This window comes from Labeo rohita, chromosome 2, assembly GCF_022985175.1.
Source record: "Labeo rohita strain BAU-BD-2019 chromosome 2, IGBB_LRoh.1.0, whole genome shotgun sequence".
Lineage (NCBI taxonomy): Eukaryota > Metazoa > Chordata > Actinopteri > Cypriniformes > Cyprinidae > Labeo > Labeo rohita.
The window spans coordinates 16,081,390-16,144,628 of NC_066870.1; the positions used below are offsets into that span (position 1 = coordinate 16,081,390).

At 35.1% G+C, this 63,239-nt stretch overlaps 3 protein-coding genes across 9 annotated transcripts; 2 read left to right on the plus strand and 1 right to left on the minus strand.

Annotated features, from left to right (window-relative positions):
• Positions 1-6,280: 6,280 nt before the first annotated feature.
• On the plus strand, positions 6,281-25,413 carry plcd1b (phospholipase C, delta 1b). Of its 4 annotated transcripts, none has more exons than XM_051094776.1 (15): positions 6,281-6,650; positions 10,520-10,678; positions 13,966-14,194; positions 14,286-14,415; positions 14,642-14,870; positions 16,971-17,172; positions 17,311-17,455; positions 17,600-17,752; positions 20,272-20,421; positions 20,524-20,686; positions 23,751-23,867; positions 24,031-24,209; positions 24,292-24,424; positions 24,502-24,651; positions 24,795-25,413. In XM_051094776.1, the coding sequence occupies exons 1-15, from the start codon at positions 6,620-6,622 to the stop codon at positions 24,884-24,886; spliced, it is 2,262 nt and encodes a 753-aa protein (XP_050950733.1). In that variant the 5' UTR covers positions 6,281-6,619; the 3' UTR covers positions 24,887-25,413. The 4 variants fall into 4 exon arrangements, with proteins under 4 accessions (XP_050950733.1, XP_050950742.1, XP_050950721.1 ...); XM_051094785.1 differs by having other exon boundaries at positions 6,283-6,650; positions 20,527-20,686; XM_051094764.1 differs by lacking the exon at positions 6,281-6,650 and adding an exon at positions 9,507-9,917.
• A 5,057-nt stretch (positions 25,414-30,470) lies between these two features.
• On the minus strand, positions 30,471-50,299 carry ctdsplb (CTD (carboxy-terminal domain, RNA polymerase II, polypeptide A) small phosphatase-like b). Of its 2 annotated transcripts, XM_051096207.1 has the most exons (8): positions 49,620-50,299; positions 44,066-44,226; positions 43,793-43,825; positions 40,426-40,527; positions 37,382-37,438; positions 35,277-35,369; positions 34,289-34,474; positions 30,471-32,214 (listed from the first exon to the last, which is right to left on the minus strand). In XM_051096207.1, exons 1-8 carry the CDS (start codon positions 49,693-49,695, stop codon positions 32,089-32,091), a joined length of 834 nt encoding a protein of 277 aa, XP_050952164.1. In that variant the 5' UTR covers positions 49,696-50,299; the 3' UTR covers positions 30,471-32,088. The 2 variants fall into 2 exon arrangements, with proteins under 2 accessions (XP_050952164.1, XP_050952171.1); XM_051096214.1 differs by lacking the exon at positions 43,793-43,825 and having other exon boundaries at positions 49,620-50,298.
• A 3,277-nt stretch (positions 50,300-53,576) lies between these two features.
• hhatla (hedgehog acyltransferase like, a) lies at positions 53,577-60,158 on the plus strand. 3 transcript variants are annotated; one of them, XM_051096157.1, is made up of 13 exons: positions 53,577-53,762; positions 55,088-55,162; positions 55,427-55,539; positions 56,281-56,348; positions 56,666-56,779; positions 57,258-57,452; positions 57,904-58,113; positions 58,285-58,456; positions 58,572-58,716; positions 58,821-58,856; positions 58,983-59,184; positions 59,352-59,496; positions 59,675-60,158. In XM_051096157.1, the coding sequence occupies exons 3-13, from the start codon at positions 55,434-55,436 to the stop codon at positions 59,815-59,817; spliced, it is 1,536 nt and encodes a 511-aa protein (XP_050952114.1). In that variant the 5' UTR covers positions 53,577-53,762; positions 55,088-55,162; positions 55,427-55,433; the 3' UTR covers positions 59,818-60,158. The 3 variants fall into 3 exon arrangements, with proteins under 3 accessions (XP_050952114.1, XP_050952124.1, XP_050952106.1); XM_051096167.1 differs by having other exon boundaries at positions 55,088-55,131; XM_051096149.1 differs by lacking the exon at positions 55,088-55,162.
• Positions 60,159-63,239: the final 3,081 nt, after the last annotated feature.

The window sequence follows — 63,239 nt, forward strand, 5'->3', positions numbered from 1 at the left end:
CCAGCATTTTTTAGAGTGTACTAGTAGGTCAAACTAGCTATTAAAGGAATAGTTAACCCAAAATGAAAATTCTGTCATTAATTACTCTCCCTCATGTTGTTCCAAACCCGTAAGACCTTTGTTCATCTTCAGATCACAAATTAAGATATTTTTGATGAAATCCAAAAGCTTTCTGACCCTAGATAGACAGCAACACAACTACCACATTCAAAGCCCAGAAAGGTAATAAAGGTAAGACATTGTTAAAATAGTCCATGTGACATCAGTGGTTCAACTGTAATTTTATGAAGCTACGAGAATACTTTGTGTACAAAAAAAATAAAAATAAAAATAACGACTTTATTCAACAATTTCTTCTCTTCCGTCTCAGTCTTTGACGTTCAGTGTTCAACCCATGTATGTTCTGGTTCAAATAAGTAAGGCCTCCCTGTCTAAATGTTTACGAAGTTTAATGTACAGAATGCATCGTCTTCTGCTTGTAAACAAGGTGCATCAGAATGCTGGCTTCTGCTGCCACAGAAGAGAAGAAACTGTTGCATAAAGTTGCTATTTTTGTTTTCTTTGCACACAAAAAGTATTCTCGTAGCTTCATAACATTACGGTTAAACCACTGATCTCACATATTTTAATAGCCATCACACACACACATGCACACATATTATGTAATATGTAAAATTTAATGTGGTCTGTAGAATCATCATATGCTGTATGACTATTGTAACCTAGGCACAAAATGCTGCCTTCAGTCTGCATTCTTATCCTGGGCCCCTTCGACATAAAGATGGATTTGGTGAATATGGCCTCTTCCTGAGGCCGCAGATTGGCCTAATGTTAAAATGCACTCATCCCAGAGCTGACACTGCTGGGAGGGTAAGCCAGCCATGAATGGGACTGCTGATTGGCACAATAGCACACAAATACACTCACAACTCCGTGACTATTGTTATAATAAGGCCAAGCTAAATCATACACAGAGAGCAAGAGGTGACAAGACATTCACAATGACTTCCTAAAATGACTGAAGAGTTACACATGAATGAGCACTGACATTCTTCTGTAAAGTATTTTATCTTTCAGATCACAGCCTATGAAAGCATTTACTGTACACTGTGTGATGTGTATGGCATGTTAACAACAGGATATAATAATGACCAATCACTGTGACATACAGGCGACAAGTCTTTTATCAAAAGCTGCATGCTTTAGAAATGAGCTGGAAGAAAACTTGCATACATAACAGTATTTTCTCTAAAAGAATGTATTCTCAAAGATCACATGATCACTGGGAAGCAACTGCTAGGTCACAGTGATTTGTTATGTTGCCCTTTGCGGAAATGAGCAACACGAAATAAGTTTGTACTTTTTCAGTCCTCTTTGTTTTCAGTTGAGGTCAAAAGTTTACACACTTTGCAGAATCTGCAAAATGTTAATTATTTTACCAAAATAAGAGGGATTATACAAAATGCATGTTGTTATTATTTTTTAATACTAACCAGAATAAGATATTTCTCATAAAGGAAGTTTACATATAGTCCACAAGAGAAAATAATAGTTGAATTTATAAAGATGACCCCATTCAAAAGTTTACATACATTGTTACCTGAATGATCCACAGCTGTGTTTTTGTTTAGTGATAGTTGTTTATAAGTCCCTTATTTGAACAGTTAAACCACCTGCTGCTCCCAGATTCCACTTTTTTTTGCGTTTTTGTGTATTTGAACCCTTTCCAACAATGACTGGATGATTTTGAGATCCATCTTTTCACAGTGAGGGTGACTAAGGGACTCATATGCAACTATTACAGAAGGTTCCAACGCTCACTGATGCTCAGAAGGAAAAACTATGCATTAAGAGACAGGAGTGTAAACTTTTGAACAGAACGAAGATGTGAACATTTTTCTTAGTTTGCCTAAATATTATTTTTTTTTTCATTCAGTACTGCCCTTCAGAAGCTACAGAAGATACTTTCATGTTTCCCAGAAGACAAAATAAGTTAAATTTACCCATCTTCAAATTCTAAAAGTTTTAACCCCCCTGACTCATGCATCGTGTTTCCTTCTGAAGCATCAGTGAGTGTTTGAACCTTCTGTAATAGTTGCATATGAGTCCATCAGTTGTCCTCAGTGTGAAAAGATGGATCTCAAAATCATATAGTCATTGTCGGAAAGCGTTCATATACACTCATATACAAACAATGATTTGTGGGACCTGAAGGATTTTTCTGTTCAGATAACATTAAGGTAACAACAAAGATTCAAGCATATGTAAACGTTTTATAAATTCAACTATTATTTTCTCTTGTAGACTATGTAAATACTCAGGTTAGTGCTAAATAACATGCATTTTGTATAATCCCACTTATTTTGGTGAAATAATTAAGATTTTGCAGATTCTGCAAGGTGTACGTAAACGTTTGACCTGTATATGCTACTGTAATCTTTATATGTGCACATACTATCAGTGTCATTCACACAAACTGACACAACTATCATTTACTTTCCTAAACCTTAAAGGAACTAAAAACATGAAATTAAACACAATTATTTATTATACTCTATTGACAGTCCTGATATTTTAAGGCTGTAATTTGTAATTGTCTAAATCACACCCTGAAACCTGTTTAACCCTCTGGGCTACACATAATTGTGCTTGGGACTGCTTCACAAGAACCTGACATACAGTACAACACGCTGTTCAGTTCCTAAGGAAATAGCACAAAAAAAATTAAATTGAGGGTTTGAAATCAGATGACATTAAACTTTATTATGAAGGTTAATAGTACTTGCAACTGAACTTAGAAGCAAACGTGTTGATTTTATACAGCAGATTAGATCTTTTGATACACTACGGATGTGTGTTCCATAATCATAAAATACACAGAAACTACCACAGTCTGAGGAAAATATTCTTTAAAAAAACTTCTAAGCTTAAATCAATCACTAATCAGACACTGACATTTGTGAAACTGAAGACCCATGAAATACATTTGAAACCGCTTGTCTTTTTTCTTCTGACTGGTTGGTCTCTTTTGGTTGAGTCTGGCTTATCAGGCAGTGATCAACTGATAAGTTGCCTTTAGAAAGCTGAAAAATGACTTTACAAACATACTTATCATATTGCATTGCCTGCTCACAGATGAATCAAGAGCAAGGTTTTACAGTGGCGGCTTGTTCAGAAAGCATCTGATATATTCTGTTCTCAAAAACTTGGAATGGAATGTTTGCTTTACACTCCGCTGTCACAAGGCAGATCTGAGAGCTGAGTTCCTTGATCGCTATCAATCTGCCGGAATTCCTCAACAAAAGCAACATTTAAACTTCTCCAGCCGCAGTATTTATACACAGAAATACCTCAAACCACAGAGGACCACAATCATGTGGAATGATAACCAACACAATTAGGAAGAAGCCAAAGAACACTTGAATATGCGCTCCAGTTTTCATAGGCCTGTTTGAAGTGAAGAGATGTTTGAGAAATTAAATTGTTTGAGTATTTATTTTTTTTTTTTTTGTAATAGCAGATGAAAAACAGACTCATTTCATTCATGAATTTCATAGACTCTCATAGACAAATCTCTTGATCCTATATATATATATATATATATGCCTATAGGTGAGACTTACAGTTCATTAGCCGCTATAGAGTGTTTGCACTTACGTCACAGTTTTGGTCAGTTACCCGGATGCACAGCCATATCGGCGATACCCAGATGTTAACAACAGCATGGATTGCACAGTTAATGTACTACTGAATTGTGTTGTACTGCTAATTTATGCTGTCTAAACCATAAAAAAAAAACATGTGGCCGCTGCTAAATCATATAGAGAAGGAAGGAAAGGGCGCAATATTTTGACAAACTAAAGTTAATAGGTGGTAAAGATACATACAAGCAGTATTAATTAAGATATTAACATAATATATCACCTACCTGACCGGAAATGATAAAAACAAACATGAATGTTGTCAAGATTCTTGCCCTGGAAATCCTGTTTCAGTTTGGCTAACCACAAACACCTTTTGTTCCTCAGACAGCTTTTTGCACTCTTTTCCTTGATTTGTTATAACTTTTGGCAGTTTATAGAACTCCAAATGTTTTTCCCAGTCTGACTCATTATTAGTACAGCCCAAAACATGACAATAACTGACCATTTTCAGCAGCACTAATCAGTAAAATATGCAAGTTTCATTCAGTTCAGTGGCCGACTGATGTTGTGTTGTGAAAACACTCTATCCACCTCTTTCCTGAACACGGAAGTCTAGCCCGACTTGAATGGTGCTTTACATTTCCGGTCTCTGGTGTATTTTCAAAGCCGATAATTTAACATTAAACATATAAAAATGAATTTAAAAAGCACTTGGTGCCATTTAATCACTTTACAGTGTCGCAATGACCGTCTTTTTTGCAGTAACTCACCTGTCATAAGTTTAATAAGTGGGAAGATGACAAGAAGCAATGCAAGCTGCATTGAAAACAAATGAGCACACATACATACAGCTCGCAATCAAGGTGAAGTTCATGGTATTTTGTCCACAAAATGATAAGAGCACACATTATTCTAAAACATTTTATTATTTCACACACAGTATTTTAACGTAAGCGCTGAAAGCCATGCTTGTTTTCATTTGTCACTGTTTATGCAAGTCATTCAGCGCTGAATACGGACAGATTTGCTGGTGTACAAAACAAGTACTTTACAGGAATTCCTTAATAAGTTTATTGTTGTTACTGTGGCAGCCAACAACAGCAAAGCTTAACCCTGTGCACATTTTCATGTTTAATTAATTCACTCGACTTTTTTTTAACCCCATTTTAACATGGATTTCAATAGAAGCACCCAAACGGAAGTTATAATCTATCATGGTGGCGCTCATTGGTTACTCAGGAAAAAGGTGGATAGAAAATCTTATGAAGAATAACAACGTGCAGTAAACTATAAAACTGTTTGCACCACAAACCAGTGTGTTTATAATTAAAGGGGTCATCGGATGCCCATTTTCCACAAGTTGATATGATTCTTTAGGGTCTTAATGAAAAGTCTCTAATATACTTTGTTTAAAAATTCTCAATGGTTTTGTAAAACAACACCCTTTTTACCTTGCCAAAATCAGCTCTGCAAAAATCATCTCATTCTAAGGGGTTGTTCCTTTAAATGCAAATGAGCTCTGCTCGCCCCGCCCCTCTCTTCTCTCTGTGGAATGACGATCTTGTATATTTTAGCCGCGTTTAGCCGCTAAATTTCCTACCTACCACGTTATAAGGAAAGACGATCGCAAAGATTCATAAAAAAACACTTATACTCACTTCTGCTGTAAGTGAAGCTGGATCATGAATGATTCGCGCGAACATAGACGGATATATGTAGATCGGGAGGCACATTACCATCGCAAACATAATCCACTGCATCTTCAGCGGCTCAGATGTCCAGAGTAAATGATGACCACAATGTTCATTATTACATCCAGCAACACAACACCTCAGTTGCTTAATCGGAGATATTCTTGTCTAACTTACATCCCTGCTTCGGCATGGAAACATGGAAAGTTGACTGTGACAGCTGGTCTGAGGTAAGAGCTCATGTCAATCAACTATCATGGGAGCGGCCTCTGTCGGTGTGACGCCACACCGATAGGCATCTCAGAACGACTCGATTTGAAAAAGGGGATATTATTTTTACAGATTAATTAAAAACCACTGCATGGATTTTTATCATTATAGGGTAGATTGGTACATACACTGCCAACACACATTAATGTTCAAACAACATGAAAAAGTGAACTTAGCATCCGATGACCCCTTTAAGATAACACAAAAATAACATGGTAAGATACACCAGTTTGCAATATTAAGCAGTTAAAATATAATGTTTTGTACAGCTAAAAACAGCTGGATTCGGATGAGACCGGAAGCTGCACCCATCGAATTTACAAATGGCCACGCCCACTCTTAGGGGAAAAATAAGGTGGATACACTGTAAAAAAAATTGTTTCAACTTAAGAACTTGAACCGTTAAGTTGTACTAAACAAACTTAGAAGTTTAAGGCAACACAAACACTTTTTGTATCCCTTTAAACATTTGCGATATATGACTCAGAAAAAAATAAAAAGGTTAAAAAACAGTTACTCACATGACCAGCTCACTGCTATAAATTATTAGTGCCGCCTGGCAGATTCACAACGCTAAAAGTGCATATTTTCTCTCAGCTGACATAGTGTCTACAGCTGTAATTACAGGTGCAGCACGTAGTGGACGTTTAAATACTGCTTCTCCAGTACAGAACAAACCACACATTCAATCTCAGTCTGGATTTGCTTTACTGTTTGAACAGAATTCATGACCTCTATAGGCAACTGAAAGCACAGCATGCCGTTATGGGATGCTAAAGTGATCAGTGGGAGTGGCTCATCATGAGATACCTTTTACTGAGGCGATAGAAGCCACAGGCAGGTAATCTGTACCTGTGCCGAGGAATAGAGCAGCTCTTAGTTTCGTCTGTTTGAGCCAGCGAGACTTTGCGACTTTTCATGCTGTTTCTTTCTGCGTGTGAATTCCTGGGGTAGAGAACACTGGACAGATTGTGCAAGAGGAGGATATAACAGTCTGCTCTATATTTACGAGAAATGGATTCCAACGGCATTGCTGAGAAACTAGGTAAGTGCCGAATGAAAACTAAAACGTAATTTTGCTGCGGCTGAATTAAAATTATTCGGAAATGATTTCGTGCTTTACAAAAGTAAGTCGACAAACTTCTGAGAGTTGGGTTTGAGAGGAGTGAATGTTCAGACCTGTTCACTAAACCTGCACGCGCTCTTGAGTTTCAGCCACGCGCAACTGAATGTTAACCATTACCAAACACGATCCCTAACGCAGTACCTATAAAACATGCCTATATTTTTTTTTATACGGTCGATGTTGCAAACAATATTGAGAGTGAAACATGATAATGAACCAAGTTGTTTTTAATATGTTATTGTCTTGTGAGCTGTTTTGCCAATCACATTTTTCTTCACATTTTCTTTCAGTCAGCTATTTCTGTGAATGTCGTGTGATAAGCGAATGGGTGTTGTATAGTGTAAATTGAGTTAGAGGACATAATATGGCTGCCACACCCATAGCAACTTTGTATTATTATGTGTTGGGTGTATTTGTCCATCTCTTACAGTGTTCCAATTTTGCAGCAATATAATAACCTACTAGACTCTCTATTGAGGATGGGGCACAGGAGAGGTGTCAGTAGCCTGGAGCAACATTCCGTCGACTGTCTCACATAACATCCCTTTCATTACTTTAGTTCCTCTGCCTGAAACGTCTGTCAAATTATGGGTTTACTCACTTCTTTAAACTAAGGCTCAGCTCATTTTACAGTGTGTTATTTAATTATTTATTTATTTTAAGAGATAAGCGTTTTAGAAAAAACTGACAAAATATTCTAAAAAAATATATATTTTTAAATGTTAATTTTTCGTTTGTGCAGTTTTTTTTTTTTTTCCAAGTAGGTGATAAGGTGTTACAGTAAATGTGACCTACGTTTGGGTTCTTAAAAAGCCTAAGGCATCTAAATGGCTGTGTTGCTTGTTGTGTACACACCTCCTGAATCTCCAGTATCTCTGACATCCAGACGGATATGAATAGGATCTAACTGTCCTCCCTCTCACTGAAATGGCAGCAGGAAGCAGCCTGTGGGTTTGTTGGGACAGATACACCCACAACAAATTGTCTTAATATTAAGAAAGAAAAGACAGAAAGAAAAGAGATCCACAGAACCACTGCAAGAGTTTGCTTTCTTTAAAAGAAAGCTGTCATGCATACTTATCTGAATCTGAAACGTAATACAGTGTCAACAAAAGACAGTTAGGGTGAAACTTTGTTTAAAAAAAGACATCTAAAAGAACAAAAGTTTACAGTGAAAATTAGATACAGTTGAATAAATAAACCTGACATGAATTTGGTATTGTAATACTTATTCATATTGTGATTCAGCTTTTATTACTTCCATTTTTCATTTTAATTTGAGTTTAGGTTTTAGTAATTTTGTGCTTTTGTCACTTCTTTTTTGAAATGCACTACCAAAAGTTTTTGAACAGTAATATTGTTTTTTAAAGAAGGATTTGACCCAAAGTACAGCGAAACCAGTAAAACTTTTAAATATTTTTACTATTTAAAATAACTTTTCTATTTGAATATATTTAAAATGTAATTTATTCCTGTAATTTCAAAGCTGAAATTTTTGCATTATTACTCCAGTGACATGATCCTTCAGAAATCGTTCTAATATTCTGATTTGCTGGTCTTAAAACATGTATTATGATGTTGAAAACAGCTGAGTAGAATTTTGTTCAGGTTCCTTTGATGAATAGAAAGTTCAGAAAAAACAGCATTTATATGAAATGGAATTTTTGTAACATTATAAATGTCTTTATCATCACTTTTGATCAATTTAAAGCATCCTTGCTAAATAAAAGTATTAACTTCTATAATTTCTTTCCCCCACCAAAAATCAAAGAATTCTGAACAAAAATGTGCTCAACTGTTTTAAATATTGATAATAATAATAAAAAAATGTTTCTTAAACAGCAAATCAGCATATTAGAATGATTTCTGAAGGATTGCGTGACAGTGAAGACTGGAGTAACGATGCTGAAAATGTAGCTTTGATCACAGGAATAAATTATATTTTAAAATATATTCAAATAGAAAGCAGTTATTCTAAATACTAAAAATATTTAAAAATGTAACTGTTTTTGCTGTACTTTGAATAAAAATACAGGCTTAGTGAGCAGAAGAGTTCTTAAAAAAAACATTACGTCTTACTGTTCAAAAACTTTTGACTAGTAGTGTATATTGTGAATCAGCTTTAATTATTTCCATTTTTCATTTTAGTTTTAGTATGGGTTTTAGTAATTTTATATGCTTTTGTCACTTTTTGAAGTATTTTTATTTAACATAAGTTTATTGCTCTTTTAGTAGTTTTAGCATTTCAAGTTTAAACCTTACAAGATTAAACTTTAGATATTTAGATGCCAAGGTTTCATTCAAGTTATTCATCAACAACATTTGTATTTTATTTCAGTTTCATTTCAATGTATGATAATTATATTTAATAGTTTTCGTAAACAATAATATCATTGGCCTCACCCTTTACAATTAAACAACACCTCAGACATATATAAACAACATTTATATTGACATTGCAGTTCAAAAACGCTATTCTAAATATTCAGGCTTCCATAGATTTTATTAACGCATATGTAAGAGAATATTTGAATGGAATTTCTCACTTGGTTTAAAAGACTACACCAAATGTCAGCAGTGAGGCAACTTTTCTGAAATTAAGAAGCCCCTGTATAATGATAGACCAGCATATCTCGGGTTAACACAAATCCTCCGGAGATTATGGGATGAGGTTTGGAGTGTGTCTGCTGTGTTTGGACTAGCAAATGCAAGCACTAGATGACGCTATTGTTTTTGCAAAAAAAGACAAGCACAAGCCCAACAGGTATTTGAGCAGCTGTTCCGCAGGTGTAGTATTCGCGCTTATCGCTTTCGACTATAGTATACTTTTAACAAGTATACTAATTAAATCTTTCTTTAAACAAACGTCCTCGAAGTGTAGTTTGAATTCACCAACAAACATAGTCACTCAATGATATCGGGTATCACTACAGTCTTATTCTAGGGATGAACTTTGGATTAGTACACGCCCCGTATCCGAGGACAAGCGAGTAAGCGACACAACACAAGACAGCAGGTCGCTGGGATATGTGTGTGGCTCCCTTATTCAGAAGCAGTTTTGGGGTTTTGTAAGAAATATTCGCAATATGCAGTGTGTACGAAGACAACCAGCGCGGACCAAGTCTCAAGAGTCCTTATACCGCGCCCAGACGAAAACAACAGCGAAACACAACATGAAACTTATAGGTAGGACAATGAATATAACCGTAATCATATGTGTAGTATGAAAACATCACCCTTCACAATTGCTGTTACAGTGGCAGTCAATTTTATTATTGTAAGATGTATACAATTCGTTAAAAAAAGCGTTATTTCGAAAAAAAAAAAAAAAATCTAGTAACTATCTAGTAATTGTCGTGTCTCACCTAAGTAGGGAGCTGTTGTAAATGGAGCGAAGAACGTATCACACCTATTGATTCATGGTTGTGTTTAAATTACTCCTAAATACACACCACGCCTCTGTAAATAATTCATTTGTGCTATGGCAGTTTGACCTAAAACCTGGTCCTGGTGTCAGGTGTCTGTAGTATGAGTTCAAGTCTTTTTAGACTCAGTCTTTTGTGTTTTACATAAAAGTTTAAGCTACGTTTTCTTCCTCAGCAGCTGGATTCATTGAATGGGAGGGTTGCTTCCTCAATTGGACCACAGAGGGGCAATACAATCCTTTTGTTTGTTCTGCCTTCATAAAAAGGATATTGTGATGTGGGAAATAACCCATAAATCTGTCTGTTGTAATGAGCTTTGAAAGAATGACGACATGAGCCGTGTTGCTCTTTTCCTCCCTGCAGGTTTGGAGGGTGACAAGGACCTGCAGTTCCTCATGAACGGCGGAGATCTTTTGAAAGTGCGCTCGGGTTCGTGGAAACAGGCACGCTTCTATAAACTGCAGGAGGACTGCAAGACCATGTGGCAAGAATCCAAAAAGGCCTTTAAGTCCAAACAGACATGTGAGTCCTGAAAAGGATGTGCACAGGGGTGTGTCAGTAAACCCTTTCTTTGCATGTGTGCTTGTGTCCTGTACTGACCTACATGGTGTTTTGTTTGTCAGAATTAATGTTGATGAATGGCTCACAGAAGTTACCCTAGCGCTTCCTTCCTCAAATTCACATTTTTAAGCATAAACGGGGAAAAATGAATGCATAAGCACAAAATACTTTTGTGCGTAATATGTACAGACAGAGTAATATTAATGTCTCAGTGAATCACAGCCTTTTTTAAGATTAATGATTAAAGATTTTTTTTTATCCATAATGAATACTATTATTAGTTTTGTGCCAACAAAAACAGTTGGACTGAGGCCAGTGTTTACTGGGTGTGGTTCAAAAATATAGATTTATTGAATTATTGGCAAATCTTTCTGAGACATGAATGATTCTTTATTGACACCCTTCATTCCAGTGTACACTGGCATTCAAAAGTTTAAGGTTTTTTTTTTTGTTTTGTTTTTTGTTTTGAAAAAATGTATACTTTTATTAAGCAAGTATGCATTAAATTGATCAGTGTGGTAGTAAAGATATTTATAATGTTACAAAAGATTTCTGTTTAAGATAAATGCCTTTAATTTGACCTTCATTCATCAAAGAGTCCTTAAATGCACTACCAGTCAAAAGTTTTTGAACAGTAAGATTTTTAATGTTTTTAAAGAATTATCTTCTACTCACCAAGCTTGATTCAATACAGCAGCAATATTATGAAATATTTTTACAATTTAAGGTGACTGCTTTCTATTTGAATATATTTTAAAAATGTAATTTATTCCTGTGATCAAAGCTACATTTTCAGCATCATTACTCCAGTCTTCAATGTTACATGATCCTTCAGAAATCATTCTAATATGCTCATTGTGTTTATTATTATTATTATTATTATTATCATCAATATTTAAAACAGTTGAGTACATTTTTCTTTTTCAGGATTCTTTAACGAATAGAAAGATCCATAGACCAGCATTCAGTTTATGTTTGCAAAGTAAAAATTAAGTAAAATCTAAGTATTTAATTAAGTGAAATCTATTTAACTAAGTTAGGTAAAATTAGCAAAGGAAATAAGTAAATTTAACATGGCCAGTTAGAGTTTGAGTAATTTCTACTAAAGTATTTTAAGTTAAATCTGCAATATTCAAGTACATTTCACTCAGTCAAGGACCCACGGTTTATAAAAATTACTCAAACAATGTGGCACTGGAAAAGAGCATGCTATTAAAGCCTGTGGTTCACTTACAAACATGTAAACAAGCAAGTAGACAGCTTATCTTTTTAAGATAGGTTATTTTAAATTGTAATAAAATTTCACAATATTACTGTTTTTTTTTTTGTTTTTGTTTTTTTTGTTTTTTAATAAAATAAATGCAGCCTTGCTGAGCATAAGAGATTTCAAAAAACATTATAAAATCTTACTTGACCCCAAGCTTTTGAATGCCAGTGTATGTTAATATCACTTCATCTTTACATCGTGATAATGAGAGCATTTGTTTAATGTTTTGAAGCATGGCTGAGAAGATTTGCATATAATTTTTAGATGTAATTAATTAAAAGGGCTTTTGATGAAACAAATGTTTCTCCAAATTAGGTATTTGTGTATAAGGTGCGTGTTTTACTACAGCTCATTAAAGTTATACTGTCCTTTTGTGACTTACGCTGTTAAAGCCCGGGGCTATGTTTGAAACGTATGTATATTTTCCTTCAAAGTATGCAAATATACAATATTAAGCTTCCAGTGCTTTTTTTTCCTTATGCATGACCTCTTCTACATATAATTTCCATATGCATATTGCCGTGATGATACATCGTTTAACAGCAATCCCTAGTAGAAACTACGGGGCAGGGGGAAATTGCTTTTAAGAAATGTCTTGTCTTGTGATTTGTTTTTAATGGTTTAAGGCATAAATTAACTTTAAGCATACCTAAATATTTTTACAAGACAATAAAATCGAGTTATTGATCAACATTGTTTGTGCAGTTTAAAAAAACTGACATCACTGAATCACAAATTTTGGACATACACTACCAGTCAAAAGTTTTTGAACCGTAAGATTTTTAATGTTTTTTTTTTTTTTTTTTAAAGAAGTCTCTTCTGCTTGATTTGATCCACAAGTACAGCAAAAACAGTAACAATTTTGAAATATTTTACTATTTAAAACAACCGTTTTCTATTTGAATGTATTTTAATTTAATTTAGTTTAATTAATTTAATTTTAATATAATTTTAATATTCCTGTGATTTATTTATTTTTTTTTTTTTTTTTTTTTTTTTTTTTTCGTCATTTCTCCAGTTATATGATCCTTCAGAAAGCATTCTAATATTCTGATTTGCTCAAAAACATTATTATTATTATTATTATTATTATTTTGAAAACAGCTGAGTAGAACTTTTCAGGTTTCTTTGAATAGAAAGTTCAGAAGGACAGCATTTATCTGAAATATAATTGTCTTGTAACAATATAAGTGTCTTTATTATCACTTGTAAATCAGTTTAAACCATTCTTGCTAAAGGAAAATATTAATTTCTATAATTTCTTTCCTTTGGAAAAAAAATTATACTGACTTCAAGCTTTTGGTAGTGTATAATGTTACAAAAGCTTTTTATTTCAGATAAATGCTAATCTTTGAGAATCCTGAAAAAATTGACTTGACTGCTTTAAATACTACTACTACTACTACTACTAATAATGATGATGATGATGATGATGATTATTATTATTATTATTATTATAAATAAATGTTTCTTGAACAGTGAATCAGCATATTATTGAATAATTTCTGAAGGATTATGTGACACTGAACAGTGGAGTAATGATGCTGAAAATTTAGCTTTGATCACGGAAATAAATTACATTTTAAAATATATTCATAGATATATAGAAAGCAGTTATTTTAAATAATAAAAATATTTCATAATGTTACTGCTTTTGCTGTATTTTGGTTCAAATAAGTACAGGCTTGGTGAGCAGAAGGGACTTCTTTAGAAACGTTAAAAATTGTACTGTTCAAAAACTTTTGACTGGTAGTGTAAACCATCCAAAATATGCTCACCATTTCATTCGCAGCACAAATATTACTTTCCACACTGCTAAACTGCATTGTTATTTTTAATAATGTTGGAAAGGCCATGGACATTCTGGTTCTGTTTTCAGTGGCACCCACATTGCTACATATTACTCAGTTATACATTTTCATTGCATATCAATTAGTAAAGTATGGTTATCCTTATGTTTCTGTATCTGTCTCTCACCCAGTCTCTGTTGAGGACATTGATGAGGTACGAACAGGTCGGCAGACTGAGGCTTTAAGGAAATACACAGAGGATTCAGTGGAGGGCCGAGCGTTCTCCATCTTGTTTAAGGGTCGACAGAAAGGCCTGGACCTGATCGCCAACTCTGAGGAAGATGCCAAGAAGTGGGTCGGCGGTTTGGAGAAGGTCATCTCAAACATAAAGAACCTCACTCCGCAGGAGAAAACAGAGCAGTATCCTTTTCAAGAACCTGTGACGATGAGGTTAAAATCAAGCATTATTCTTTTAAATCTCTTATTAATCATCCTTACATCAGAACTTCAGTTGGATCTACAGCTGTATGCGTAAAGCAGATAAAAACTTTGATAATAAGATCAGTCAGAATGAACTGAAGAGCTTTCTACAAGACATTAACATTGAGGTGGCTGAAGATTATGCTGAAATGCTCTTTCAGGTAATATTTCTGTAATTATGCACCTAGTTTACACATCTGTAATATTGTTCTCACATTGCTAAATCTCAGTCCACTGTAGGGAGTAAAATCCAGAAATGGAATTAATGCATTAGAAGTATTTTTCATTCTTAGTTCATGTTAACTAATCTTAAATGGAACCTTATTATAAATCGCTAGCCACACAAGAAATAACTTGACTAGAAACCCCATTTTTTTTCTCTTTCAGAAATGTGACAAATCAAAGTCCGGAGTTCTTGAGGGCAAGGAGATTGAGCATTTCTATGAGATCCTGACAGAAAGAGAGGAGATCGATGTCATCTATGCAGAGTATGCAAAGACAGGCGGTCTCATGAGCGTCGCTGACCTGCAGAACTTCCTGTTGAATGAACAGAAAGAAAATGCGTCTCAGAATGATGCCCTTCAGCTCATTGAGAAATATGAGCTTGATGAAAACGGTAATGCCTCCTGCTTGTGTTATTTTTATTCATAAGTTGCTTTGGATAACAAACATCTGCTGTACACTACCATTCAAAAGTCTGAAGTCAGTAAGATTTTTTTATTTAAATGGACATCGGATGCCCATTTTCCACAAGTTGGTATGATACATAAGGGTGTTCAGGAAATGTTTGCAACATACTTTGGCTAAAATTCCTCAATGGTCGTGCAAAACACTTTTTTACCCTTGTCAAAAACAGCTCTGTTCACAGCGACCTGTTTCGGTGCATGTCTCTTTAAATGATAATGAGCTACTGCTCACCCCGCCCCTCTTTTCTGTTTTTTGTGTATTTGGTGGCACATCACCATCAAAAACAAAACTAATCAACTGTGTCCTCAGTGGCTCTGATGTTGGGAAACAGTTAAGACTCTTATGTTCACTTTTACATCAAATACATATCTGCATTGCTTATGAGCGCAGAGAAAATGGCAGACAACGAACGATTGGCTAAGGGCGGGAATATGCTAATACGGGACAGTCTATCAGTGGATGTGGGTGTGGATGACATCCACCTTGAGTAATTTGACATCATACTGCTCAGAAAATCAAATGGCTTGATAATTAAGACTGTTTAGGTTTTTTTTTTTTTGGGAATTGGATTTTTAGGAATGAATGGATTTTTAGCCTTGTTGGGAGGTTGTCTCCACAAACTAAGACACATTTATATGCAAACACCATGTAAAACTGAGTTTTGCATCTGATGTCTCCTTTAAGAAATCAATACTTATTCAGCATTCGTTAAACTGATCAGAAATGAAAGTAAAGACATTTAAAATATATATAAAAAAAATTATTTCAAATAAATGCTGTTCTTTTGAACACTGTATTCATCAAAGAATCTTGGAAAGATGCATCATGTTTCCACAAAAATATTAACTAATTAAGCTTTCAACATCAATAATAAGAAATGTTTCTTTAGCACCAAATTAGCATGTTAGAATGGGTCATGTGACCCTCAAGACTGGAGTAATGATGCTGAAAATTCACCATTGCCATCACAGGGATAAATGGCATTTTAAAGGAGAAGTCCACTACAAAGATTTACAGCTAATGTACTCACCCCCTTGTCATCCAAGATGTTCATGTCTTTCTTTCTTCAGTCGTAAAGAAATGATGTTTTTGGAGGTTAACATTTCAGGATTTTTCTCCATATAATGGACTTTTATGGTGCCCCGAATGTGAACTTCCAAAATTTAGTTTAAATGCGGCTTCAAACAATCCCAAATGCGGTTGTAAAAGATCCCAGCGAAGGAAGAAGGGTCTCATCTAGAAGGGTCTCATGCTCGTCTTGTCTTGCTCTCCCTGAACTCTGTGTATTCTGGTTCAAGATAGTTAGGGTATGTCGAAAAACTCGTATTTTCTCATCATTTCAAAATCATCCTATATTGCTGCAGAAGTACCGACCGAGTCTTTGCAAAGTTAACATGCAAACAAGATCAAACACCCTTAACAAAAAAGGTAAAACAGCGATATAGAACAATTTTGAAGTTGAGGGAGAACATGAGATGGGAGTTTTTCGACATACCCTAACTGTCATGAACGGAAAAAAACAGAGTTCAGGCAGAATAAGACAAGACGAGCATTTGATATTAAAAAGTATATAAATTGTATTACTTTTATGTACATAACCAATTGTTTCGCTAGATAAAACCCTTCTTCCTTGGCTGGGATCATTTACGACCACATTTGGGATCGTTTGAAGCCGCATTTAAACTGCAATTTGGAAGTGCTAAAATGTTTTCCTTAAAAAACATAATTTCTTTACGACTGAAGAAAGAAAGGCATGAACATTTTGGATGACAATGGCGTGAGTACATTATCTGTAAATGTCTGTTCTGGAAATGGACTTCTCCTTTAATTTGTATTTAAACAGAAAACATTTTAAATTCTGATGATATTTCCTCAGTACTTTTGTTTCCAAACACATTTAAAACATCTTGCCAACCACAGACCTTTGAACAATAGTGTGAAAGTGATGCTAAGTACTACAAGTATAGCTACGTTGCAATTGCTTATGTGTTTTTTTTTTTTTTTTTTTGTTTGTTTTTTTTTTTTGTAGCCAAAGCCAAACAGCAAATGACAAAGGACGGCTTCCTAATGTACTTGAACCAGCCAGAGGGGCTGATCTTTAATCTGGCTCATAAAAGTGTTTACCAGGACATGAACCAGCCTCTCAACCATTACTTCATCTCCTCCTCTCACAACACATACCTGCTGGAGGATCAGCTCAAAGGACCCAGTAGCATTGAGGCGTACATAAAGTAATCATGTCAATCACTTAATATTTGTTTGTTTTAATGAAATGGTTGCATAATTTGGTACTAGTTTCATAATGAATTTATCTGAATTAATTCACCTTACTTAAAGCGTGGCTACCAAGTTGCATTGTCCCTCCACAGAGCACTTCTAAAAGGCTGCCGCTGTGTGGAGTTGGACTGCTGGGATGGATCAGATGGAGAGCCGGTCATTTACCACGGATACACTCTCACCTCAAAGGTCCTCTTCAAAGACGTGATCAAAGCCATTAAAGAATACGCCTTTAAGGTAAAAATATTAATAACATTGAATGCAAACAGCGGGATAATATAGTGACGCATAATGTTTGTTTTGGGACTTGTAGAGCTTGTCCGCCTGGTGTGCTTTCCACGTGTGCCTGCTTGTCAACAATGCGGTTGTTCTTTTTACCAGACGTCCGAGTATCCTGTGATCCTGTCTGTGGAGAACCACTGCAGTGTGGAACAGCAGAAAACCATGGCTGAGCACTTGATCTCCATCCTGGGTAGCGCTCTGGTCACCAAACCCCTTGGAGATCAGATGCCTACATGCCTCCCTTCCCCAGAGGTTAGTGATTGCAAGATGTTAAGGCGCAGTAATCCACTAAGCCATGTTGTACAGGCATATTCAGTTGCAAGACTATGTAAGGGATACCGTACGTTAATCCGGTTATTATAAAATATAAAATAAGCCTGACAGAGTCTGAGAAGGTTAGTTTTGGAATGATGACAGACTGATAGTATGCAAAACTGCTAATTACACGCCCTATTGCAAATAAGAAATTAAATAGACATGAATGATCAAGTTAAAATCATTTTTATTATGTAAGAAAGAGAGAGTGGAGTAATACAATGGAGTATTTGGAGATGGGTAGCTAGGAATGACAATCAAAGTATGTAGTAAGGATGCAAAGATATTAATATTGCCAATGCAAGAAGCCAAAATGATTTTTTTGTTGCTGATAACGATACTTGGGGCCAGCTGCGTAAATATAGCCACAGTGTTAAAGGTGAACACAGTGTTAGTTCACCTAAAAATGAAAATTCTGTCATTAATTTCTCACCCTCATGTTGTTCCAAACCCGTAAGACCTTTGTTCATCTTTGAAACACAAATTAAGAGATTTCTGATGAAATCCAAGAGCTTTCTGACCCTGCATAGACAGCAATGGAACTAAAGGCCCAGAATGGTAGTAAGGACATTGTTAAAAAAAAGTCTGTGAATGTGCACTGAAGACTGACACAGAAGAGAAGAAATTGTTGAATAAAATTATTTTTGTTTTCTTTGTGCACAAAAAGTATTCTCGTAGTTTCTTAACATTAGGGTTGAACCACTGAAGTCACATGGACTATTTTATCGATGTCCTTACTACCTTTCTGGACCTTGAACGTGTTAGTTTATGCAACCGGCCCCTGGAAGACTTTTAAGGACGTATTTATGGACCTAGAAAATCTTTTATGCTTGTTATCACTAGTACATTTAAATAATATTTTATAGAAGTTGTGCTACTCTTTTTGTCTGAGGGTAGTTTTTTTTTTTTTTTTTTTTCTTATTGTATTTATAATTCTATATTGTTTAATGTTTAATTTCTATCTGCCATGTAATAGTCAATGAAGCTGATATGGGAATAAATTTAAATACAACCAACCAACCAACCAAAAAGATAAAGATAAATAGATAAATAAATAAATAAATATAATGTTGGCAGATAACAGAAAATTGTCAAATATTAAAATTCTATACTATTGTCTAAAGTAAAATTTAAAAAAAACTAAATTCAGTCATTGTAATGCTAGTAAAAGATTACATTTAACATTTAAATTATAAATTACTTTTTTGTTAAGTAGCTGTAATTAAAAAATATTTGACCAAAAAATGCCTTGATTGACCACTTAGAAGGGTTCTAATGAGCAGAGTAATAAACCAGAATAAAAGGTGTCTGTTTGGAGTAAATTCACATTTTATTGTGACAATTAAAATTTGAATTTTGAATATTTACGTAAACACAACATCAGTAACGTCAAAAAGCATTTGTGACCCTGGACCACAAAACCAGTATAGCACGGGTATATTTGTAGCAATAACCAACAATACATTGTATGGGTCAAAATTATAAATTTTTCTTTTATGCTACAAATAATCAGGATATTAAGTAAAGATCATGTTCGATTAATATATTTTGTAGATTTCCTACAGTAAATATAACACAACTTTTGATCAGGAGTTTTTTAACAGTAATATGCATTGCTACAAAGTTAATTAACTTTAAAGGTGATTTTTCTCATTATTTTTATTTTTATTTTATTTTTCCAGATTTTCAAATAGTTGTATCTCTGCCAAATATCCTAACAAACCATAAATCAATGCAAAGCTTATTTATTCAACTTTCAGATTATGTATAAATCTCAATTTCAAAAATGGACCCTTATGACTGATTTTGTGGTCCAAGGTCACATTTGATTTAATCCAGTCACTGTGGCTTTAGACCTGAGGCCCAAGACTTTTCCAGCCTGTCTAAACAGGAGATGCTTTCAAGATGGAATTCTGTGGAATGTGTGGAATTTCTGCAGCTGCTCTCTATTTGAAATCACCGCTGCCTCTCAAACTGTCTTTGTTTCAACCATTCACAAAATTACAAATGTCAGCTTTTAAAAAACACAAGACTGACACCTTCGGCACGTCAGTTATGCTCACGTGCAGCACAAATATGAAATGAGGAAATGGCAAATGCAGAGTTATACGATCATGTTGATCCACGATGGTTTTGTGGTGACCCGGTTTGAAAGACTCTGCTTTGAGTTACTATGACGACTGGTGTTTTGCCTGCAGGGGAGCGGGTGATTATCATAGCTTACATAAGGTTGTTTTCCTTTGCCCTCAGTCAAGGTGTGGCCTGTCCTGGTCACTGTCACAGTCAACAATAGAAACACTGCTGTTCTCCAGGGTGTCAATTACAGCAAAAAAACCAAAAACAGGCAAAACATAAATAACAAATAACATCCATGACTTTGATTGGATAAAAGTAACTGTTAAATGTAAATGTGAGCTGCAGGCTCAGACTTAATGGCTGTGTTATGTGTTATACAGGAACTCAAAGGCCGGTTCATAGTCAAAGGGAAAAGACTAGACAAACTTGAGAACATATTTTCAGAGGAGTCCAAAACAGCAGAGGAAGAAAGTGTAACGGAGGAGGAAGATGATGAAGGTGACGAAGAAGACCAGGAAAAGAAGTCTAGCGTAAGCTGATTTCTGTGCTCTCTTTCTTACATACACATTATTTCTTTTAATTCTTTATTAATATTTGATTTATTTTTATTTTATAATTACATATGCCCAAAGCAGAAATCAAAGTCGCTGAAGGTGGCGAAAGAGCTGTCTGATATCGTGATCTACTGCAAGAGTGTCCACTTTCATGGGTTTGAGGATTCCCGGGACAATCAGTCTTTTTATGAGATGGCCTCCTTCAAAGAGGGAAAAGCTGTGACACTGGCAGAGGAATCAGGTGTGATGTAATGATTTGTGCCGCTCAGACACAACACAGACTATTAAACGCATGAGTTCATGTCATGAAACGTAGACTTGGACCCTGTCCAACTGCACAGATTTATTATGCTGCAAAATACACAGTCAGGAACGTGCGTAACGTCACGGTTGATGGTTCTGCATGAGGGAGACCTTTGACACACAACTTTGAATATGGAAACGAGCAGGTGACTGAAAAGAGCCATTCAGGTTTTTCCTCTCATCACTTTACTCGACAGCAAAAAGACAGACACAGATTTTATTGGTAAACATAAGATTATCTTTTAAAATATAAAAGAATACCTCTTCAAATCTATATAAATTACATTTTTAGTAATTCAAGTAAACAGTTGTAATTTACACAGAAATTTTAAATAATTTTATTCAGCAAAGATGCATTAAGGTTCATTAACTTCATTAACTTTCTATTCATTGAATGTTTCAATTTACCAAAAAATATTAGGGCGGACTTTTTTAAGCATTTTAAACATTGATGATAATAGTAATAAGAAATGTTTCTTAAAAGACTTCACTTCCAGAACAAAAAATTTAATGGTAATTTACTTACCTGTCATCCAAGACATTCATGTCTTTCTTCAGTCGAAAAGAAATGAAGGTTTTTTAGGAAATGTAGTGAACTTCAATAGGGATCAACAGGTTGAAGGTCCAAGTTTCAGTGCAGCTTCAAAGGGCTCTACACAATCCCAGCCGAGGAATAGGGGTCTGATCTAGCAAAACTAGGGCTGCCCTTGACTAAAGATTTTTCTGGTCAACTAGTAGTCATTCATTTTAAGCATTAGTCGACTGTTAACTGCATTTTTATTAATAAACCATATAAATCATAATGTGCCTTTAAATTGCCTACATACACATCTTAATAAGTGCTCAAGTGGACATAAAAATCTTGCCACAGCGTACCCGCAGATATAGCAAGTAATCTGCATTAACGTTTTAATAATTTATTGATAAACTAGTGCTTTCTTTGTTTTTGGCTTAAGCGATAAAGTCGGCGACACTGACTCATCTCCACAGTAGTGGATGCGCCTGCATATTTCATACAGATTACATAATATGAGAATAGGCCTGTTTGTTTTTTATTATAATTGGCTCATTTAAAAGTAGACATTTCACTCTCTATAGATATATTTTTCATATCTGTAAGGCAGGTATACACGGAGTCTCGAAGTGACACACTCAAGTTCACAGAAACCGAGCTGTGTGGCTACTTTATTTTACAAAATCACGTTTCGTTGTTTTTCCAGAGTGCACACTAATGAACGTGTCTTTACAGATTCATATTACTTTTATCTGTATGAGCAAAAATGACCGCACTGGTACCTCCATCTGTCGTGTAGTGAGTGCACTACTATTCAGCTTCCACACAGACACTTGAATAGTGCACATTTTTCGGTTAGCATTAGATTGAGCTGCCATGTAAAGTTGCCACTGCATTCATCCTTCAGATGAAAAACCATATCTATATGTCCTGCCCGATGTACTGTATTATTAGCACATAGACCAGCCGTTAATCTGTCCGTTACAGACTGCATGACTTCGCCACTTTCTGTGGAGTTTCTTTTTTTCCACAACTAATAAAATTTTAATAGACCAAGCCTCTTCTCAACAACTAACGGTGAGTCGACTATTAGGGGGCAGCCCTAAACAAAACAATTTTTTTTTAAATTTACATTTGTACACTTTTTAACCACAAATGCTCAACTCCACGCATTATGTAGTCACATTGGAAAGGTCATGCGTGACGTAAATGGAAATACCAACCCAGTGTTTGCAAAGCGAATGTGCAAAGAAAGACAAACGGCCTTTACAAAAAAGGGTAAAACAAAGATGTCAGACAATTTTGAAGTTGGAGGAAAAAATAAGAGTTTTCACCCTACCCTGCCCTTTTGAACCGTAGTACACAAACGAAGGAACAAACCACGTGTGACCTTTCCAACGTGATTATGTAATGCATGAAGTCACAGATTCGTATCACAGATGTAGATTAAGACAAGCATTTGCAATTTGGACCTTCAACTTATTGATCCCCATTGAAGTCCACTAAATGGAGAAAAATCATGCAATCTAATCTTTTCTCAAAAACCTTAATTTCTTTTCGTCTGAAGGAAGAAAAACATGAACATCTTGCTCACTCAATGGAGGATTGACTGCTAAAAATTAAGCTTAGCCATCACAAATACTTTTTTAAATGTATATAAAAAATAGGGCTGTCAGTTTAACGTGTTAACTTAATTAGTTATGAAAAAATAACATGATTAAAATATTTTAACACCGTTAACATACTGGCCCCGCCCCCAGACCGGTACATCATCTTATATATCATATTGTTGACTGCTGACAAATATGATGCAGGGCAACAAATCCATAAATGCAGTTATGCTCTAAAATTCAACATATTGGTGCAAAAAAAATGCCCCTGTATGTGTTTTTTTCTCATATTTATATCATAAGCAATAACACACCAGCAGCAAGAGTTATATGACATGCGCGCTGATTTTGTCCCGATCTATCACAAGTTTAAATGTGATTTATATGACAGTTCAGTAAATAAGTTGATATTGTTATATTTTAAACACAATATTATGTTTTTGCTCAATTTTGCAGAGAACATATTACCTTTAAAGCCATAGCAGAATAGTTGTGCGTTGTTTCTGAATGCCTAAGTATTTGTGTAATTAATTTTATGTTGAATCAAATAAAATATTTATTTCTAAAGCTACAATTTGTAATCTCTATTTTAATTATCTAGATTAATTAATCGAAACATCATGTAATTAATTAGATGTAAAATTTTAATCGACTAACTTTTTTTTTTTTTTTTTTTTTTTTTTTTTATAATAATGTTCCAGAGTGTTTTTACTGTATTTTGCGGAAAATGCAGCCTTAGTGAGCATAAGAGAATTTTTTTCGAAACATTTGAGTGGTTGTGTACATTTTGTCAAATACACCTTATAATAGAGGTTTTAAAAAGGCAGCTGATTTTTAGGTCAACTACCCAAACAAATAATTATTTTTTTCTGTCACAGCAAACGATTATATTCATCACAATACAGACAAACTGAGCCGGATTTACCCTGCGGGTCTGAGGACGGACTCCTCAAACTATAACCCTGTGCCTCTGTGGAACGCAGGCTGTCAGATAGGTAACGAAGACATGAATCTGATACCCACCATACAGCTGAAACCAGTGAGAAATGTGTATATTTAGATATAGTCAAGAGTGGAAGTCAATGTTAATGTCAGTGCTAAACTCACTAGTTTTATGATTTCACCGAACCTGATTGTATCAATCTCCCTTTTCTCCAGTGGCCCTCAACTTCCAGACTCCCTGCCCAGAGATGGACCTCAATCAGGGACTCTTTTTACAAAATGGACGGAGTGGTTACAACCTCAAGCCTGCTTTCCTACGAGATCGAGACACTAAGTTTGACCCCATCACTCTACCGGAGGGACCGTGGTTAAGGAGAAAAACCCTTCATGTGATGGTAAGTGGATCTGCACATTTATTCTACCATATTGACTCTGTCTCACCTTACATGTGCACTGTTGTTTCTATGTGTCTAATAGGTGATCTCAGCCCAGCAGTTACCCAAAGTGAGCACCAGGAAGTCATCCATTGTTGATCCAATTGTGAAAGTGCAAATCTACGGTGTACCAGCTGACATGACTGAAGTGGAAACACAGTATACTGAGAATAATGGTACAATAATTCTATAAATGTGATCAGTCGGGACTCTCCTCAAGATGTTGCCTAATCACTCTCTATTGTTTCTCAAGGCTTCAATCCCATGTGGAACGAGAACTTCAAGTTTGATGTGCGTGTGCCAGATCTAGCCCTCGTCCGCTTTTTGATTGAAGACTACGACTCTAGTTCAAGCAATGAATTTATTGGCCAGTACACACTTCCCTTCAACAGCCTAAAGAATGGTTAGTGTTTAAATACGTACTTGTCTCTTTGTTTGGGTGTTTTTGTATTAAGAGCTTGCATTTTATTAAATAGTTACATTCAGTATTATTGTAAATGGTGTGTTAATGTTTGTTTGTTTGTTTGTTTGTTTGTTATACCACAGGATATCACCATGTGCCATTGCTCACCCAGAATGGAGACCACCTTTCCTTCGCTGGGCTTTTTGTTCACATCATGGTTGTGGATGCTGAATAACACATGAAGGTGCAGGCTTTAAACTGTGTCTGAGATTATCTTGTGTAGCTTTATTCAACAGCTCAGACGTCCCGAATGGTCTGCAAATAGAGGCAGCTTGAGTGATTCTAAGGGGTAAATGACATAAATGACAAATTGTGGGAATAGAACAACTTTTCAGAAGTTGTAATCTGATGGTCGTACAATATCAATAATTGTTTTTTTTGTTTTTTTTTTGTATTTTTAACTATTTGTAAAATACATTTATACTTTTTAGAATGCCAAATAGATTACTTTTATTGTGAGTCGTAGTTAGACTGAGCAGTTTTTAGATATTCAGATTTTAGAGGAATAATTTGATTATTGATCTGCACACTTTCTCCTAGATTCCATTTTTTAAAACCAGCATTGGAGTTTTTGTCTTTGTCTTTTATGTAGTTACCATATCTAATTTGTTAATAAGGTACTAAAATTCTCAAGTTTGTCTGATACTCATAAAATAAGTGATCTGATGAAACACATTACCAACCGTATACTTCCATGTAAAGGTGAAATAAAGTAAGTTATTAAAAACTGTAGTGTGTAATTTCTTTGTATTTTGTAATTGTTTCAACTAGAGAAAAGAATCACAAAGAACATTTAATTAATATGAGCTTGAGGGTTAATGGGCACTTCCAGATCAGTCGTGCCATATTTGACAGTTTAAACACTTCTTGGTTTCACTTCTATAAGAGTGAACTCTATTAGTGCGGACATCCAGTCCACATGAAAGCAGAAGTAGAACTGCATTACTGTGGTAACATCACAGAACTTCCTATTTAACAGCAGCTGATTTAAAATTGGATGACTTTAGCATGTATTTAAAGGAGTATCACTTCATATTATGTCCAACTGTCTGAAACTTTCTGAAACATGCTATGAAGTACATATGAAATATTTACGATTCCGCACTATTATTCAGAAATTTCTGACACTGATTGTGATTCCTTTGATTCTGTTGTTTTTTTGGATCGTCTCAAATCATACTGGAGAATCAAATCATGATCATCAGGATTTACACAAACTTGTAGTTCATGTGACTCTTGGGCTTCTATTAAAGTTCACTTCCAGAATGAAAAATTTCTGATAATTTACTCACCCCCATGTCATCCAAGATGTTCATGTCTTTCTTTCTTCAGTCGAAAAGAAATGAAGGTTTTTGAGGAAAATATTCCAGGATGTTTCTCCATATAGTGGACTTCAATGGGGATCTGCAGGTTGAAGGTCCAAATAGCAGTTTAAATGCAGCTTCAACAGGCTCTACATGATCCCAGCTGAGGAAGAACGGTCTTATCAAGCGAAACGATTTGTCATTTTCTGAAAAAATGCTAATTTGTATACTTTTTAACCACAAAAGCTCTTCAATGCACATGCAAATCTTCACGCATCACGTCTGGTTAGTTCTTCATCTGTGTACTTTGGTTCAAAAAAGGTAGAGTAGGGTGCAAAACTCCATCTCATTTTCTCCTCCAACTTCAAAATTGTCCAAAATAGTTGTTTTTAGGGCTCTCACTAATGATCATTTTGGTACTCGAGTAATCTGATGATTATTCTGATGATTAATTGAACTTTTTTTTTGTAGTATCCCTCCTAAAAAAAAAAAATTTGGCTAAAACCAGCCTAGGCTGGTTGGCTGGTCTTAGCTGGTTTTAGCTAGTCTCCCAGCCTGACCAGCTAAGGAAGTGGCCACCCCCCTCTAAAACCAGCCTCCTGACCAGCCAAAACCAGCTAACCAGCTTAGGCTAGTTTTAGCTGTTTTTTTCAGCAGGGAGTATAATAAAAAATAAACCTAAGTGAATGATAGCCTTTAAAATGACTTAAACTACATATATAATAAAAATGAGGTGATAATAATTAGTTCATATAAAGTATCAAAAGTAAGTAATCTGGTTTTGTTGAACAAAACTGTTGAAATACATAATGTATTATAAATAGAGCTAATGTAGATTACGCATTATAACAAGTGCCTACAGAGGGCGCGAACCGCCTGACAATTGTTTTTATACATTACTGCGCGATTTAATCCCAGTTTAATATTGAGTAAACAACATTTAATTCAAATATCCACTTAGTCTTTAATATTTGGCCATTTCTTTATTATAAAAAAGCTACAGCTGCTGTAATTTCTTTAAAATGTGGATATTAAAACGTGTAAAGGAATGAGGGCCCTGGTGAAAAACAGCATATGCTGGTAGGTATGTTTTGATGCTGGTTTAAGATGGTCCTTAGCTGGTTCATGCTGGTCCTTGACCAGCAACATGACCAGCAAAAACCAGCAAAAGACCAGCTTAAACCAGCATCAGCATCAAAACATACCTACCAGCATATGCTGGATTTTTCACCAGGGGGTTTAAACTTATTTTGAAATATCGATGAACAGTTAGCATATTGACAAAGATGATGTATTTTCCTTTGTTTAGGTAGGTTTATAAATTATTTACCTTACAAATCTGGCATTTGTGAATTCCTAATAGCGTTATACTTTATGATGATTTTTAAGTGGGTTTAATATGTGGAATGCGTCGCTTCCGGTGTTTTGGCGATTACTCGACACGGGCAAAATGCAATGGAAGGTTTTTTTTTTTTTATCGAATACTCGAATAGAATCGATGAATCGTTGCATCCCTAGTTGTTTTAGCTGTGTCTTAGCACGTTCGCTTTGTTAACACTGTCAATACTTCCATCTAGTACAAAACCAGTATTTGTGGTTAAAAACTATATACAGTGGGTACGGAAAGTATTCAGACCCCCTTAAATTTTTCACTCTTTGTTATATTGCAGCCATTTGCTAAAATCATTCAAGTTCATTTTTTTCCCTCATTAATGTACACACAGCACCCCATATTGACAGAAAAACACAGAACTGTTAACACTTTTGCAGATTTATTAAAAAAGAAAAACTGAAATATCACATGGTCCTAAGTATTCAGACCCTTTGCTGTGACACTCATATATTTAACTCAGGTGCTGTCCATTTCTTCTGATCATCCTTGAGATGGTTCTACACCTTCATTTGAGTCCAGCTGTGTTTGATTATACTGATTGGACTTGATTAGGAAAGCCACACACCTGTCTATATAAGACCTTACAGCTCACAGTGCATGTCAGAGCAAATGAGAATCATGAGGTCAAAGGAACTGCCTGGAGAGCTCAGAGACAGAATTGTGGCAAGGCACAGATCTGGCCAAGGTTACAAAAAAATTTCTGCTGCACTTAAGGTTCCTAAGAGCACAGTGGCCTCCATAATCCTTAAATGGACGACCAGAACCCTTCCTAGAGCTGGCCGTCCAGCCAAACTGAGCTGTCGGGGGAGAAGAGCCTCGGTGAGAGAGGTAAAGAAGAACCCAAAGATCACTGTGGCTGTGCTCCAGAGATGCAGTCGGGAGATGGGAGAAAGTTGTAGAAAGTCAACCATCACTGCAGCCCTCCACCAGTCGGGGCTTTATGGCAGAGTGGCCCGACGGAAGCCTCTCCTCAGTGCAAGACACATGAAAGCCTGCATGGAGTTTGCTAAAAAAAAAACACCTGAAGGACTCCAAGATGGTGAGAAATAAGATTCTCTGGTCTGATAGAACTTTTTGGCCTTAATTCTAAGCGGTATGTGTGGAGAAAACCAGGCACTGCTCATCATCTGTCCAATACAGTCCCAACAGTGAAGCATGGTGGTGGCAGCATCATGCTGTGGGGGTGTTTTTCAGCTGCAGGGACAGGACGACTGGTTGCAATCGAGGGAAAGATGAATGCGGCCAAGTACAGGGATATCCTGGACGAAAACCTTCTCCAGAGTGCTCAGGACCTCAGACTGGGCCGAAGGTTTACCTTCCAACAAGACAATGACCCTAAGCACACAGCTAAAATAACGAAGGAGTGGCTTCACAACAACTCCGTGACTGTTCTTGAATGGCCCAGCCAGAGCCCTGACTTAAACCCAACTGAGCATCTCTGGAGAGACCTAAAAATGGCTGTCCACCAACGTTTACCATCCAACCTGACAGAACTGGAGAGGATCTGCAAGGAGGAATGGCAGAGGATCCCCAAATCCAGGTGTGAAAAACTTGTTTTTATCTTTCCCAAAAAGACTCATGGCTGTATTAGATCAAAAGGGTGCTTCTACTAAATACTGAGCAAAGGGTCTGAATACTTAGGACCATGTGATATTTCTTTTTTAATAAATCTGCAAAAATGTCAACAATTCTGTGTTTTTCTGTCAATATGGGGTGCTGTGTGTACATTAATGAGGGAAAAAAATGAACTTGAATGATTTTAGCAAATGGCTGCAATATAACAAAGAGTGAAAAATTTAAGGGGGTCTGAATACTTTCCGTACCCACTGTACATTTGTTTTTTGTTTTGAAACTGACCAATCGTTTTGCTAGATAAGACCATTGTTCCTGGGCTGGAATCATGTACAGCCCTTTGAGGTTGTGCTTAAACTACAATTTGGACCTTCAACCCGTTGGCCACCATTTAAGTCCACTATATAGAGAAAAATCCTGGAATTTTTTTCCTCAAAAAAACTTTTTCGAGTTAAGAAAGAAAGACATGGGGGTGAGTACATTATGGAAATTTTCATTTTTTTTAAATTAAAAGCATACAAACCACATACTAAGAATTTTGAAATTCATGTCAAATTTTAAATTGAACTTATCAAATTTTTATACTGATAATATTTGTAAATTAAATGAACTTTAAAGTAAATTTAATTAAAATATATAAAATCAATAGCAAAATAGGAGCATTTCTACTAAGAATCTAACTTTTTTTTAGCATTTACACTTTTAAAATTTACCAAAGAAAAGACAAGGGTGACAAACAGCCCAAGCATTTACTTGCCTGCTGATTCTGAAAACAAACTAAAACCTAAAACTAATCTAAAATTTCTCAACCACTTAAGATATGCTAAAACACACCTTGGAAGGACTCACATTTGCTTTAGAGAAATGGTAAAATGTAAAGATTTTTTAGCACACTGCAAAAGAAGTCAATAGTCATTGTTGTTTTTTAAAAAGGTGCTTTAATATAACATGTCAGAGTCCGGAAGAAAACTTACGACAACCATGATTCAATTCAGCTTGAAATATACTCCAAACATCAGCACTGCACAGCCTCTCCAAACTGATTTCAAACCCCCGAGTCAATCTGTGGACCATTTAAAGTGTCTGTATGGCTTACTGAAAAAACAAAAACGGATAAAGAAAATAAGGCATAATTTATTAGGACGTGCCAACTTGAGATATTTAAGTGACATCGCAAAAATGTGTACAATGTGTATTAAAAACAGCACCTGACAGTTCAGACGTGGAAAACACATGGAGAACAGAAGCAAACAACAACAACTGTGAGCAAAACCAATAGTGTTTCAACGCTGTCAGATCACCGGAAGTCTGTGTTTAAAGAAAAAAGTGAAAATTGCAAATGTGAAAGCTAGAAAAATCAAAAATATTAGCAAGCCGAATATCCAGGCAGTCAAAGATCTTCAGCAACCAGCAGATTTGAAGAGAGGCTGTACAGCACGTCGACAAGCAGAAAACAGCAAGTGTGGGCTAACTTAAGCATACATCTCAAATACTGACAGAAGACCATAAACGTGAGAATGAATCGCTCTCCGTCGCCTGCCGCGGAACAGGATGAAGAGAGATAGAGAGAGGTAGACGATGAAAAACTGAGGGGAAAAAACAAAAAGGACAACGTGTAGTGACCAAACTGTGACGTGGCGGACTCTGGGCAGAGAGAGAAAGAGAGATAGAGAGAGGTTATTGCCTGTTCAGCAGCGAGTGGGACGTCCCGCCGCTGCTCCTCTCATCTTAGGCACTGCGGTGATGGAGAGTCTGCACAGCTTGCGCCAAACGCTTTCAATCCTCCTCAGAGCCTGAATCTCACTGGGAGAAAAGGGCTCAGTTTGGCTCTTCAGGAGACAAGAGCAAACCCTTTAAGGCCCTACTGCGTCCGTTCTGCCCTTGGACGATGCTCTGGCACAAGCCGCACAGCGCTCTAGTCCCTGGGCTGGTACTCGACGTACCCTACAGGGAGGTCTTTTGTAGTGTAGTATACAGTGGTAGCAGCAGCAGAGTATGGTTTAAAAACAAGTCAAACTAAAAAATATAAAGATGATGGACCTGTACCAGTTCTCGATAACTCGCGACTCAAAAAAAAGAATTAAAAACGATAAAAGGGATACATTTGCAATTGCGCATCCTGGTTTCCATAAAGGACACTTGCCCTTACAAACACTACCTGTGAGGAACAACTGCAGTGTCTACGCTACTTCACCAAAGGCATTCAGATCAACGTAAAGTTTTAAAAGCGGCTAAAATTGTGTGTTTTTGAAATGTCCAAACATTTGTCTCCAGCACCAATATTAGCGTCGGGCTTGTTTGCTGAAAAAGTACTTCAGCGTGGGATTGCGAGACAAATATTATCGATTGGCACGATACAATCTTCGATACAAGATTGTTTCTTCCAGGTCAGTTGGCAAAAGAGGCTGTGATAATATGAGACGAGTAACCTAACAAGTGCAAATGCATTCCTTTGCTCTTAGAAAACAAACTAAACATATACAAGTCTAGATAATAGTCTATATAATGGCACAAGCTAAAGCAAAAATCGAAAAGGAAAGGAGCACGAGAAGAACGAAAGATGGAGACGTGTACCCAGCTTTACATATTTAAAAATCTCTGGCCTCTTTAACAGTGCTTTTATAAAAAGAGAGTCTGACCTGCCTCCGTTTTTAAAGCATATAATTCTTGTAAAGATTAGGTTCTCTGGAAATATGTTCGTGTACAAAATGTTAATTTCCCCCGTAAAAATGACATTCAAAAAAGGCACTTTGTCGGGTCGGAGAGGAAACCCCACAGTCCTTTAACCCTACGGATTTCTACCTGCATAGCAACACCTCAGAGAATGGTTATGACTTGAATATTTCGTTTCGAGAAAAGGGAAAGGAAAAGAAGAAGTTGATTTTTTGGTTTATCATAAGCACTTTTCAAAAGAGAAATATTTGAGTGTCCTTTAAATGTTCAAAGTCTGTTTATGTCACTGTGTGCGTGTCCTGGTTGGGAGCGTCGGTGGTATGGGTGAGGTGAGGACTGCAGGCTGGAGGAGAGAGGAGCTGGGAGCCGAACGGCTCCTCTGCTCTCCACCGGGGGGGACTCGCACTGGCCCCTCGCCGCCGCGGCTCAAGCCTGCTACCTGCCCCTCAGGTTCTGCAGCACCCCGTACACGTCCTCCTCTTTGCTCAGTCCCTCAAAGAAAGGCAGCAGGTCCAGGAGCTCCGTGTCATTCATGTCATCAAACCACGACTGCACGGGAACCTTCACAAGATAAACGCACACACAGTTATTACCTGACATCATATAACCAGGTAAAATAATCTTCATACTTGTTATGAAACGCATGTTGTCAAAATCTTAATTCACATAACTGTAAAATGAACAAGTAATTTTGCAGCACTTTCACTTTCAGTATGACAAAAAAAAAAAAAAAAAAAAGCTGCCAAAGTGTAAGTGTGTGTGTGTGTGTGTGTGTGTGTGTGTGTGTGAGAGAGACCCTATCTGAACACCAATAAGAGACCATTTGAGAAAGCTGAATAAATAAGCTTTGGCTGCCATACAACTATTTGAAAATCTGGAATATGAGGGTGCAAAAAAAAAAAAAAAAAAAAAAAAAAAAAATATTGAGAAAAATCGCCTTTACAGTTGTCCAAACGAAGTTCTGTGCATATTACTAATCAAAAATTAACTTTTGAGATATTGACAGTAGAAAATTTACAAAATATCTTCTTGGAACATGATCTTTACTTAATATCCTAATGATTTTTTGGCATAAAAGAAAAAATTATAATTTTGACCCATACAATGTATTTTTGGCTATTGCTACTAGAGCTGGGCGATAAATCGATAACAATAATAACAGTGCGATATGGATTTCCTCGATAAACTATAACAAGAGTTTGATGATCGTCCAATATCAATGTTTATGTGGCAAAGGCAGAACAAAAGAGCGCTAGTCAAAGTGTGAGTGTGAGTGAGCGCACTCAGAGTGTTTATCCGCTTGGATCAAAGTTCAAACAGCACCACGCGTGACACCACGTTCTCTTGCAGATGTTAAGTCTCGGTCACTAAACAGTGTCAGTGTGAAGTGCTTGAATTCAGTCAAGAACACAAATGACTCTGTTTATACCCAGATGAAACCGCGCTGACAAACAGGAGAAACACTGTGTGCAATGATGCAGTCAGAAGGCTTTTTTTATCTACAAATCGCCATTTACCATTGATTTACTGCAGTAGAACTAACTGCACAGTGGTCAGAAATGTGGGTATATTTGTGTTGAATTTTATTATATTATTAATGTAAACATGTATTAAATGTATTGAAGGAGTAGTAATGGAATATAATATTATACAGTATTTTCTGTGATTAAGCTATAGCGTTTACGCATTTGTACTAAATGTATTTAGACTACTGTTTTTCATACAAATACCTAGGAACCATATTACATATGTCCATTTTGGGGTAAAAAAAAAAAAACTCTGGAAGAACATTGTTTTGGCTTCGCTTCATCTCTGCAGATGAATGTGGTTCATGAATGTGGTAAAGACATGATGGGGCCAGATTTACTAACAGCTTGCACCAGTGCAAACCGTCTTTCGGCGTTAAAATAATACTGTCAGGATTTACTAAAGACGTGCAGTGAAGAATTAGCGCTGAAAGGCATGGACACATTATTTTTGCTCCTGACCTTACTGAATATGCATTTGTAGGAGTTTCCCTTTCAGAAGCAAAATTTCTGAGAGGAGAGTATTCAAATGAATCACGCAACGCGATTTACTAACATTTACGCTCGTCATATGACTGATATTTGCGCTATTATTTAACGCCCCAAAAAAGCAAGCATTAATACAGGCAGTAATTTGTGCTGCTCTTGGTAGATTGTGCTGGTCATTATGGAAATGTGATGTTGTTTATGTCTTCTTTAACGTGTGCATTTTCAGTAAACATCAGCACTTTTATGGAATAGCGCTCTAACGCTAATTTGCCCTGTTTAGTAAATCTGGCCCATGGTTAATTTTTATTAGCAAAAACATTAACAGTGTAGCTTTAACATTACTACACTTTGTCATAACAGCGAGTTCAACCATATTAACCCATTTAAATCTCACAAGCATAACATAGTAATTGTAAGATGTGTGTGTTTGATTCACTAAAAAGAATCATTTGGGCGACTACATTGGCTGAGCTGTATGGTTGTGATTCGCTAAAAGAATCTGACTCATAAGAATCAATTGTGATTCTGAATGTCATGTTCATGTTTTTTTTTTTTTTTTATGCAACTCAGTCTCCAAAACTACAATTTGGTTTAAAGTTTGATCAGCAATCAAAACTCACAGCATTTTCAGGATGGAAAATGTAGGAAGCAGGGGAGTTGTCCACGATGATGACATTCCTGAGCTCTCTCCCGAGCCGACTAAGGTCTTTGACGTAGTTCCCTCTATGGAAAACGCAGGATTCCCGGAAGAGTCGCGCCCGAAACACACCCCACTGGTCCAGCAGGTCAGCCACCGGGTCAGCATACTGAAGCACACACAGACACAACGGACACTTACAAACAAGGTAAAGGAGAACCTTCAAGCTGTTCATGCAATGATTAAACAGTTGAGTCACCGTAGAATCGTCCAGCTGCTCCCTGCAACAAATACAATATAAAACAGAGAAAAGCAAGCTGCTAGGGCAACGTAACACTATTTCCATGTCTATGCAAACGAAAACGTCTACAAAGAGGATTGTAAGGAAACCTACAAACCATCAGATATGTGCCTCTCAGTAAGAAAGCTTGCTTATAAAGCCAATGAGCCTTTATGTCCTCGATGACATGGAAGCAATCAAGACATGTGATCTAAACTACAGTGGGCCGCATACATTCTCCACAGCTAATGTGTCACTAACAGGTATGAGAGGAACAAAACACGTCGGCTACAGATACGGCGACAAATGAAACTTCACAGCATATCGTATAAGCGGCCAAACTCAAACAATGTGAGCTTTCAAAGGTGAAGGCAGCAGCGACTGCAACTACTGGTACATGGCACGCATTCTGGAAGAGTCACAGTTGCCATAGAGACACTTACCCATGCATTAGCGGCTAAAACAAACGCAGGCCACACAGAGACAGAGAGGGGGGTCAGAAATTAGCAGAGCAGGTATGAATCAACACCCACCCAACAGGCCTTAAATCACCCAGCAGGTATTTTCTCCCATTAGATAACATTTAGACTATTTCAGCCGGTGAGGTTTTGTTCACCGAGTTACGAGACGCTGAGCGACTGCTGAGTTTTTCAACATTAGATGAGTCAGTGTCATAGTGTGGTGGACAAACCTTGGCTAGACTGGCTGTGAAAAGCACACATTCAAACAGCTCGCCCATTTTCTGCAGGAACTCATCAACGTGAGGTCTTTTGAGCACATACACCTACAAAAGAGAGATATTGTGATACACAGAGCCATTTAAATCAGTTTAAATGATATCCAAATATTCATAATACATATAAGAATCGATAAAACGATATAAACACAACATATACATACATATATATATATATATATATATATATATATATATATATATATATACATACATATATATATATATATATATATATATATATAATACAGTAATGTGATAAACAGTCATGTAAGTCCATTTTAAATGTAATGTTTGTTGTAAATATAATAAAATACTTTTAAATATAATTACATATAATCCCTTTAATAAATATAAATAATGAATGATAATTATAATAAAAAAATAATACAAATAATTAATAACTAAAATAAATAAAACTATAAACAGAAATAAATATAATTATTAAATACAAATCTTTATAACATTAGTAAAGTCTTTATAAAACAATGCAAATACATTTTTAATACATTTTTATAATACATTAAATATTTACAAAAAATAATATAAAATTAAATATAGTATAAATTCACAGTATAACTATAGTATATTAAATTTAATTTGCTCTGTTACTATATTTAATTTTATATTATTTTGTTTTGTAAATGTGTATACACACACACACACACACACACACACATACATATATATTTAGATTACACAATACACTATAAAATATAATATGAAAATGTATAATACATTTAACAAATACATCATGGTAATTATACTTAATTTAAATGATAAATTGAACCTTCATAATCTGTATAAAACTTTATAATATATAACACAATAGTAAAATCTTTTTTTAAACAATACACTATAAAATATTAAATTAATATTTAATTAATTGTAAAACACATTTTTATAATAAATATTACAATTTATGAAACAACAAATATAATATTGTGATGTGCTGAGCCATTTAAATTAATTTAAATACACAGAATCTTTATAAACCTCTATAATATATAACATAATAGTACAAACCTTTTTAAAAACATACCATAAAATATGAAAATGTATAGTACTTTTCATACTAAATATAATTTGAATCTATGAAACCAAAAATATAATATTGTGATTCGCTGAGCTATTTAAGTTCATTTAAATGATAAATTAAATCTTTCTAAATCTCTGATAGTTTATATATAAGACAATAATATTTTTACAACAATACACTATGAAATCTAATATGTTAGTTTAAATGACTAATGTAATCTTTATCATCTAAATCTTCATAAAATAAAACATATTACAATAAAAGTACTTTATATCTTGATTAAACAATACGGTAACACTCTACAATAAGGTTCACTAGTTAGCATTGGTTAACTACATTAGTTAACATGAACTAAGAATGAACAATACTTCAGCATTTATCAATTTTCATCTTCATTTCAGAATTTACTGATGTATTATTAAAATCATAAGTGTTTGTTAACATTAGTTAAAGCACTGTGAACTAACATGAGCAATGAACGACTGTATTTTTATTAACATACATTAACAAAGATTAATAAATAGTGTAATAAATATATTGTTTCTTATTTATTCATATTAGTTAATTCATTAACTAATTTTAACAAATGACACCTTACTGTAAAGTGTTACCAACAATATACTATAAAACAATGTAGTAATATAACAACATAACAATATAATACAACAGAAGTCATTTTCTTGTTCTTTAATCTGAATATCAAAACACCAAGAAACACAAATCAAGCAGAGAGGATTTGCATCAGCTCCACGAAGAAAAACGACTGCCACCTAGTGCAAGTAATCATGAATAGGCCTCCCAGGACAGACAGCCTATCCTGGATTACTTGAACAAGGGAACAGTCACTCAATCATGTTCATCACTTCATCTAATGAAGTTGACACTGACAGAAAACCCATAAATGGCTTCATAACTGCTAGAAAATACACTAGAGCATTTATAATTGCTCAAACATTCACATCTTCCGCAATCTGATGTCAGTGTAATATGAAACCTGTGCATGTTTCCATCAGTACTGTACCTGATGCACTGTGCCGTCGATCTCCACTGGGACGATGAAATCAGCGTTGCTAATGGGCTGCGAGACAGAAACAAACGCAACACACATGAGTTATGACCCATATGCTTTCTGAAATATCCTGCTTTTAATAAAGTAGATACTAAATTGAAAACTAAACATTTATTTTATTGCATACTCATATTTTGGTTTGTCATGCATTTGCTGGAAAAGCTTCTAAAATGTTTTTTTATTTCATGCGGTTATCAACAGTTTTATTCACTTTTGTTCTGAGCATTACTCAGACTGTGCATCTTTCCAAATATAGAATATTGCTTCTAAATATAAAGAATATACCATTTCAGGTTGCATTTTGTTAAATTAATCCATTAATCATAAAATTCTTATCAGTACTCTTCCAGTTTTATCACTTATTATTAACTATTAAACATTACCTTGAACAACTTAAACATGACAGTTACCATCCATAAACTAACAAATGATGATAAACAGCAATCAAAGATTACTAATGTGTGATGAGCTCTATTTACTTACATTTTGCATAAGCAAAATGAAAGTGCAGCTATAACAAACAGCAGAGGGCGTCCATGCTCTTTCAACACAAACCTGCTTAATCAAATATTAATAATCACGTGTGAGGGAGGTTTGAGGGAGGTTTGCACACTTTAAATATTTGTCCTTTGCATGACTGAAATCAATGGACTTCAAGGCAAATTTACCCTGCAAAGCCAGACATATGAAATAGAAGTTCTTTTTTTATAATGAACAGTTTGAGCCTTGAGGCAAATTCTATATTTAAAAAAATCTTATTTAATATATCAGGCTGTTATGGCTCATACTGTAAGACTTTTTGTTTATTCAAAGGCCCAAAAATATTTTAACAGGTGGGGGTAACTGAGAACGAATGGGGGAAAGTCACATGAGAGGAGGCAATGCCTCTATCGTGATATGATTGGATATGACTGGTTATGATCGGCTGTAATTGGTTAATGCGATAAACTCTCCCTCGTGTTTGTGTGCGTTCCGCATTTCTGAATCAGTCTGAATCAACAATATAATGGCGTTAATTTGAGGACTAATAGTAAACAGTAAATTAATAACACACATTTACATTTAACCACTTTGTTACGTCAAAACAAGACTTAAAATGGCATGAAAACATGATCTGTAGGCATTTTTTAGTGAGTAATCAGCTTGGTAAAATTTAAAGTAAATCTCTATCTGACCAATATTTACTGAGCTTTGATGACTAATGATCCAAAAAAAAAGTTAAAAGTAACTATTAAAAAGAATAGCTGTACACAAATTCACAAATAAAATATGTTGAATGAACTGTTACTGCCTTGAGTTATTTTGGAATAAACGTAAAATGATTAAAAACACTAACTTTTAACTAATAAACAGAACACTGATTACATTGTTAATGTAAAAATATATATATATTTTTTCCTTTTTCCCCTCATAGTGTAAGCCATGTTTATTTAACCCAAAAAATGTAACATGATTTAAAAAAAAAAAAAAAAAAAAAAAAAAAAAAAAAAAGTGTGTGTATATATGCCTTTTACTTCCTAAAAAAGTATGGCCATGAAGAAGATTGTGTACAACAGGTTTTTCAAGTTTTGAGCATGTCTTAGAATTTTGTGTATTAAATATGATACAGTAGGCTTACGGTATACAAATATGATACAGTAGGAAGGGTTTAAACTCTTTTATAATCAAATTACCCCACATGAGTGTTGATTCAATATCACTGAGATACTATTATAGTTTTATTATTCTCTTGAATCAGTTTTTATTTTAATATTTTCTGTTTTCATTTAAATTTTTGTTAAAGTTTAATAAATTTTATTGTATTTTCGTAATTTTTTGTAGTTTTTTTTTTTTTTTTTTTTTCAGTTTTGGGTATAAATTTATTTAAAACAAGAAATTCTGCTTTGGCAACAAGCAGAAATGAAACTTTGTTTTATTTTATTTTACTCCATTTTATTTAAATTTTAATTTATTTCAAGTAACAAAAATGTTTTTTTTGTTTTTTTGTTTTTTACTGGTTTTTAGTTTCAGCTTTAGTTAACTATTTATTTGGTTAATTTTGTAAATATCCCTGGCCCACATTTAATTTCTGAGCTTCAAACTTGCACAGAAACTTCGGCCGCAGAAAATCGTTTGTCTTTATTTGACCAAAAGAGAAAAATATATTACATTTACATTATTTGGATAATCACTCAAAAAAAAAAAAAAAAAAAGAAAGAAAGAAAAAGAAAAAAAGTTACATCTGATTTTTTTGCATAGAACTGAATAAAAATATTAATATTTTATCTGTCCAATTTATTGTTACTTTCAATAAAAGTGTGATTATTTAATTGGCTTGTGTTTTTTAAACTAAGTATCATTAAAAAGTATTGGGTTAAATTAAGAAGACAAAATGACTTTATCCCCTGGTTTCACAGACAGGGCTTAAGCCTAGTCCTAGACTAAAACGCAAGTCTGAGCCGTTTCAACTAAAAGAAAACATAAAAAATATCAGTGCCTTTGTTTTGTCTCAAGAGATAAGATAGAAGGCAATATTATTATGAAAATGTCTAATCCTGGCTTAGTCTAAACCCTGTCTGTGAAACCAAGCCTGTATTATTTAATAAAACAATAAATAATTACAAACCATTTTCAGTTTCGGTATTCAGCCAAGTACATCCAGAATTTTCGGTTTCGGCCCAGAATTTACATTTCGGTGCATTCCTACTTCATACACAGATCAAGATGCTGAAAAGCGCAACACTGAGTTTCACAATCAGTATTGCTCTTCAACTCTCCTCCCACTAGCAGCAGAGACAAATGAGCCCTGACTGGGCCGTCACTAAGCATCACAGGAAGCTCTGCCCGCATACATATATATCCCCAACGCAAAATAGGTCACAGTGGGTCACAGTCACTGAGCAAATTACACATAGAAGTCACAGTTACACTGCATCTGCAGTCCATCCCTGGTTGTTTTTGTTTGGGGGAAACACCTGAAAAAGACCTGGACTAGCAGGCAATAATTAATGAATTACCTTAAACGAGCTGTGCACCAGAGTCTCATCCAAGTCTATTACCACACACTTCTTTCCATAGTCATTTATGTTAACCTCAGGGAGGAGGTACTTCTCTGGAGGCTGTGGAAATGCAAAACACGGAGTAAATAAGATGAACATGGCACATCGTCAGCGTAATGAGTGAGAAATGAGGCACGGGAGGTTAAGCCGCGACGTGTTAGACCGTTATCAAGCGAAATGAGCAGAAAGATGGGGAGAAGCAGGACGGATCCCAACCATCTACACATTTCCTCAGGAAATCGTAAGGGAAAGATTCTGGCATTTTAGGAAGTGTGCTTCCTGAGCTGCACAGATGACGCTCATGCAGTAACATCCCAGCTCTTCCGAGCGGAAGTGGAAAGGATTACGGCCGTGCGTGGGGATTAAAAGGTTTTTCACACATTAATCAGAGATGCAGGATGGGTAAGGTTAGAGACTGTGAGAGTGACTTCAGCACTGGCTGCCTTTATGAAATCCCATCACTTTATTTATAAGCTACGGGTGAATGGGTCCCTCTCTCGATCCAGTTCTCTAATCCTGGCTGCACCGTCTCAATACAAGCGGAGGCAATCTTGTTATAGAGGGAGGCAGTATGCTGTCGAGTCCATCTAATCTAAATCCCTGTCTGTTTAATGGGATGAATCGAGCTTAGGAGGAACCTCTGGAGTGCAGTCATGATCCTGGGCCCAACTGCTGAATGAACACTGAAAAACACTTACAGTTTGGCTCGACGCGAGTTCCTGTTTAGTACACAAACAACAGTACAGGAAATCATGCAGTAGAAATGTCATTGTGGAGATAGGGTGATCGCTACTAAAAATCTAACGGTGAAATCATTGATCATGAGATCCGACCTTCCCAACCGGACTTAAACAGCCTACCACTGAGATTAACAGCGGAACAGACGCGCTAAACCCTAATCAATTAAGGATCGCAGATAATCGGCCAACCTATTTATGAACCCTGCTTTCATCAATATCGCAACATATAAAGAAAAAACTATGAAGCTATTTGTAGGTTGATTTCCAAAAAAAGGTTAGAACGATGGTCTAAATGATAAAGAAAAAACTACGAGGAAGCTATTGGTAGGTTGATTTCCAAAACAAGATTATAAGGATGGCCTAATTGATAGATTTTTGACTGTAATCTTTAACAGTTTGGGGTTGGTAAGATTTTACACACTGCTGTTCAAAAGTTTAGGATCAGTCAAATTTATGATTTATAAAGATATCTTATGCTCATTAAGGCTGCATTTATGTGATCAAAAATACAGAAAAAACGGTAGTATTGTGAAATATTATTACAATTTAAAATAATGCTTTTATATTTTATTATACTGTAAAATATAATTTACTCCTGTGATGCAAAGGTGAATTTTCCTCATTCATTACTCTTTAATGCCACATTATCCTTCAGAAATCATTCTGATTTATTTACAATATGCTGATTTATTATCAATGTTGAACACAGTTGTGCTGCTTAATATTTGTTTGGAACCTGTGATACTTTGAATAACAATTTTAAAAGCACAGCATTTATTCAAAGTATAAATCTTTTCTAATAATATGTTTTTACCATCACTTTTTTATGAATTTAACAAAATTAAATGTAAAAAAAATTGTTGAAAAAAATAAATAAATACTGACCCCAAACATTGGAACAGTAGTCCATATTATTACGAAAGATTATTGAAAAAAAAATATATATCCTCAGGAAATATTAAGCAGCACAACTATTTCCAACATTGATAATAAATCAGCATATTATAATGACTTCTGAAAGATCACGTGACATTGAAGACTGGAGAAACAATGCTGGAAAATTAGCTTTGCAAAGGAATAAATTATGTTTTGAAGTATTTTAAAATAGTAAGCCATTATTTTAAATTGCAATAATATTATTTTTTTACAGTATTTCATAATATATTTTTTCCATGACAGTTTTTTTTTCTGTATTTTTGATCAAATAAATGCAACTTTGATGAGCATGACTTCTTTAAAAAAAAAAAAAAAAAAAAAAAAAAAAAAAAAAGAAACACTAAAAATCTGTCTGATCACAAACTTTTGTCCAGTAGTGTATATAGTCTCTTATGTTCCAATTTCAAAAATCATGATTGTGGAAAACATATTATAATAATTTTTTCTTATTAATAAACAGAAAACAGTTCTGCTGTTAATATTTCATTGGAAACCATTTTTTTTTTTAGGATTCTTTGATGAATAGACAGTTTTGACATTGAAATATTTTAATTGTCACTTTTAAATGCACTCTTGCTGGATAAAAATATAAATGTCTTTTTTTTTAATCTTACTGACCTCAACGTTTTGAACTGATGTTGCAAATTATGAGGTTTTGTTGAATTCTCAGAAAAATACTTGAAAAGGCTTCAAAGCATCAGTAATATTACGCTAAACAATCAACCAATCAGTAATATTTTACATCGTATGCCATAGTTTTTCGACAAAAATGTTTATGATTTATTTTTTTATAGTGCTACGCTACAGCTGTAAAATTACCAGCTTGTTTCAAATTTTTTTTTTTTTTTTCTCCTTTCAAAATAAAAGATCAGCAAAAACTAAAGTGGAAACTGAACATTAAAGGCACAGTATGTAATTTTCACTTTTAGAGGGCGCATATCCAAAACAAACAAAGAAACAAAGGCAAATTTTGAGGAAAATTAGGGTGTATGACATCACTGGCAGGCGACGCAATGGCGCAGTCCGTTAGACTAGCTAAATTGCTTATTTCTCTGGATTTAAACATTTCTGGAAACATCTGGGACAACGCAAGTACACAAGTATATAACTTGAAATATATAACACTGTTATAGTGGTTTTTGAATATTTTAAACCTAAAAAACTTACATATTGTGCCTTTAATGAAAGTCGAATCATTTCAAACAAATATAAAAACGGGCTGTGAAAACATTAGCAGGGCAAGTAAATAAAATCGTAAATAGCCTGACTGACCAGGAGAAATAAAATTCTTATTGTTGGGTCTAATAATACATCTCAGCACCTTTAAACGGACTGGAAGAGAGTGAAGTAATTACTTGCATTCAGATCACCAGTAGTCAGACTCCCCATAGTTAAAAAGCAGGAGGGAGGGCATAGCAAACACATGTTGCTAAATGCCTTAGCCCATAACTGTGTGGAAAAATGTTAGGCTTTCCAGTCGCCTCAGAAGTAGTATAATACACAGTGCATGCAAGCATCCTTCAGGCAAAGTGCATCACTGTCCACAGAGCCGCTTCAAAAGCCGATTCGAGTGTACAGTGGTGCGACGCTCCATGCGGCATGCGAGAGCACACAGACAGACGGCACGAGTGGAGTTGAATCATACATACACTGGGGATAGGGATGACCTCAACCTGGTCACACTGGGACATGAGAGATGAAGACAGAGGAAACAAACAGGAGAGGAAATGAGGTGCTGAACCACAAGACAAATGGACAATAATTCAGACAAATGTGATAAGGTCTGCACAGAAAAAGAGAGAGAGAGTTGTGATGACTTCTGTTTAATATCAGCAAACCACACATGGTTGTATGACGCACAAGCAGAGTCTCTGATTGACTGTAATCACTCCCTGTTTAAAGAGGATGTTCGGGTGTCTCACCTTTGGTGGAGCTCCGTTCTCCTCCACAGGCGGGGGCAGAGGGCTGCTGTTGTTGTTGGGGGTGGCGGGAGGCTCGGCATCGTAACTTCTCAGGCAGCAGAACAATGAGCTGAAGATGCTGCGAGTCCTCTTCTTCTTCAGACTGCTGTTAGACAGCGAAACTGACAAAAGAGCAGAGAGAATATATTGAATTCAGTTTAAAACACATTACTGTAATAATTTATGCATGATTTATTAGTGGCAACATTGGTGCTTTAGTGGCTTTTTTTTTTTTTGGGGGGGGTAAACTACTTTATGGTTACCTGCCATAACATGAAAATTTAATTAATATCAAAACATGTATACACAATAGTGTCCAACAGTTTAGGGACAGTAAGATCTTTTTTTATGCTTGTGAAAGAAGTTTTTTTTTTTAATGTTCACCGAAACTGCATTTATGTGATTAAACATACAGTAAAATCAGTAAAACTATAACATGTTATTGAAATTTAAAATAACTTTTCTATTTTAATATATTTTAAAATGTAATTTATTCCTGTATTGGCAAAGCTGAATTTTCAGCAGCCATTACTCCAGTCTTCAGTGTCACACAATCCTTCACAAATCTTTCTAATATGCTGATTTACTTAATATTTTGTGGAAAACACGTCACATATTTCAGGATTCTTAGATTAATAGAAAAATAGCATTCATTTGGAAAAACATATTTTGCAATATTTTAAAAGTCTTTATTGTCATTGCTGATCAATTTAATTGCATTCATGCTTAATAAAAGTGTTAATTCTTAAAAAAAAAAAAACAGCCTTTATTTGAACAAAAAATATTTTATGCAATATTTCAAATGCCATTGTTGATCAAATCAAATGCATTCATGCTCAATAAAAGTGTTAATTCTTAAAAAAAAGCCTTTATTTAAACAAATGTTTTTGCAATTTTTTAAATGTCATTGTTAATCAATTTAATTGCATTCATGCAAAATAAAAGTGTTAATTCTTTAAAAAAAACTGCCTTTATTTGAAAAAAAAGTTTGCAATATTTTAAATGTCATTGTTGATCAATTTAATTGCATTCATGCTCAATAAGTGTTAGTTCTATTAAAAAAATAAATAAAAAATAAAAAAACAGCCTTTATTTGAACAAAAAATACTTTATGCAATGTCAAATACCACTGTTGATCAAATTAAATGCATTCATTCTCAATAAGTATTAATTCTTTAAAAATCCGCCTTTATTTAAAAAAAAAATGTTTGCAATATTTTAAATGTCATTGTTGATAAAAAAAAAACAGCCTTTATTAGATTTTTTTCTTTTGCAATTTTTAAATGTCAGTGTTGATCCATTTTATTGCATTCATGCTCAATAAGTGTAAATTCTTAAAAAAAAAAAAAAAATAGCCTTTGAACAAAAAATTGCAATATTTTAAATGTCATTGTTGATCAATTTAACTGCATCAACAATTGTTAATTTAAAAAAAAAAAGAAAACAGCCTTTATTTGTTTTTTTACAGTTTTTAAATGTTATTGTTTATCAATTTAACTGCATTAATGCTCAATAAAAGTGTTAATTCCATTTAAAAAAGTAAAATAAAAAATCCTAATGACCCCAAACTTCTGAACAGATATATTGATATGTTTATAGTCCATGATATTGGTTATCAATTATCATATTATACCAGACACAAAGTTCAATAACACTTATTAGGATACTTAGTGGGAATGTCCAAACACCCTTTAGCAAAATGGCTTTCTCCCAGCGCAGGATGTCACATGGGATCTTTAATTAAAGATCCAAACTATTACAACTGATTATGTACAGGCTTTACACCAACACACAGCACATAAAGAGCCGACATCAAAGACCCTCACGGTTCTCCTCTCCTCATTCACACACACACTAATAATAATCTGCCTTCATTCCAACGCCACAGCGGAGGCTCTAAATGTTAACACTGAGGTCACCAGCAAGTAAAGGCCCTTTAAAAATAGTGACAAGCAGGAAAAAAAATGAAACTAGACCCCACTCGCTTACAAACCCCACCCCGTCCCCTTTAGGCTCCTAAACCCTCATCCCGCCACTCATTGGCTGCCGACTCCAGCACCATTTTAAGGGACAGAGGCTATTTTCCCTCGTTCCTGAAGCTTCAGTGACGACTTCAGAGGCACAGGCGAGCAGGAGAGGGGGAATACTTGAGGGAAAGAGGGAAGAGGAGAGGAGGGGCAGCGGCAGGGGAGGTGGAGCTAAGAAAATGAACAGCCAATGAGAGCAGTGCATTCCTCTCCCGCCCCTTTAGCCATCTCAAAGGTTCAACTGAACATCTCAAGCTTTCTGCTCAAAATCTTAAAAACTCTGCAAGACTTTATGTGGTATGAAATCACAAATTACGACAACTAGAAAGATTCTGCTGGCATTTACAACTTCAAGGGAACTTTCAATAGTTTTGATAGAGAAAGCAGCGTCGAAATGAGGCATTATGAGGTGTTATTTTGTTTTAAAAGGAGTGGATCGTTTTTCATAAGTGGGAGGACAGCAGCTTGGCTTCACTCGGGAATATTGTAGGAGTTGACGTGTCAGAAAGCATGTTCAGCATCATGCTTTGAGGTGTAAAAAACCACATCTCTCGATATCGCAATGAGAGCGTCTTTGCAATTCTCCAACAGAGACCTACACACAAAAATCATAGACACACATCTGTCTGTAATCTAGGTTTTATTTAAACGCCTTGACCACAAATAAAGAGCAAGAAATATAGACTACAAAAGCACCCAATGAGCTTGTTATATAAATTATTTCCATATGCACTCCAAATAAGTAAAGGAATAAAACGCAGTGCAGTACAAGGAGTTTTACATAATTGTGGACAGAATCCAAAAAAGATCCCCGTCAGGCAACGGGCCAGAGGCATTGATCACTGCGGTGGACTCTCTCAGATGCCATCAGGAGCTGAAGGCATGAGAAAATGCAGCTGCCTTAAAAAAAAATCCTGTAATTACTACCGACTTTAATTACTTCTGGCTTAATATTAATCTACATGTTAGAAATACTCAATAATGACTTTGAAAAGGGATGCCTGGTCTGGATGAGATCAAGGCAGTATGCGTGAGTCACAAAAGGCATTTAAAGTGTTGCCCAATAGGCCATCGAGAGCACAAGGACCATTTTAGATGGTTCAACTTTATTCCGTGCTGTTTTGAGAGGACAGCTGTTGAAGAGCTTCTCCACTCAGCCACCCAGAGGTCAAAGGTAAAGCCCTGGAAGTGCTCCATCCAAATGCCTGCTGTCATAGAGCCGGACATCCTCAGATGGGCAGCCCTGCAAACTGCCTTTATAGCTGCATATCTCTTTAGCGGAAACAGATTAGCTCATTTTTTATTTATTTATTTTTTATCTTCAATTAAAAATGTTTATATTTTATTTAAGGTGAAAAACTATAGGCAAACCTATTGTTTTGTCATGCACTAGTACATTTTTGGGCCACACTGTAAAAAATAAAAAACACAATTTGTTAAGTCAGCTTAAAATAATTTGTTACTCTGCCGCCTTAAGATTATAAGTTCAGTCAACTAAAATAAGTTTAGTCAACTTGAAATGTTAAGTTGTATTAAGTAGCAATTTAGATATTTGTGTTTGCTAAACTTAACAGATGGGTAAGTGACCCAGCTGCCTTAAAATTTTAAGTTAATTCAAATCAAATATCCAAGTTGTCACTTAGCATAATTTAACATTTCAAGTTGAATAAACTTTTTTGAATTGACTGAACTTAAAATTTTAAGGCTGCCAGGTTACAAATTATTTTAAGTTGACTCAACAAGTTGTTTTTACAGTGCATACTGCTGAAAAAGAAACATCCAAAATTATTTTATTATACTGTATCTATTTAAGATGAGATACTATAGGCAAACCTATTGTTTTTTTTGTTTGTTTTTTTTTTTTCATGCACTAGTCTTTTTTTTTTTTTTTTTTTTTTTTTTTTTTTTTTGCTATTTTGCTGACATAGCTTTTTTTTTTTTAAAGGAAACATGCAAAATACAGTGTTTAAAAAACAAATCTACTTTATTATAATTTATCCACTTAAGGCAAGATACTATAGGCAAAACCTCTTTTTATTTTTATTATTATTATTTTACTATACTATAGGCAAACCCATTGTTTTTTTGTTTTTTTTTGGTTTGTTTTTTCATGCACTAGTCAATTAGGTTTTTTTTATTTGGCTATATTGCTTTCATAGCTTTTTTTGGAAAGGACTAATGGAAAGGAAACATTTAGTGTTCATTAAAAAAAAGCTTTTATATAATGTGAGATATTATAGGCAAACCTTTTGTTTTTTCATGCAGTAGTCAATTTTTTTCATGGCTTTTATGGAAAGGACTAATGGAAATGAAACATCCAAAATAGTGTTTATTTTAAAAAATATATCTATTTTATTATACTTTATCTATTTAAGGTGAGATCGTATAGGCAAACCCCTTGTTTTTTCATGCACTAGTCTATTTTTGGGGCCACCTCACTTTTATAGTTTTTTTTTTTTTTTTTTTTTTTAAGGACTAATGGAAAGGATAAAGTATAATCAAATATATATATATATATTTGATTATACTTTATCTATTTGTGTTGGTAGAAATTGCAATACATATCTTTAAAGGTTTTTCTCTGTCTTTTTTGTCAGTTGTTAGTATTTTCTAATTTGACAAAAAAAAAAACTATCCAATCTGTATCCACTCTACAAAAATATTTAACTTAATTTTGAACCTGGCTTTATTATCCACTGCTTTGATTTATTTTCTGGATTTTTATGCAAATTACAGCCAACATAATTTAAATACTTAAACATATTTCAGAAAACTTGTAATAAAAAAACAAGAGTCCTAATGTACTCACATGGCGTTATCTATTAATTAAAATGTGTGCTATATTCACCTGTGGTGCCTAGCTGTAAAATACATAAAATAATGTGAATTCCTATGCATAAAATGTTCGTTCACCTCCTGACAAGCCTAATGCATCACACAACTGCCTTGCCTGTTGAGTAAAAAAAAAAACGTAGGCATGCCTACTCAACTATTCCCGTTGCTGACTTGGCTGAAAGAAGAACAAATCAAAGTTCACAGCTTCCTAAAAACACACTAAATAAAACATGCGCCCTTTAAAGCACTCTACTTATGCAATTCTTCCTGAGCACTTTTGCCTCGTGACAGAAAGAAACATGTTTATATTGGTCTCCATCCACATCACGGGCGACCGACGCTGACAGAGCCCAAACTTTCGGTCTGTAGCAGTTTACATTGCGCCTTTACGACGACTCCGTTACATAAACACACACACACACAAACAAACGAGCATTGTTTTGCATCAACAATAACACACTGTCATACGAAAGCACACTAAAAGTTCGCAAAAAACGCCTTATTCTGACTTCTGTTAATGCACACAGTGATGAAATGCCTGAAATGTTTCTTGTCCGCGAACTCGGGCTCGCAGCCCGCTCGTTTAAAATGGTGGGTAAAGCTAACAAAACGCGCTACGGCGAGCAACTTCAACAGACAAAAACACCTCTCACCTTTCTCAGCATTTGACGAGAGTATCTCCTCCTCCTTGGGGTTCGTAACCTGCGTTATTATGGACGTGTTGTCCATGGAAACGAGATGTTAGCTCCTTTTTTCCAGCGAGTTCTGGCCGTGTCCGTGTTTCAGCTTGTGCTAACAGCTAGTCGAGTTAATGGCAGATCTCCAGCCAGCCAGCAGACTGCTGTCGCTCAGGCTAGCGTGGGCGAACGGACTGCACCCGACCACTAATCTTTGCGTTTTGTTGCATTAAAATACGCGTCTCGGACACACATTTGCTCAATCAGCCCGTACGGATGCGCATAACAAAAATCAATTGCGCCAGCGCCGAATGGCTAACAAGTAGTTGGAGGCTGGATTGCTAATATAAGATAGCGTTAGCGAGCTCCTGACCATGAAACCTCCAAATGTAGGCTGAATAAATGACCCGCGCGATGTCTGAACGCTTGCGTTTACACTCCTGGAGCTATTGCGGACAACGCCGACATCTGTGCGCCTAAACGAGCGTCAAAAACTGCCTCTTCATGTTTTCCCGTGTTTTCTGATCTCTGCTTCCAATATGGAGACGGCGAGTGTTTGATATTCACGAGATAGAGCTGAGGAACAGCAGGAGGAGGTATTTTCTGGGAACCCCCTCCCTCATATTAAAAATAAAAGCACGGCCGGGGAGCACGCAGTCACCCAATGACAGGACAGGAGTCCGAACAAAGTTGACTGATTTCTTCATCAGCGCCTTAGGCACTCGACTGTGCAGTTGCGATATTTAATCACAAGTCAGAATAAAAACACACGAACCTTTGGTCTGGTTTATAAGCTATAGTTTTCAGCTCTGCTTCCTCAGAACATAAGGGGAAAATACAGTAAGAGTGAGATTTAGATATGAAAAGTAAAAGTAGCTTACTAGATTCGTTGTTTCTACTGTTTAATCTATATTGAGCAGCTGTAATATGCGAATAAATAGTAAAATTCGATGTCTTTTATAGTAAATAAATGGGTATAGAATGTAAACAAGCATCCGCATCACTCTGTAAAATCCAGCAAAAATGCTCATTTGCCTGTGCTTGTATTATAAAGCGGGAAGCAGGCTATATTTCTGCCTGTGAGGTGTAAACAGTTAAGGGCTTTCCCTGTGCGCAGTTAATTGCCATCGCATGCCTCCATCTGCTGTTCAATGATATTGTTGCAGCTTTGTAAAATAAAAAAATAAATAAATAAAAAACTGACACTTTTCAAAGTTTTTATTGCGCATGTGTTTCCAGTGGTCTCTGTCTCTCCATATTAGGTTAAAACTGAAGAATAGTACATAAAAAAATCTGTAAGGTACAACATTTATTTATTGTTTCGTATGATTATATATTTCACTGTCTTTATTCTTTATTGCAAATTTTCTAATTTCTGTATGCATTTTAGACATTTTAGACATTTTGATTTTAAATTGTGGGGCTGAAATTAGAAGTGAAATCAGAGCAAATTACATAGAAACACATTTTAAAACATCCAGGTGACTGTGAATTTATACCTGCTTTGAATTTTTTCCAAACATTTGTGACCCTGGATGACAATGTCTTATGTTGCACGGTTATATTTGTAGCAATAGCCAAAAATATATCGGATGAGTCAAATGTATCAATTTTTCTTTTATGCCAAAAATCATTAGGATATTAAGTAAAGATCATGTTCCATGAAGATATTTTGTAAATTTCCTACCGTCAAAATTTAATTTTTGATTAGTAGTATGCATTGCTATGAACTTCATTTGGACAACTTTAAAGGCAATTTTCTCAATATTTAGATTTTTTGGGAACTATCAGTTTTCAGATTTTCAAATACTTGTATCTCAGCCAAATATTATCATATCCTAAAAACCAATGGAAAGCTTATTTATTCAGCTTTCAGGTTTTGTATAAATCTCAATTTTGAGAAATTTACACTTATGACTGGTTTTGTGGTCCACGGTCACATTTGACTTACTAATAGTGTAATTAGGTCCATAACTCTACTCACAAGGTACACTGCAAAATTTTGACAAAACCTAGAATAACAGTCATACTGAAGGAGTAAATGATGACTTGCTGATTCATTTCAGGAAACATGATAATTTTCAAAAGTGTTTTGAGAAGCGTCCATAACCTATAGACAGAGCTGGGTAGTAACTGATTAAAAATTTTTAAAAAGTACAAATAGAGTAAATTACATTTCAAAATACTCGTAATCAGACTAGTTGCTTTTTTTTACAGATTACATAATTACATTTTATTCACGCAATAGCAATATTTTATTCACAATTTATTGATTCTTCCTAATTTCTCTTTTTCATCTTTTAAATGTTCCTTTCTAACATAGACACACCTTATATACGGTCAGAAAGTCTTTCACTCATTCACTCAAAGACCAGTCATTAGTCAGGTGGCCACTGGATTTACAATTTCAGATTTAACCCTTTAACTGTCGCTCCCATTTTTGAACACAGACATAAAAATGCACTATCCAGACTTAAATTTTTATAATTCATGAATAAAAACATTTTGTGATATGATTTTGATGTACATTTTCTGTGGTTATGCAATGTCTGATTTTAAAATGCTTTCGAGCATGACTTTTGAGATTTTAAGTTTTGCACTGATATATAATTCCTTACGTGTTCTAAATTGTGATATGGAAAAAGGCAATGAAGAAAGTCTTTTGTGACAAAGGTCAGAACTCATGTTATGATGTAGATTTTTTAAGTTGCATTCTTGATATATATTAATCTAGTACTTTTCCTACATAATTTGTAACACAAAAATATGGTAAAATATCTATATAGGAGTCTTAGACCTTTCCAACGATGTATAGTTTGTCATGATTAGATTAGGATTTAGTTATAATATGGTGAAGTAAACTCCCACAGAGGGGACAGTGACAGTTTTAAGAAGTGTTTCAACCTACTGATGAACACAATATTCATGTATTTCTATGTCTTCGGAAGGCGTTTATCTTTCAAATACTTTAAAATGTACAAATTCATGTTATTAATTATTAACATTAAATACAGGGTTTCCCAAACTTTTTTGCCATCTGAACCTCTTTCACATAATAAATTTACTTTAAGTACCCCTGAGATTTTAAAATAAATATTTTAATAACTGTATCACATTTTCATGTTCACTGGTTCTCTGACGTTGGTTAATGGTCACATGACATGCAGGTAAACAAATAAAATATTTCATATTTTTAGTAAATGTTTTATTTGGATTGATTTTATTTTAAAATGATTAATTTAAAGTGATTTAATTAATCACTAGCTTTTCATTAAACTCATAATCCCCTTGCACGTTTTAGGAAACCTTGACGTAATCTAACGTTTAATGCATTTCATGTTGTTATTAACAACAAATGGAATATATTTTCTTACTCTTTGTCTATTTTATACCAGTATGGTACAAGATTATCCTATTTAAATCAATGTGATAAACAAGTTTGGTCAAAAGTAATTTAAAAGTAATCAAAAAGTAGTCTGATTACCTAAAATGTGTAGATTAAATTTATATCAGAGCCTTGCTTTTCCTTGCATTGTAGTCGACAGATGGAAAATTTCTACGGTGAAATAAAGTTCTTAATGCTTTTTAAATAAGTCTATTATGTTTACCAAGGCTGTATCAAATATTCAGTAAAACTTATTTCAGAAACTTTGAAAACCCTTAAATATTCAGAACTTTTGCCCGCTAGTGTGTAATGCCAATGGTTTAAGTAAATAGATGGTTCATCTTCATTGGATTACCACTAGGGACTGCTTCAAGACAGTACAGTACATCTACAGGGACCAGAAGATAACAAAAGAAAGCATTTCTCCAACCAGCCATCATGCACCTGCACCATTTAGCACTGTTTCTTGAATTTGTGCGCCTTTTGATGGACAGTTCTAGTGCCACCCCTCTGCAGTTCCAGTCCGGATTATAAATACACTCTCTACACCCCCTCCCGCAACATCCACACCAGCTACTGCTGCCTCTCACAGTGCACCATCGGCACTGGGAAACCGGGACGGATGTATTAGGAGAAGCCCCTACTCACCCCCCTTTTTCTTTTCTTTTTTTCAATTTTGTGGGGGTTGACATCTGCCTTCAAACATCTGAGCGGCTGTGAGAGACACATACGAGGTTAGTACTGAGCAAGTGCACTTCGTTTTAAATTACTGTACTTACTGTACACGGTGCTGTAAACAGAGACCCACGGACCATATATGAGGCGACGTGTGGGCGTTTAGAGCATCATTTGCATTTAAAAGGACTTAAGGTTTGCTTGTTGAATAATTAGTCGAGACAAATACTCTGATTTTAATTGAGCAGGTGCACACATGGTTTCTTAACTAATTCAAAGCTAAAAGGAAATTCATTTGGGAGTTCAGTCCTTGGCTTTTCATACTCCTGAAGGGTCTCCTGATGTGTGGGAGATCGCATTGCGCTGCAGCTGCCGCACTGTACCATGAGCAACTGCTCAGGCTAAAATAGGAAGAGGTTGTACGGCGGAGCTGACTGTGCTGTTTCTGAAGAGCCGTGAAAAGAGGCACTCCCATTTAAGTCACTGACTTAGTCTTGTCTTCTGAGAATTAGACTGGGTGTCAACTCTTTGGGAATGTTTTTGTTGTCCTATTTGTTTTAGTTTTGTTGTATCTTATTGTAACTGGACTGTGATTACCTATAGGCTGAAGCTGCATCGTCTATAATTTGAAAATATTTTGTTACTTATACATTAATTATGTATGATCCATGTGTATGATTTAGTAAGGAGTGTCTTTCCTGATCGAAAACAGCGTTTACTTTTACTTTTATTGTTGGTACTTGGCAGAGAGACTTTGACACAGTATAGTTTACAGCAGGCACAGTAACAAGTTATTTCACGGTAACTGCGCCAATAAATTGTATATTAACATTTAAAAGGATAATATATAAGTTAATATGCTTTGATGTACTATTTACAACAAAGTTGTAAAGCATTACAGATCACCACTCCTTTGTAAATTGGATTTTGTGAACTAGTTCTGCAAGAAAAACTTGATTCTGGGTGTTAAACCCCAAATGACATTTCTTTAAGTCAGTGCAGTTGCAGTTGTAGAACCGTGAATAATAATCATCACAATGATGATATTAATATAATTTTTAAAATAATTACATTTTGATTGCTAGCCCTTCATTATGTTTATTTTCTAAATCGTAACTTTTTTAGCGCGAATGCAAATTTGTAACGTCATTAATATTAATAGTCACGTCGCAAAAGTCTTCTGTGATTGGACAGATAGTTTCCCGCTGATATCATTAGGTGAAAATTTCGCCGCCTTCTCCGTCAGCTGTTGCTTCATTGTATAACCGTGGAAATTTTGGTCTTTTTTACAGTATTAGAGCTAAGCTTTATCACTAAACTGCAAATGTACCTTATTAATATCCGAAAAGTATTAATTTAGTGTCCTTTTGACCTGGTTGTAAAGTACCTGAAGGAAGAGACGGATCAGTGGACATCTGAGGTGACTGAGTGAGTGACGTTTGACCTGTAACGGCCGTTAGTGAGTATGAACGCGGAGCTATTAAAAATACTGTACAATACGACAAATATTACAGTAAAAACAGTCTGAGATATCCTAATAAACCACTGATTTATGAACCTTACTTTACTCATACTTTATAACAACCGTAACAAACTTAGAGAGGTAATTTGTATCAGTGAGTCCATTGTATCCATTGTATTTACCTCATTTATTTCCCGCAGTGGTCAGTGTTTAATTTTAGTATGAGTGTAACAGGATTTTAATGTTAAGACTTGTCTTCAGGTTAACCATGGGGATCAAGACAGCCCTTCCCAAGACCGAGCTGTACGTCTACACTGCTGTCCTCGCTCTTGCACTCTTATGGGCAGGCAGCTGGATCATTGAGGCCTCCAGTGGTACACTTTATTTTTATCTCTCGCTTTTTCTTACTACATTAAGATCACAGAATTATGTTCACATCCATCACGGACGCCCTAGAATACAGTAAAAGTGCATTTACTTTTGCTGATTGTAAATCAGAGCACTGTAGTATTTTGTTTCTGTGTGGGACTATTTCGCTTATTGACATTTGAGCTGTCCTGCCTCAGCCTTTTTAAAGATCACATATTGATTATGTATATACACAGGAACATCAGTTTAGATCAGGCTCTAAATGTACCAGTCCTACATTGATAACCCTCAACAAACTCTGACTCTTAAATAAGATCTGTTATGCAATTTGTATTATCTTTAAAAATCAGGATACAAAGAATTGTCAGATTTCACAGGACCATTTTATAATCTCAAATATATTTGAGAGTCTGGATTATCACAGAGAAGCCTCTGAATACACAGGCTGGCAAAATTTACCTTATGTAATGCTATTAGGTTTTGCTTGGAAGCTCACCCTGTTTGCTGGTGAATTATGTGAATCTGATGGCCATTTTACATATTTCAAAAATACATAGCTGTCTAAAAAACTGCATGCATACTCAACACATATTGGACTTCATAAAGCAATTATACAAAGTTTGTCATCTTTATATATGATGATATATATATTAAATAGGAAAAAAACATGGTCATGTGGCAAGCTTTATTATTTAACATGAGACCCACCTTGCTGCTTTTGTGAAACTTTTCTTTTTTATTTCCAGAGAATGTAAACAGAAAGGCATTTAGGGAGAACGTGAAACCAGGATGGCACTACTTTGGCAGAAGAATGGCAAGTATATTAGATCTTCTGCCTCTGTAAACACTTTAAAAGCTGCCTTAATACATGTTTGTTTTAATGAGGCATTCACTGTTTTTTATAAATATTTTTTTATCTATAATAATACTTACTGTACTCTATTTTTTTTATCTTACTGTGTTCTATTTTATGTTATTTTTGAAATTGTACACCACCTTGGTACACTGTGGTTTGTGGAAGTGCGATATAAATAGATTTTGATTCAATGTATATTATATAAATCGTCATGTTTAATCATATTCTGACCTTGTTTAATCGCTATCTGTGACTTATCTTCTCTGTCTCCTCAGGATGTATCAGATTTTGAATGGGCAATGTGGTTTACCACTTTCCGCAACCATATCCTGTTTGCCCTCTCCGGTCATGTGATTTTCGCTAAGATCTGCTCAATGCTGTCTCCAAAGGTACTGTATGGAGCTACTCACCTAATGCATGATGATCAGGCCATTTAAGTTTTAAACGTGATAATTTTTGCTATTAATATTTTTTGTGAGTGTTTTGTGAATATTGCATGATTTTATGTATTGACTGAGCCTGAATAATCAATAATAGTACAAAAAAAGCCCCCACACATTTTGATCTAAACAATGCATGTGTTAAATGATCTAATTTGAATGTTGTGTGCAATGTTACATGCTTTCGTATTTCTGTCTGCTGTCCAAGAAGACTGGTGTAGATTTATTCAAGGTAATTCTGAAAGTTGCATATTTTTTTGGATCATACTAACTAACCAATACTAGTACTGCTACAACTTGAGCTAATACAGGACTGTTTTGACATTTCTAACACTAGAAACAGCTTAAAAACTCTATTCAGCATAGTTGTAAGTGACCGCTGGATTATGATGTATTTTTTACAAGGAATTTTCTTCCTAACCCACAGAACAGATCTTTGATCTATATGCTGTATGGAGCTCTGGCTGTGCTGATTACTATGGGATGGACATACATCACTCTCATCCTGTCTCACTGCATCATCCTCTACAGCGTGGCTCTTGTCAAGAGGAAGTGGCTCTGCTTTGTGGCTGGACTTACTAGCCTGGCAACGTTCAAAATGGAGCCCTTTAACGCCTGGCAGGTGAGAAGGTCCATAGGCAGTGAATGATCATTTCTCTAGTATGATTTACAGTTACTGAATTGAACTGAATCAACACTGAACCTACTTGAGCTGAAAAATGGCACTGTTGTCTTTTTAGAGCTGCTTTACAGCAGAATTTAAAGTTTGCATCAATGAGTCTATTATTTTCCTGTTTGCTACTGTGAAGATGCTTTGAAACTGTACTGTATAAAGCACTATATAAAGAGCAGTATTGTAAAAACCTCAGGTTGTGAACAAATAGCATATACATTCACATTGTGCATATTGTTATAGCAATTTGAATATTGTTTGTTTTTGTTGTTTATAACCCCTTATATAACATCTTTAATTCTCACTGTGTAAATACAAGTCCCCCTGTGGTTCAGTAAATGTGCAAACGCATTTAGTTTTGTCATTCTGATGTTCTGATAATGTGTCTGTTTTGATGCAGGAAGGCTTTGTGACAGGCTCGTTTGATCTCCAAGATGTCCTGTTCTACGGAGGCTGTGGCTTCTCCATTATGCGCTGTATGAGCTTTGCGCTAGAGAACTGTGAGAAGAAAGATGGTAACTACAGTTTCATGGATCTGCTCAAGTACAACTTCTACCTCCCCTTCTTCTTCTTTGGACCTGTCATGACCTTTGATCGATTCCATGAGCAGGTGAGTCCTGTATTTCGAGAATCTAATAGCTTCCTAACATTATTTTCAAGAAAACAAGCATTTTAAAGTAGTTTATATAACACATCATCTATAGAATACAATAATTGTAAAAGTGTTTATAATGTCACTCTGGTCAGGTGTGTACTTTAATGATCCCTCTAATATTCTCAGGCTAACAACCCAAACTTGACTCGTAAAGAAAGAGAGATGTGGAACATCACCATTCATGCTTTGGTGCACCTTGGGGCTATTTTGGTGGTGGATGTCTTCTTCCATTTCTTGTACATTTTGACCATCCCTAGCGATTTGAAGCTTTTGAAGCAACTGTCTGACTGGTCGCTGGGTCAGTAAATAGCAAGAAAAAACAGTAGACGTTTAGACATTATGTTATAAGTAGTTTTAAAAAGTTCATTTGTTTACAATCACTACAGTCTGAATGTTTTTATTTTGCTGTTTAGCTGGTTTGGCGTACTCCAATCTGGTGTATGACTGGGTGAAATCAGCTGTCCTGTTTGGTGTCGTTAACACTGTATCCAGACTGGACCATCTTGACCCTCCTCAGCCACCTAAATGCATCACAATGCTCTATGTCTTTGCTGAAACGTAAGTACACTCATTAACAGAAGAGAAATGGAGATTGAGGAGAAGTTGATGCATGTGTAACCAGATCAAATATTTACAGTTTCTTCTGACATTGACTTTTTCAGACACTTTGACAGAGGAATCAATGACTGGCTGTGCAAGTGAGCAAATAACCAATCCCATTTGTGTATCATTACATGTATCATTTTAATATATATTGCTCTATCAGTCATATGCTCAGAAAAATATTTAGCTTTACAACATGTATCTCTTGTTCATTGTTAAAGATATGTTTATGACTACATCGGAGAAAACCATGATAACATCTTCAAGGAGCTTATTGCAACCGTTTGCACCTTTTCTGTCACAACTCTGTGGCTCGGACCCTGTGAGCTGGTTTACATCTGGTCTTTCTTTAACTGCTTTGGCCTGAACTTTGAACTGTGGGTGGCTAAATTATTTTCTCTGCCACCGTTCTCTACCATTGAGGTAAGATCCCAAAGATGTTTGAGGATTTGGGTTTTGAATCATTACACTACCAACTGATTCTCTTTCAATATTACATCAGACTGAATGGCCTGCATTTCTCTGGTATGAAAATAACAGCATTCACTTACTCTGAATTTAGCCAAAATGTAATGTTAATGTTTTTCCAGCATAATCTTATGTCTGAGGCAATGTCACGCCGAATCAGGGGCTTGTTTAATGCTGTTAACTTCTGGCAAATTGTCCTGTACAACGTCCTGGCGCTGAACAGTCTGGATTTTGCTCAGCTCGTTGCTAAGAGACTGCTTCTTAAAGGTGAGTGTTTTGCTTTAGACCATTATATAATGAAAATGGAAAGTAGTTAGAATCTTGTGCAGTGTAAATCACTCATATATAGTGCATACATACAGACAAAAATATTTAAGCATAAAGTTGTATCAGCATAACAACAGCATGTACATGGACAATAATAGCACCCTTGTGATTCCCTCAGGCTTCCCTTTGTCCACTCTCTCGGTGCTGTTTGTGACTTACTGTGGCGTGCAGCTGATAAAGGAGAGGGAGCGAAAGCAGGCTCTGCTGGATGATCCGGAACCAGTGCCGCCCCCAGAGGCGGGCAAACCGAAGGCAGAGTAAAGGACAGAGAGGTCATTGAATCTGATCCAGCTCTTGAGGTCCCTCTTGTTAATTCTGCCCCTGAGCATTCATGCCAGACCGATGCAGTCCCATCACTATGGTCACTGCTTTGCACAAATCTGTTTTTAAAAACACAAGATGTTTTTAACTGTGAATAGTTCTGAAGTGCACTTGCTTTAGCCAAATGCAACCTGTTCTTGTAACATACTCTAGCACAAACAAACCAACAAGTGCATTTTTTATTTATATTTTCAGTGGATTTGGCTATTTAAAGAATGGGCTTGCCAAATATTTTATGAATAAATAATATATTGAACAATAAAAAAATGTACAATGTTTTAGGGTTGTCTTTTATTTCAGTCCTTCTCAATATTTTTTATATTATTTATATGAGTATTAATGGGACACTATTATAGTTTCTAATAATATTTTTAATGTTGTTATTTTTATACTTGTTTTTTATATATATAGTTGAGGGCATAAGTTTACATACACCTTGCAGAATCTGCAAAATGTTAATTATTTTACCAAAATAAGAGGGATCATACAAAATGCATGTTATTTTTTTTATTTAGTACTGACCTGGATAAGATATTTCACATAAAATATGTTTACGTATAGTCCACAAGAGAAAATAATAGCTGAATTTATAAAACTGACCCTGCTCAAAAATGTACATATACTTGAATCTTAATACTGTGTTGTTACCTGAATGATCCACAGCTGTGGTTTTTGTTTAGTGATAGTTGTTCTTGAGTCTCTCGTTTGTCCTGAAAAGTTAAACTGCCTGCTGTTCATCAGAAAAATCCTTTAGGTCGCACAAATTCTTTGGTTTCTCAGAATTTATGTCTATTTTAACCCTTTCCAACAATCACTGTATAATTTTGAAATCCATCTTTTGACACTGAGGACAACTGATGGACTCATTTGCAACTAAAAAAGTTAGAAGACAAAATAAGTTAAATTTACCCTGATCTTCAAATTCAAAAAGTTTTCACCCCCGGCTCTTAATGCATCATGTTCCTTCTAGAGTATCAGTGAACGAGGGGGCAGATAAATATAAGAAAATTATTCTTCTATCTGCTCCTTTCTGATCATGGAAATGTAAAGGAAAACTTAAATGAATTGTATGTGCCTTGTACAAATAATGCATTTTCATGAAAGGAATAAAATGATGATGATGATGATGATGAACGTTTGAACCTTATGCAATAGTTGCATATGAGCCTCTCCGTTGTCCTCAGTGTGAAAAGATGGATCTCAAAGTTTTATAGTCATTGTTGGAAAGAGTTCAAATACACAAAAATGCTAAAAAACCAAAGAATTTGTGGGACCTGAAGGATTTTTCTTAAAAACAGCAGGCAGTTTAACTGTTCAGGACAAACAAGGGACTCATGAACAACTATCACTAAACAAAAAAAACACAGCTGTGGATCATTCAATGTGGCTTCAAACGATCCCAAATGTGGTTGTAAACGATCCCAGCCGAGGAAGAAGGGTCTTATCTAGTGAAACGATCGGTTATTTTCATTAAAAAAAATACAATTTAAATTCTTTTTAAATCTCAAACGCTCGTCTTGCCTTTCTCTCCCTGACCTCTGTGTATTCTGACTCAGGACAATTAGGGTATGTCAAAAAACTCAGTATTTTCTCCCTCAACTTCGAAAATCATTTCAAAATCATCCTACATCGCTGCAGAAGTTCTGACCCAGTCTATGCAAAGTGAACATGCAAAGAAGATCAAACACCCTTAACAAAAAAGGTAAAACAGTGATATAGGACGATTTCGAAGTTGAGGGAGAACATGAGATGGGAGTTTTTCGACATACCCTAACTGTCATGAACCGGAACAAAAACAGCCCAGGCAGAATAAGACAAGACGAGCATTTGGCATTAAAAAGTATATAAATTGTATTATTTTTATTAAAATAACCGATCGTTACGCTAGATAAGACCCTTCTTTCTCAGCTGGGATCGGTTACAAACGCATTTGGGATCGTTTGAAGCCGCATTTAAACTACATTTTGTAAGATCAAACTTGGGGCACTATAGCAGTCCATTATATGGAGAAAAATGCTAAAATGTTTTCTTTAAAAAAACATAATTTCTTTACAATTGAAGAAAGAAGGACATGAACATTGTGGATGACAAGGGGTGAGTAAATTATTTATAAATTGTTGTTCTGGAAGTGGACTTCTCCTTTAAGAAACAAGCATATATAAACTTTTGAACCGGGTCATTTTTATAAGTTCAACTATTATTTCCTCTTGTGGACTATATGTAAGCATCTTTTATGTGAAATATCTTATTCAGGTCAGTACTAAATAAAAAAATAACATGCATTTTGTATGATCCCTCTTATTTTGGTAAATTAATTAAGGTGTATGTAAACTTTTGACCTCAATTGTATGTTGTGTTTTTATTGTTTTATTCATTTTTTAAATGTGTATATATTTTATTTCAGTTAGTACATCAAGCTAAACAATGAAAATGAGTAATATTTTCTTATTAACTTAATTAACTTATTGAAATAGTTTTTTTAAATTATTTTTTACAGATATTTTCAGTAAATAAAAAAAAAAAAAAAAAAAAAAACAGGGGTTTCATGGTCATAAATTCCAGTTTTAGTTAAAGAGACAGTTCACCCAAAAATGAAAATGAAAATAATTGAATAATTATTCACCCATGTCATTTCAAACCCGTAAGACCATCTCTGCCGCCTGTTCACGAGTGTACTACAACGCATGGCTGTTCATTCCTCTGATTGAAAACAAGGCGCAGCACATCTGGGTCCACATCTTGAATAAAGTCATTATTTTTGTTTTCTTTACGCACAAAAGGTATTCTCATAGATTCACACCATTACAGTTGAACATGGACTATTTTATCAATGTCCTTACTATTTTTCTGGGCCGTGAACGTGCCAGTTACACTGCTGTCTATGCAGGGTCAAAATGCTCAGATTTCATCCAAAGTATTTTAATTTGTGTTCTGAAGATGAATGAAGGTCTTACAGGTTTGGAACGACATGAGGGTGAGTAATTATTGACAGAATTTTTATTTTTGGGTGAACTATCCCTTTAATTATAAATATCCATTACAATAAGCCGTTATTATGACATAGAACATACATGTTAGGAACAACATGTTAAACAAGCTTCTATTTTTATTTTGCATAGTTCTGAACTGAAACAATAGTCACAATAGGACATTTAAACCACACAGATCTTAGTCACTTCACAACATTAAACGTTATGCAGTCACATTTTTCCTTTACTCATGTCACACTCTAGAAAATGATACGGTGTGAACACATTTCTCTATTAGGCTTTGTCCTACATCGAGCTTTGAGTGGCACACTAGAGATTTGAGTTGATTAATGGGCCTAAAATATACACTGATGAATACTGTAGGTCTGCTAT

Bases quoted from the DNA above. Each gene is read 5' to 3' on its own strand.
- plcd1b (XM_051094764.1), top strand. From the start codon at position 9,818: ATGCAGTGTGTACGAAGACAACCAGCGCGGACCAAGTCTCAAGAGTCC. The intron at 9,918-10,519 runs GTAGGACAATGA...TCCTCCCTGCAG, and splicing joins ACACAACATGAAACTTATAG to GTTTGGAGGGTGACAAGGAC. The intron at 20,687-23,750 runs GTGTGATGTAAT...TTTCTGTCACAG, and splicing joins GACACTGGCAGAGGAATCAG to CAAACGATTATATTCATCAC.
- ctdsplb (XM_051096207.1), bottom strand. From the start codon at position 49,695: ATGGACAACACGTCCATAATAACGCAGGTTACGAACCCCAAGGAGGAG. The intron at 43,826-44,065 runs GTGAGACACCCG...CTCATGTCCCAG, and splicing joins AGAACGGAGCTCCACCAAAG to TGTGACCAGGTTGAGGTCAT. The intron at 34,475-35,276 runs GTTTGTCCACCA...TGTGTGCTTCAG, and splicing joins TCACAGCCAGTCTAGCCAAG to TATGCTGACCCGGTGGCTGA.
- hhatla (XM_051096157.1), top strand. From the start codon at position 55,434: ATGGGGATCAAGACAGCCCTTCCCAAGACCGAGCTGTACGTCTACACT. The intron at 58,114-58,284 runs GTGAGTCCTGTA...TAATATTCTCAG, and splicing joins TTGATCGATTCCATGAGCAG to GCTAACAACCCAAACTTGAC. The intron at 58,457-58,571 runs GTCAGTAAATAG...TTTGCTGTTTAG, and splicing joins ACTGTCTGACTGGTCGCTGG to CTGGTTTGGCGTACTCCAAT.